This window comes from Chionomys nivalis, chromosome 8 (genome assembly GCF_950005125.1).
Source record: "Chionomys nivalis chromosome 8, mChiNiv1.1, whole genome shotgun sequence".
NCBI lineage: Eukaryota > Metazoa > Chordata > Mammalia > Rodentia > Cricetidae > Chionomys > Chionomys nivalis.
Window position 1 is genome coordinate 59,494,794 of NC_080093.1, and position 60,948 is coordinate 59,555,741.

Here is a 60,948-nt window from a genome sequence, read left to right on the forward strand (position 1 = left end):
AAAACATTGCAATGTTACAAGTAGTTGCTAACAGGCTAGCAAGCTGAACCACTGAGGGAGAAAAGGAGGTAAGCCAGAAAAAGAAGGGCCCTGGGCCAGGGTGGACCCACTTCTGGGGCCCTTCCCACAATCCCAGTGGAACCAGCTTATCCCTTCACACAAAGTTTATTCTTCCTGTGCCTCCCGCATCTGCAGCCCTCTGCTCTTATTCTCTATTCTCTTGTTCCCGGTGGAGGCGACTCCTGCACGCCCCCCATCAGTGACCTGATGTGGGATTCCCCTCTGTATGCTGTGAATACCATTACTTAATAAAGAAACTGCTTTGGGCCTGTTGCAGAGAAGAATAGAGCAAGGTGGGAATCCTAAGCAGATAGAGGAGGAGAGAGTAGGCAGAGAAAAGGGAGACACCATGTAGCTGTGGAAGGAGATAGAATCGTACCAGTAAACCACAAGCCTTGTGATAAAATATAAAATAATAGAAATGGGTTAATTTAAGATGTTAAGAGTTAGTTAAAAAGAAACCTAAGGTATTGGCCAAGCAGTGTTGTAATTAATACAGTTTCTGTGTGATTATTTCATAAGGGCTGTTCCTTGATCCAGGGTTGCCCCCAACTCAGGACACACCACAGACACACAGGTCTGGGCGGCCTGGAAATGAACGAACAGTCTCTGTCTACAGTGGCTGCCTCTCTTCCCGTCACTTTTGCTTTTGCTTATGCTTCGTTAGTCTTCTTCCAGGACATGCAATTCTTTGTCATTCCCACTGAATGACCTCGGCAGTACCCCTAGATGATCCCCTCTCATCAAGACCCATAACAGGGACAACTCTGAGCTCCTCTCAGGCTCACCCATCGTCCTCATTGCAGCCATATATCCATTACCTCCTCCCAGTGCCTAACTACTCTGGCAGCACATGGGTTCTCAGGAAAGATAGATGCTCAGGTCTTGACTCAGGGTGGCTTCCTGATACTCATTCAGGCCTCAGCAAGTAGTCCTCTTAAGAAAGAATCCTGAAGTTGAAGCTTCTCTGGGACATGGTAGCATCTTCCCAGGTGTATAGTCTCTCCTGGTGCCTTCCCAGGGCTGGGATTCTCTTCTGGGAGATTGTCATTTTAGCTTGTAACTTTGTGTAAACATTGTTTCCCCCTCCTCCCAGGCCTGACTTTGAAATGTCCTCAGCCTGCCCAGGAAGCCTGGGGGATAAACAGAAGTTCCCCCCAGATAGCAGACAGGGCTCCAAAGTCAGGCTGTCTGGTCCCAACACCTTAAGGTGCTCATTGCTCAGTCCCATGATCTTCACCCTACTCACACATGGATTTTGCCTGTTTGAACGGGGCTGCTTCCTCTTTATTTTAAAACGACTTCTTCATTTTAAGGAGCCAGTGTTGAAGGCTCTCCCATCCACATCCTAATCTTCACCAGATCATGCTTCAGTTTTCAAAGTTTGCCCACATCTGTAACCAATTCTGGCTTACATTACATTGGGGAGTTTATGTAGGGAGACATGAAGGACTCTACTCACCCCAGACAGAGCACCAATGAGGGACCAAAGAGTCCATTCTACCAAAGTCCAACTTGATAAGTCATTGCATTTATTGGGGCTTCTTGCAGGAATATGGGTGAAGGGATACTTGCAGGAGCAGGGACGACTCCAAAGCATCTGCCTCACCAAAAGCTCACCCAGCATGGGTGATAACTCAGGAAAGCTGCAGTGTCAGAACTCTCTGAGGGAGTTACAGGTAACTTGACAGGTCAGAGAGTCGGCTTTCTCACCAGAAGTCCTTACTGCTTATATAACCTTGGGGATAGAGGAGCCCTGTGAATTCTCTAAGTTTCAGGGACTTCCTGAGACTTGTGAGACGTTTATATTCTGAGTCTTAAAGAGCCTCTCTAGGACAGGATGCTTCAAGTTAGAGTTTTCTGCATAACCAGAGGCTTCTCTGTCCCGCTTGACTCCCCAGTCATTTCTAAGTAATTACTCAGAGACTTAATTTTAATTAAAATTGTTTGACTAATGACTCAGGCTTATTACTAGCCAGCTCTTACATTTAAATTTAAATTAACCCATTTCCATTAACCTGTGTATCACCACCTGGCCTATGGCTTACCGCTGGTGCTCTGGCATGTTTGCTCCTTGGGCAACTGTTCTCCTTCTCCTCCTTTATCTCTGCTTGAGTTTCCCATCTGGCTCTATCCTGCCTTACCATAGAACAAAGCGGTTTTATTTATCAAGCAATGAAAGCAACACATATTTACAGCATATGGAAAAACATCCCACACCATTTCTGAATCTTTTTTAAAAGGATGTTATGACTAAGTATTGTAGTTACATCATTCCACTCTTCCCTCTCCTCCTCCAACTCCACTCATTCCACACGTCCCCACCCACCTCAGATCAAATCATTGACAATTTATTTTAATTAGTATTGTTGTACACATACATAATCTGCTAAATCCATGTAGTGTTGTCTATATGTTCATATGTCAGGGATGACCACTGGGACTGAGTCATCTATCAGGTGACCAGCTCATCCACAGAGAAGACTGATTCTCCCTCTCTTGATAACTATTGATTGCCTGTAACTCTTCATCTAGTGTTGGGACTGTGCAAGATTCCCCCTATCCACACTGGCAAGTCAACAGGTGCTGTCATCATTTATGTCTTGAATAGGTAACTGTATTGAGATTTCCTGAGTGCGGCTTCCCTGTCGTAAGTGGAAGACAGTCTCACAGCAGACATCCGGATCCTTTGGCTCTTACCCGCTTTCTGATCCTACTTCTGATGCTCTCTGAGCCTTCTCTGTAAGGGTTATTTTGTAGCTATACCAGTTGTGATTAGGCACCCCATGGCCTGGCACTTTCTGAACCTTAACAATTCTTCCTCCAGAATAGGTATGTTTCAATTTGGAAGATACTACCACACAGCAGCCCACCTGTCTGATCTCTGTCCTCCAAAGCCAACTAGAGAAACTTCCCATCTCCTCCTCATGGAGTCTTCCTTCCTGTGATGACAGATGGTCATGTAGCAGCAGGCTGTACGTTTTTCTCACAGGTGACTCAAGGACTACCCTAGCCTGGATATCTTCTAAATGCATACCCACCACAATTTATAGATAATTCTCTTAACACAGTCCTTTTATGAGACTTCTAACTTATTACTGGAATAGTTTATGCACAAAAATAAAACCACTGGACCCCTACAGCCCAGCCAGACCCTTGATAATTCTTTAGGAGTGGCCCTCCTAGCTTACTGGAATATCCCAGAGGTGGAAAACACTAATGTCCAGACACCTCTTAGACTCCTGGGCAGATAGATATCTAATGAACTATGCTTTCCTTTAATCCAAACAAGGCCCAAATTGACAATGAGTGATGAGGTGTGTCTGCTCCATCTTGCAGTGGGGGTAGGAGGGAGATGCAAGGCAGGTGTGTGGCTATCCACCAAGTAGGGAGTGAGTGAACAAACCCAGGTAGAGCATGCTGTGGGGAAGATAATCAGGGAGAAGCTGACAATGTCCCTCCACTTATGTGTCTGAGAAAGGGGATTGACTGCACAAGGAGCAGTGAGCGAGCTGAACATTTTTAAAATAAGCTGAAGAAAGTATATGCACAAGTCTACCGTAAACACGCAGATACCTGGAAGGGCCTGGAGGGCTCCCTGGTTTCCCCCTGAAGAGATGGAGAGAGGTTAGGCAGAGCATGAAGCAGGCTTTGGGTCTGTTTTATGCATGGTCTTTTCTGCATGTCTTGAGCAGTGAGTTCATATGACTTTTGTAAGGACAAAGGCAGCCATGAATATTAGGGCTGAAGGAGATGGCTCAGTGACTGTCTCACAGGCACAAACTGGTAGGTTCAATCCCCAGTACTAGGAAGCGGGAAAAAGATAAGAAAATACATGTATTGGCTACTTTTCCCACTAGATAACTTCTAAGAAACAGCTGCATGAAAGAACATATTTTGGCTCATGCATCACAGCCGGGAATACATGGCATGGGCATAGCTCTTGGCTGTGGCAGCAGCAGCAGCAGGGGTTAAGGCTGCTTGCTCACATCTGGGAGGATCAGGAAACAGAAAGAGAATAGGAAGCCTGCCTTCCTCCAGGCAGGACCTACCTCCTAAAGGTCCCACAACTTCCCAGCCACCATCTATACATGTGATCATGGGGACATTCACAGTCAAACCATGACACCATGCACTCTCGGACATTAATGAGAGTTCTGAGAGCCCACTACCTGTCCCGGGCTATCAGCCTTTCCTGAACCTCCTAGCAGTTTCTGCACTGGACCTGCCACCACCCCTCCCCAGCCAGGAAGACAGAAGTGCAGAGAGGCCAAGCAATTCTCCCAAGCCACACACGGGAAAAGGGATGAGTTGGGGCTGACATCTAAGGGTTCTTGTGAGACACAACCTCTGTTCTATAGATGCCAGGAATCTTTGCCTGCTGAGAACCTCTTCAGCCTGAACTCAGGCAGCTTTCCACTGGGTAGCAGAGACTACCATAGGTCCAGTCAGGTACCCTCCCATGAGGCCACTTCAGGCCTGCTCCCATGTGCCCTCGGATTGTGGAGGGGCTCTCTAGGTTTGTGCCTACTCACAGAACTCAACACAGTCCCTGCAGGCAGATGATTTACAATAACCCCATATTCCAGGATGTCTGAAATAAACCCCATACAGGCACCGTGAGTTGAGCTGGTGTTTATGACTCCCGCTGCTCTCCAATCAGGACATACGATTCCTATGGATTTGGTCAAGGCTCTAATACCCTTGCTATCTGTGTTTTTTGCTTTGCTGTGCATGACAGATTATCGTTCACAAGACTGTCCTGAGGTCTGGTCCTGAAAGACTGGTTACTGGGCACAGAGAAAGACCAGAATCCCAACATCTACACATACAACATGAGGGCTTGTTGCTATTGTTACAAACTCACCAAGGTCCAGAGAAGATATGGTGGTGACAAGGGTTGCTGTCATTTAGCGACAGGCACCAATATTTGGCACTTCCCTGGAGCAGCGCCATGGGCAGACTGATGGGACACAGTGTAGCTTGCACACCTGCACCTAACAAGCCACCAGAACTCCAGGCCTAGAGATGCTCCTTCTAGAACCTTCTCCCTGTCATTAAACGTGTTTCCAGATAAACACCAACCTGGGAAAGGATGTTCCTGTGGGAAGCCTGGGGAAGCCTGACCTCTGACCTCTTCCTAGTGTAAGAAAGGGTTGAGGAGATGAAAGCTTTGACTCTGGCCCTTCCTCAGCTGTCCCTCTGCACATCCCAACCCAGGCACCTTCCTAGGTAGATGGGAACTCCCTGCACAGAACACTCTCATGTCTTTACTAATGCCACATCTGCCTTGCTGTGTTAATTAACAGAATAAAATGATTAAAAAAAAAAAAAAAAGCTAATGCCACTCACCATAGCAGTGAAGCCATTCCAAATTCTGAGGAAGACAAGAACCCATTTCTCAGAGTCTAATTAAATGCCCCTATTTCTTCAGAAAATAAATTTCCATAATTCCTTCCTCAATTAGACTAATAAGCTGCTACTTAAGTGTGTTTTTCTCTTAAAAAGTTTCCCTAATTTCTCACTCTTGGCTCTAGAAACCAAATGCTCACACTGAGCAGTGTGTGGAGGTAGACAGACAGAAGCTATCAGGACCATCTGTCTATCTGTCTTCCATCCCTTCCTGTTCTCCCCATCTGTCCTGGCCCTTGTCTCTCCTCCGCTGGCACAGTATTGAGTCTGTGTGCAGCTTGATATGGGAGACAGCCTGCTGGAAGAAGGCCTGAGTGCCAGGCATCGTCCCTCCACTCACCCACTGGTGTCAAGACACACTGCAGAGTCTGAGTTCCTCTAGGCAAACCAGACAGTGTGCCCTAGACTTCTGAGAGGGCCAAGGAAGATATAATGAAATATGCCTAGAATATTTTGAAGCCCAAATATGCCTTATAAGCACTCAAATTCTTCTTGAGTCAGATATCCACAGCTTCTACCTCCCATCATCACCCAGAGCTGGGATGCCTGGGCTCTCAGGGAAAACAGCTAACACTTTGGCTCAGATCTCTTCTACCCACCACATGTCGGTACCAAAGCCTCAAAACCATCACTTCCCGTCTCCTTCAGTCTGTCTGCAAAGCTAAGGTGCACATCTATTGCCAGCTTGATACCTAAATCGCTCAAGCCCTGAAGCAGCCTTGTGACTACCTCTGGGCCATGAAATATGCCAGCCAGCATGCCCCAGTCTCACAGAGGCAGAGCCAGCAGGCAGACTGGCCTCCTGAAGCCTCTCACCCTCCGCCGCCAGCTGAGAAAGACCGAGGAACCCATATTGATGTGGAGCCTTTAATTGCCAACTTTGATGCATCTTTCCAATATGCTGAAACCCTAATGAAGATGTGTGCAAGATTAACAGAAGCAATTAGAAAGAAAGGCCTTTTGTTTCATTCCGAGCAGACTCTGCCTCTTATTGCACTTATTTATAATACCTTCCCATTCTCAAAGTCAGGGGACACGGAGATAGAACACAGCACACTCCAGCACATCCCAGGTAATTATCTTTGCAGGAAAATGAGGACAATAGTACAGGATAAATCTCAGTGCCCGTGACCGATGGAAAGCCACAAGAAACAGAAAAATGTCTCCAGGCTTGTCTTCTCAGCCACCACCCTTTGTGTTGGCTTCCTGAACCCTTTGTGATCCTCAAGAAGGGTTTCTTTCCAGACCAGCATTTCTGACATGAACAGCAGTTTTTATGGGTGGATATCAGATTCTCAGCATGTTTCCACAGCCTTGATGCCCAGGTCAGAAGATGGGACAGCACAGAAGCCTACCACTGAGCTCCTGCATGTACCAGGAGGATGGGCAAGGGCTCCCCATGCCCTCTTCCACAGATACAAGTAGCCCATAATGGGCTTGGGTGCTGGCCAGCTACCAGGAGCAATTGCTATAACCTCCCACCCCAGCTAGACTCTCAGACTGGTCAACAAACTATGCCCATTGACATCACTCAGCCTTGTGGAGGAGGCTCTTGTCCCATCTGCTGCCCACTGTGGACAGAAGCACTCGGGGATGAGGCACTGCTCCTACACATGGAGGTAACAGTCCAAAGACTCACAGGAAGACAGAGGGCATTGGACTTCAGGCCTCTGCAAGCAGCCAGGGATCTGTTAGATAACTACCATTGCTGACAAACCTAAGGGTACAGAAAGCAGCCTTATTCCTGCCACAGAGAACATTCCAGTACCAAGGGTCACTGACTAAATCCAGGGCTGATCCTGACCTATGATGAGCACGGGAAGACAACTGGGCAGCTACCGTTCAATTCACAGATCGCGGGGGGGGGGGGTGGAGTAGTGACCCTCCGCCATTCAGAGCCCTTAAAATGAGACAGAATCCCACTGACACGTGCTGCTATGCTATCAGCGTGCAGACTATAAGGCCTGAGCCACTAGAGAGGGGGAGACTGGATGAACAGAGAAAGGAGAGGCAGAAGGAGAAAATGGGGAACAGAAGAAGGGAAGGAAGGATAGATGGCAGGAGAGAGAAAAGGAGGGAAAGGCAAGAGAAGAACGAGAGGAATGATCAAGAGACAAGAGGAAGAAAGGAAGGAAAGAAAAGAAAAGAAAAAAAGAAAAAAAAGAAAAGAAAACCCTGGCAGGCTCAGCTGCTCCCCAGTCTGCCCAAGAAGATAAACCAAAAGGTCACCCATGTCTCCAAAGAGAGCAGGTTGCCATCAGAGCACATGGGACATCTACTCTTCTGTTGCTAGCCCCACGGCCCAGGAATCGCCCTGGCTAAAAGCTCACTGCAACCCTTGGGGGTGGGTGCTGTCAATTGGAGGCTCATAAAGACCCTGAATTTCTGCTGCCCTGCTCTCTCTCTTGCAGGACAACAGCCGCTGGATTCCTGCCCCTCCACCCACCTGCTCCAGTTCTCTAGTTCCTCATTTGGGAAGCAGAAAGACAAGTTGGCCTAAGTCCTGGGTCATGAAACTAGACAACATGGAAAACACCCAGTTAAGCAGCCAAGGGTGGTGCAAGCCTAGTGTAGCATCGGAGCTAAAAACAATGAGTCAACTCTACAGGCCAAATCTTCTAGAAAAATCTTTGAATAGGATGCCCAGTAAATACAGAGCAAGCTATGCAAATAATCTTTAAATATGAATCTGAGCTTGCAAGGAGTTAAGAGAAATATGCAGGGGCAAACACAGAAGGTGTCACATCTGGAACAGGCACTGATTCGTATCCTAGCTCCAACTCTCTCTGGGAATTGGTGAGCCTTTACAGAGTCGGTGCACTTAAGGCTGCCTCAGAGTGGGAAACCTGACCAGTGGGAAATGCTTCCACCCTAGGCTTTAGAGAAGGGAAGTGGCCCCTGTAAAAATCTGGCCCTGTAGCAAGTCTGGGACTTAAATGAACACTCTGGAGTCTGGGAAAACTCATATGGAAAGCTGATTAGAGTTGTTCCCCTGTAGGGGCAAGCCTCCGTGCCAGCCCTGGCTTCCAATCTAAAACTCTCTACTATTCCAATCTAAATAAAGTTGCCAGAATTCACAAGGAAACAAGACACAGTGAGCGAGGGTTTCAGACTATAGAATCTGCCTCCCGGAAATTCAAACTCTGCGCTTGTGAACTATAGATGTAAAATCCCTACAGGAAAGATCTTTAAACCAATAAGAGATGTGTTGGGACAGGTGCTGGGGCAGCTGGCCAGCGGGCACCCACAGGAGGGGGCAGCAGATGGCTTATGTCCTCTTGCCCCACGCTCAGAGGCTCACCCTCATGGGGCAGGAAAGGGCTTCCTCTCCGGCTCTCCTGTCTAGTGCTGGTCAGGTCAACAGTGACAATGACAACGGGCAGCCAGCCTGGGGAGGGCCATGTAGCTCCTTGCAAACCCCACAGAAATTTCAAACCTACTCTTGCAAATCCATCCACCTTGTTTTGAGGGTATCCAGATAAAGTAACCCTGGAGCTTACAGAAAAACAAGGGCATTCAAATAGTGGGTATTTTCTTGTGCAAATCATGTAGCAAGAACATTGAACAAAAGCTGAGGGAACTCTTTAGACTTTCGAGAATCCTTCTTAAAAGGCTCCTGAATGAGAACTCCCTCACAGGAGGTTAACAATAAAAGCTTCTCATACATTAAAAACTGATTCAGAATTGGGAATGAATGGTGAGTCTTAGTTCCCAATTGCAAAGAGGTTAATTGGGGAATTGGGAGAAGGTCAGACTAGTTTTGTTTCTTTTCTGAGATCCTCGGTATGTCAAAGGGCACTAGTATACTAGTCCTGAGAAATGGGGATGGAGCCCTTGAAGGAGCTCACAAGACAAAACAGTATGAATACATGTAACACTAAAATTAGTAAAGACAGTGAATTTCATAATACACATATTTTATCAAATATTAAATATTTTTAAAAAATATCTAGGTACGGGCAATGATGAGGATGGGCTTCCTAGCTAGCTACCCCCTCCCAGCGCCTTCTCAGATCCAGCCTTCTCTCCTCAAATCGGCCTCTCTCTTCACATCTGTCTTTCCTCCTCAGATCGGCCACCCTCCTCAGATTCACCCATCCATTCATATCAACCTCCTGCCTCAGATCTCCCCTCTCTCTTCAAACCTTCTCTCTTCAGATCCATTCTTTAGATCAGTTTCCCACATCAGACCCATTCTCTCAGCTCAGATCCTCCCTCAGATCCACCCTCCTCCCTCAGATCCTCCCTCCCCCCTCAGATCCACTCTCCTCCCTCAGATCCTCCCTCCTCCCTCACACCCTCCTCCCTCCCTCAGATCTGCCCTCCCTCCCTCAGATCCACCCTTCCTCCCTCAGATCCACCCTCCTCCCTCAGATCCACACTCCCTCACATTCTCCCTCCCTCAGATCCTCCCTCCTCCCTCACACCCTCCTCCCTCCCTCAGATCCACCCTCCCTCCCTCAGATCCACTCTCCCTCCCTCTCTCCCTCCCTCCCTCAGATCCGTGCTCTTCAGATCTGTCCTTACTCCATCACGCTCCCTCACCATGTGTCCTTTACTCATGACTTTCCTGATGCAGAGCATTCCTTTACACTGTGTGAAGATGTGTCACTGTGATTGGTTTAATAAAAAAATAAAAATAAATGGACAACAGCTAGGCAGGAGGTATAGATAGGACTTCTGGACAGAGAGAGCTCTGGGAAGAAGAAAGGCAGAGTCACCAGCCAGACACAGAGAGAGAGAAAGACATCCAGGAAGAGAAGTAAAAGCCACGAGTCACATGACAACACATAGATGATTAGACATGGGTTAAGTTATAAGAGCTAGTGGGACAAACCTAAGCTATAGGACAAGCTTTCACAATTAATAATAAGTCTCTGTGTTGTTGGGTTTTTTTTTTTTGACCTTGCAGCCCAAAGAAAAATCTGTCTACATATGGCACCCAACGTGGGGGTTTGAACACACAAACACAGGGCCTGAGAAAGCTAAGAAAGTTCTAGATAAGGAGCCATATGTGGCTTTCTAGTCCTGCAGTCTCTCAGGCAGGCTCTGCATACACCCTACTGGCCGCTGCCCCCAGCTAGACCCACCCACCGGCACCATGCGCCAATGCTGTGCATTAAGCTGAGCCTTGCAGCAGCTGACTTCTCAATGTAAGATTTGTCTCATTGAACAGAGACTGCTACAGGTAAACGACCCATCCTCAGCCTCCAGTTCCCATCAAATCCCCCAGCCCCCAGCCCCATGTCCTAGAGACACTCACTTCCTGGTGTAACCCGTATCTCAGCCACTGCCCATGTGTTCAAGTTTGGACTCTGTGACAGTTCTGTCAATTTAACAAAGCTAGAGTCTCGGTGAGGACTGTCTAGATCAGGCTGACCTGCAAGTGTTTCTGTGCAGGATTATCTCAATTACATCAATAGAGATAGGACAATAAGCATACTCTGTGGGGCACCGTTTTCTAGGAAAAGCGATCTGCGCTGGGTAAGAATGGAGAAGGCAAGCTGAACCCTGGCACGCCTGCATTGACCACTGCTCTATGCTCTTGACCCTGGATATCCCGTGATAGACAGCTTCTAGTTTCTCCAGCTTTGAAATAATGGACTATAACCCAGAAATACAACCAAAAAAAAACCCTTTCTCCCCTAGGTAGCTTTAATCACAGCACTGAACAGAGCAAGCAAAAGCACCTTGGCCTGGGTACTGTCATTCTGACTTCAGACTCCATTTTACCTGTAGAATGAAATAAAGTTCAGGTTACCAGACCCTAGTGGAGCTGAGAACTTCCCAATGGCTGATCAACCTCCTCCCTAAACCATAGAGTCTGTTATGTCCCTTAGTCCCCTAAGACATTATGGCTGTTCCTAACAACAGAAAGAGCAAATGAATCTGATTGGCTGGACTGAAAGGCTAGCATTGTGTGTCATCTGACAGCGATGGGACTCAAGGAAAGTCCCTCATCTTCTATTCCTGATTGGTGAAAACTGTAACTGTAACTTGGCAACAAATGTCTGTGAAGGCTGTACTTACAAACCCGCTTCTGCCCCTGCTCGGCTGTCACGGGAAACAAGGCTGCCAAGTCCTTGTCCTGCAGACCTGATCAATCAGTGATGATTTATTAAAACCTTTGGAACCCATAAGTGTTGTCTCTCTCCTTCCTCGTGGTGCAGTGGGCTCGCTGTAACGGCACCAGGAAACGAAACTAAGACTCCCCTTGAATGGGGTAGCAGTGCCTTTCCCTTCTCCAGTCTTGGTGCTCCCAGCTAAAACGACAGGGAACGTGTCCTCTCTTCTCTAGACCCTGGATGTGCTCCTCGGCGACAAAGCCAGCTCACAGGGCAGAGGACCTCCCTTAACCTCTATGGGCTGCCTTGTAAGTACATGAGCTTAATAAGGAGGCTCCCCCAGATCGCATCGAAGACCAGGTCCCTTTTCACTCTGAGACCAGGAGGAAACAGACTGGGGGGGATATCCCTCCTTTTTTTAGACAATATAAGCTAATCTTGCTCAAGGACCAGTAGGTTGGCCTGAGAGAGAGCAGCACTTGTCAGCACGAAGAGCTCTCTATACATCCACATTTGTAGGAAGGGGCACAGAGAAGCAGCTTCCAGCCCCAGCCAGTGGGCATGAAGCAGTCTCTCAGCACACAGGCTGGGAAGGCGGGGGGGGGGGGCGGGGGGATCACACATATCACTGCCAAATTCCCTCACAGCATGGTGGGCTCTGGGACACGGTTGCTTTGAGGTGCCCCTCTCACACAAAGTCAGGTTTGGGGGGAAAGAGTCCCTTGGCCTCAGGGTCCCACTGCAAGCATCCCCACCCTGCACAACAGAAGTCGTTATAGTGACCAGCAGCTGTGGCCTCCCTCCACCCACAGGGCTGGCCTCCCTTTGGGGTCCTTGCACAATCTGTGACGATCCCTCTGAGGCGGATGTAGCTTGGTTTCTTCTCTCCGTTCTTCTTTTCCTCTTCCCGCATGCCTTCAACCCTTCCAAGGGCCCTGACCCTAAAGAACATGGCAGGATGGCCTTCCCAGACAAAGACGTTCCTGGGGAACGAAGAACGTTAGACACCTGTTGGACAAGGTAAGAGCAATACAGGGAACGCAGAAATCACAGGACCGATGGCCACAGTACTATGAAAATATATAAAGATATAGGTATAGATATAGATATTAAAAAATCTGATATGGCTCTCAGTAAAAAGGAACTAAAAACAATTAAAGTGTCCCAATTTCTAACTTCTACCTCCTGTGATACCCTTCCACATATGTGTGACTAATAGAGATCAATGGTCTCCCTTCTGAGTGATATCCAGGCTGAGGTCAGCACCTCTAACACATGACAGTTCAAGAAATGAAGCCGTGTGAGCTCACTCCTGATACACCCCTGTAGGAGCAAAGGACTTCAGAGCTACCTGAGCCCAAAGAGGGGCTGGCCAGGGCCACCAGGACTACACAGAGCCAGGGTCACCAGGACCTCACAGAGCCAGGGCCACCAGGACCACACAGAGCCAGGGTCACCAGGACCACACAGAGCCAGGGTCACCAGGACAACACAAAGCCAGGGTCCCCAGGACTACACAGAGCCAGGGTCACCAGGACCACACAGAGCTGCAGTCTATCCAGAAGCTCAGTCTACCCAGAAGCTCGGCCTTGTGGCAACCCCACTTCATTAGGAGCTGGGCTTCGGGGAACAGGTGATTAAAAATGAAAAGGTGCTTTCAGGAGTGATAAGGTTTTTATATTTATGTTTATGAAAACACATTCTGGAATGTCCCGCAGTAAAAGAGCATTTCCATTAGCGCACACGGGGTCTCCAGGTTCCGCCCACATCTGTAATGCACCAGGCACTTAGAGCTAATGAAGCCGAACTGCCTTCCCAACACTCTGCAGAGCCAACTTCTCGCCGAGAACCAGCGAGCTGCTCCAATAAATCTGGTGTGCCGTGAACCCTCCAGATGAAACAGCCCTTCCCTAGAGCCTGGGGTCACCAGAGCTCCTGAGAAAGCACAAAGGCTACTGGGGAGGAGCACGTGACTCTGTAACACTCAATACCTTTCTCAAAGTTTCTTTTTTGAGATACTTCCGAAATCAATGACTCGTATTTTTTTTGCAAGGTAACCAAAGATGCACCAGCTCCATTTTCAATGCGCAGCTTGCCCTGGTCATTGTTGACTCCAGTGACTCTAGGGTGAGGGTTATATGCCACCATGCTTAATTTTAAAAGATAGCCAGAGCGCCAGGCGGTGGCGGCACACACCTTTAATCCCAGCACTCAGGAGGCAGAGGCAGGTGGATCTCTGTGAGTTCGAGACCAGCCTGGTCTACAAGACCTAGTTCCAGGACAGGCTCTTAACCTACAGAGAAACCCTGTCTCAAAAAACAAACAAAAAACAACAACCACAAAAATAAAGATAGCCAGAGGTGGGTGGGGCAGTGGCATGGGTTTGTTTCATAGTACTTGGGAAGTGGGCAGAAGGACCGAGAGTTCGAGGCCAGCCTGAATTGTCAAGTGCAAACAACAAAAAAGAAAGAAAACAAACAAAAATAGTCCTGGGAGCTTCACTGAATGATGCTCTTCCGCCAGGTGGCAGGGCTCCCTGACGCCACACAGAACCCCCAGAGTCAGCTCAGGAGGCCACACAGAACCCCCAGAGTCAGCTCAGGAGAGAAACGAGAGGAAGCAGGATGTAGCCACCATCCTCTGAACTGTGTCCTCTGTTCAGAGATACTAGAGTGTTCAGAAGGAGGGAAGGGATGGACCTAGTATACAGGAGGGGAGGGGAGGGGAGAGAAAGGCTAGGGTAAAGATAGATACTGACGGAGAAAAAGACAAACAGGAAGAGAGGCAGAGAAAGACAAGATAGGTCTTACAAGGAAAGGCGTGGCACAAGGGGGCAAGATCGTGAGAGAACAGCAGAGAAGGGTGGGTCGTGCAGAAGCAGACGGGGGTCAGAGAGGCAGCCATGGCTCGGGCATCACACCTGCCACTGTCAAGAACAGTCCTCTGGATGGAGCCTCGGAGGGGCAAGAAGGGTGGGGTTCAATATGTCCTGACCTAGGTTAGGGGAGAGACTTCAGTGCCAAGAGCCAGAGCAGGGAGTCTCGTGGAAGCAGGCTGCATGTGCTACACCCATGGTCCACACATGTAGAGCTAAACAAGATGTGCAACGAACGAGGATACACAGGTTTATGTGAGGTTTGCCCGTTACAAATAAGTGGGTGACATGCTGTGTTGCTGTGTTGTGGGGTTTTAATTTGCAGGGCTGGGAATAAAATCCAGGGCCTTTGCCTTGCTGAGCAAGTGCCCCAGCACTAGCTACACCTTCAGTGTCGTAAGATGCTCCTCGTGGGGGAAGCTGGCTGAAAGTCACCCGCCATTTCTCTCTGCTCTCTAGGGACCAACAACCATCTCGGAAGGTTCCTAGACAGGGAGGAATGTCACTCAGTGGTAGAGTGCTTGTTTGGCGAGCATGAAAGACTGTGGGTCAGCCGGGCTGTGGTGGCATGCACTTTTAATCCCAGCACTCGGGAGGCAGAGGCAGGTGGATCTCTGTGAGTTGTGAGTTCAAGGCCAGCCTGGTCTACAGAGCTAGTTCCAGGACAGCCAGGGCTACACAGAGAAACCCTGTCTCTAAAAATAAAATAAAAATAAAAAATACTGTGTCCCAGAATCACAGGATGGAGTCAAAAGTTCCCAAAGTCCCTTGGTTAGCACATGGATTGTATATGCTTTTCTACTGCTGTGATAAACACCATGACCCAAAGCAACCTGAGACGGAAAGGGCTTATTACATTTTACAGGTTATAGTCCTTCATCCTGGAAAGCCAGGTTAGGAACTCAAGGCAGGAGCTGAAGCAGAGGCCACAGGGGAGTTCTGCTAACTGGCTTGCTTACCTTAGCTTACTCAGCCTGCTGTCTTACACAGAGCAGGCCCACCTGCCTGAGGATGGCATTGCCCTCAGTGGGCTAGGCCCTTCTATATCAGTTAGCAATTATGAATATACCTCACAGGCATACCCATAAGCCAATCTGAGGGAGGCAATTCCTCTGGTAAGCGCTCTCTTCCCAGATGTGTGTAGGTTTCTGCCGAATTAACAAAACCTAACCTGCACATGCAGGAAACACAAGGCAGCTGAGAGAAGCCATGTTGTGGCAGGCTGGGCCAGGGTGAGAAGGAGGACACCTGCCTGGAGAAGGGGTCAAGACAAGCTCAGGACCTACTGGCAACCTAGGATGGAGAGTGACTTACCAGAGTAGAGATGAGCATACCTTTGGGGGACTCGACGGGGTCTCCCCTGGGTACCAGGTCCTGGGGCTCTGTCTCCCACAGACTCTAGAGTGAATTCCCCCTAATGATCCTGTGGAAATTAACCAAACTTATAACTTTGACAGGTCACTTGAGTTTAGGAACAAAGCTAGTTTGCCAAAATGATCCTTTTTTCTTTAATTAAAACCCTTTGTTAACCGCCAAGCTAACACCTTCCTCCAAGACAGACAAGATTAGCCTGCCTCCATCACCCCAGGCAGATGGCCATCCAAGGAGGCTAGGCTGTGCCCCAAGAGAGCAGAGCCAGGTCTCAACAAATGACACTGGCACTGTAGGCATGGCTCCAAGAGCCTGGCAAATCAGATGAGCAGGTCTCTACAGGACACCCAACAACCTCTGTCTGTGTCAGCGCTACTGGGGGGCAGTGAAAGGCATTGAGGATGTGCCCAGTGGAGAGCTCACTTGAGAAGGCAAAGATCAGTCAGCTGAGCAGGAGCACTGACTGGGACTGATAGAGGATGCCAACAGGAGCCACTGTAATCTGCTGGCCTGGTCTGTCACCTGGATACCCTGTCCCTTTAAGAGACAAGCTCCACCCACTCCCAACCTCCCCACACACACCCTTCCACGTCCCCCCTCCCCCTTGATTCCCCCCCTTCTTCTAGAGAGGCAGCTTCTGCCTCTCTCTCTCTCTCTCTCTCTCTCTCTCTCTCTCTCTCTCTCTCCTCCCAACTCTTCTCCTCTTCTCCCTCCATAGTCCACTAAATAAACTCTATACCAAGCTCTTGCTGCCTCAGGTCACCTGCCAGGGGACCCTCAGAAGCCTCAGGTGACCCACCACCACCCCTCGTGGGACTGGTCCCCCACCACCTCTTTATAAATGATAACACCATACCTGTGTCCCAGGAACTCTTGACACAACCACGGCCATTAGAACAGACAGAGAACAGAACCAGGACTGGGAACAGATAAAACCAGAGAAAACAGGCCATCCAGGCCCAACCCTTCCTACTACAGCGCAGGGGCTATGGTGAGTGACCATCCCCGGCTTGTTTGGGCCACAGTATTTATCTTAAGCCAACCTTGATTTTGTCTCATTGTATTTCAAACTGACAAAAATTGGGACACGGAGATACACACACACACACACACACACACACACACACGCAGAGAGAGAGAGAGAGAGAGAGAGAGAGAGAGAGAGAGAGAGAGAGAGAGGCCTCTCCCACATGCCTATGACCACACCCCTCCTTCCCTTGGGCAATGTTGCTAAACCTTTCCTGGAGAGATGTCACACTCCAGACAGGGCACCAACAACAAAAAAACGATGTCACAAAGTCTAGCTTGACTAATCATTAAGTTTAATCAAAGTTACTTACAGGAAACATGGACAATTTATGAGCAGCTAGACCTCTGAAGAAGAGAGCTCCCAAATGTTGGTCAGTTACTACATCCTGCTCACAAGCACAGGCCCCGGAGCCACATCTTATCGGGCCACCCACTGTGGGATATTAATGGCCTAGGGTCATGTGCAGATAATTGCAGCTGTTACTGACGTTGAGATGAAAGTGACCAAGTCAAGCCCAGAGAGCAGAATTCCACAGCAGGTATAAAATACCTGTAAGCACACCCTGATGTGAGCGAATGGGCAGACAAATGTGTAAGCTGGGGAAAAGGACAAATATCCAAAAATTTCTGAACTGCAACCCAGATAAGTTTTGTGCCCCTCAGGTGTGGGCTGTTTCTGACTTCCAAACAGTACGGCAGGGAAAGAAGAAGGTCCCGTCACTGTGGACATACCTGACAAGCGTCTTTAGGCCGTGACAGATCGTGGGGGCATTAGGTCAGGTCTCATGGCGCAATGAAAACAGCACCTTACTCTATGGAATGCCCTCCGTGAGGTGGAGCCGGGGAGTGGGGGTGGGGTGTGCCAAGAGTACACCTGTTCCAAGAGTACGGTATAGCCTAGGCTAGACGGATGGCTATCCAGCAGGTAGGCTTCACTCCACGGGACTGATGCTGGCACCTGAGGGTTCACGGTCAGCAGTGCCATCTAAGAGGCTCACAAGGACCAGGGGATGGAGGTCAAAGGGCTTAGCTCTAAAATTCTAACAGGCAACAGGGCAGGCGACGGGCGACAGCCACACAGGTCTGTGAACTCTAATCCCCAGAAAATCATCCTCAACCTTGTACACGCTTGATCTGTAAAAGGGAAAAGGAGGTAGAGTTCAGAACACTAGCGTGCACGGGGGAGGTGGGGGACGTAGGGGGTGAACGTGAGGAAGGGGGAGGCGGAACGGGGGATTTCCAGCCGGTGCGGAGCTCTCCTCGGTCCTCGCGCGCCCCCTGGTGCCCAAGGCCGCCCCTGCAGGTGGCACAGCTTATCGGCCTGCGGTGCGCAGCGCCCTCGTGTGGACGCACACTGTCATCACCTGCAGCAGCCTCCAGAAGCCAGGCGCTGATTCTGAGTCCAGTGGTGACCAGATACTGAGAACACCAAGCTAGTTCCTGAAAAGTCACAAGCAGCCTCAGCCAAATCTCAGAGGCAGAGAATCTGAATTAGCACAGGAACCCCAGCATGGCTCACAGTTACCAGTCTTGGGTTTGGGGAGTGACCCAAGCCATGACCGGACACTGGGGGCCTCCAGCAGTCAAAGCTGGGTCCCACTCAGCCAGGTCAGGTCCAATCTTATCCTGACGCTGACATCTCAGAACCTGGCTAGAATTGGGACTGTAGAGTCCCTAAACAGACACAGAGGAAGCAAGTGGCAAACCCTGGACCACCAAGGATCCTACAGACTGGGGACAACCCTTCCAGAGGGGCATCATTCCCCAACTTAATAAGTTCCCAGGAGCAGGTGTTAACGGGGCCTGCACTCTTCTCCACAGACCTCCAAAGCCTACAGACAATGCTGGTTTCTGCAGGCTGTTTCTCCACCCCTATGTACAGCAGGGCCCTTGAGGGGAAGAGGACAGATCAAAGTGCCAAGGAGGTGGCAGTCTGCCTGGGGGGAATAACAGCACCCAAAGGCTCTGGGCACCCTAATTCCATTGGTGGCTGTCTGTCAGGGTGACTGGACATGGAGCAACTGTTCTGTTCATGTGTTTGGGAACTCAAACCTGCTTCTCTGGTTGCTAGAAGAGTGCGTTCCACCCTGTGTACTCATCTTTAGCTTCTCTTATGCCAGTGAAGAGGACCCAGCCCCTCTCACACTCTACCTAGCACTGACCCTGATCCTTGGGGATTGCAACTGTCCTCCCTCCCAAGCTGCACAACTGAACTCTAACTCCATATCCTGGGGGGATAAGAGGGCAATTGGAGGCACGTGTGGCCTGAGATCTAGGGCCAGTTCCCAGATACACCAAGTACCATGACCTTGAGCAACTTGTTTAACCTGTTTCCCCTCTAAAATGTGAATGAAAAGGCAGGGACTTCTGTTAACCCCAGTACTCGGGTCACTGCCTGATACCATGTATATGCTGACTGATGTGGCAACCATAAGTGGATCGTGTGCTCTGGGAGGAATGGTTGCTGAACAAGGCTCATGACCAGTGGCACTGACAGGCCAGTGCAGACTCCTCCATGAACCCTAATCAAACTTAGCAGACTGCAGGTAGGTCTAGTAAGAACAGCCCAGCAGGCTGGACTCGCCTCAGGATGGAGAAGCAGGACCACCTCTGCCTACAGCCTGGACAGCACCCAGCGGGCACTCAGAGGACTCCGCTGCCATCATCTCCAACCCCCTGTCCTACCTCCAGACTTAGCGTCCTAGGGTGCAGCGGCACGCTCATGAGCGTCACTTCCTTGACGGCAGTGGGCACACGCCCAAGAGCAGGATTCTAGTGGACCATGATGCAAGCAAGGGAGCAAGACCCGGCAAGGTCACACAGCACGCAGTGTGGCCGAGAACTGACCATGGGACCCCTGGCTCCGAATGCTCTAACCACCCCGTTGCCCCACCTCTAGGATGTCAAGAGTCAACTGCCCACTTGTGTATCTTGCAAGAGACAGCTGCAGTTCTCCAGGGGCAGAGACAATGGTAGTCAGAGGATGTGAGAACAGCACACCACACCGCGGACCAAGTGCCAGCCCAGCAACCACGTCCCCCTATCAAGTCAGAAAGATACTGCACAGAGCATCCCCGGAGCCGACCACATAAGTGAGATGCATACCTTTCTGAACCAGCCCGTCCCTTCCGCGTAGCACCCGGAAGCTACCCACCCACTTATAGTCCATGCTCGACTCATTCCGCACCAAAGGAAGAGTGTGGCAAGAAGGTACAGACCAAGTGAAAACCCACCTTGTGCAGTGTCCACCGCCATTCCCATGGAGGTTATGCTAGACAAACGCGACACAAGTTAAACATTCTTGTGCTTGTGTTTAACTCCCTGCACTCTCCAGAAGGTAAGAAAACACCCGTGTGCGCGATTTTGTCCTTATTCACAACACTATATCCAACCAAAATTGTAAGTGAGGAGGGCGCCGGAAGAGAACGCTGTTTCCATACCGCCTTTAGAGACATTTCCTCCCTTCTTCCTGAGCGAGAGACCCACCGTTCACACAGCAGGGCCTGCACGCAGCCCCGCTGGAGTCAGAGGCTCCTGCCCAGGAAGTGGACAAGAACAACCCTGAAGAGGAAGGAACTCCTGGGAAGTCCAGGCACTGGGTCTCAGCGACAGGTATCCGGACGGACAGGCACCACCATCAGTTCCCAGAATGCCCCGCGTGCCCTCTTCTTTGTGTGCATATTTGTGTCCAAGTGCATCTACTCTCTGGGCCATAAAGTGTGCACAGGGACAGAACACTGGGGCGAGGCTGCCCTGGAAACTGTAGCCACCACCTCCAAGTTCAGGCTTTCGTCCAAAACCAGCCTGGACCCCCACTGTCCTCTTCCGTATGGTGTACACCTTGTATTCCAGGAGCTCATGATTCGTGAACAAAACCCTTCTGACATGACTAGCAGGCACAGCTACAGAAGGAGACACTGCCTCAATAAAACAGAAAAAGAACATTTTTAAATGGGAGTGTGGGGGATAGACGGTGGGGTTCTGAGGGCATCCAAATTCCTTTTAGCTTTTCAGCATGTGATGGAGATTGCTTTGGGCTTGATAGCATAAAAATTAGTTTAATGCCCACAATTAACAACCCTTGCCTCTTATCAGACAAGATATCCCAAGCCAGAGCTGCACCAAGAACGCTCAGACCTAACCTTGGCTCCATGGCCATCAGCCAGGCAAGCTCCCCCTCTAGTGTTCATATGGGGGAACTGCAACTTCCTCAAAAGTGGGATGCTTTAAGGAACTATTAAGTGTGCTTAATAATTAACCACCGGTAGCCATTTAGATGAAAGTGGGGCAACATTAAAGAGGACATTTAGAGTCGGAATATGCCAAGTCATGGAGCTTTTGAAAATCCACTCCACTCCTAACACAAGGGTTAAACACGCACACCAGTATCGAAAACCCAGAGGCTGTGCCATCTCCCCTGGATGGCACAGCTCTCCTGTAGAATGCACACCGTGCCTCGGGCATAGCCCAGGGCTGGACATCAGCTGCCTGGTTTGAATAGCAGCTTCCACCAGACCTGATGGCACACACAGGAGACAAAGGCAGGAGAAAACTACCAGTAAGACTATCCTGCCCCAGCCTGGGCTCTCTGTATTAAAAACATAGTAAGTAGGGTGCTGGAGAAGACGGTTCAGCAGCTGAGAACACTTGTGCTCTAGCAGAGGACCTGAGCACCCAAATGATGGCTCAGGTTGACAAGCATCCCTACCTCCAATTTCAGGGAATCTGACACCCTCTTCTAACCTCCACGGACACCAAGCACATACATGGTACCCAGATACGCATGTAGACAAAACATGTATGCACATATAATAAGTAAATCTAAATAAAAAAATTCACAGCTCCCCACACAGGGCCCTTGCAGATGAGCTTACAATATTTCCTCCTGCAGGGGTACCAGGCTTGGGACAAGGGGTCCATGGTGACCGTTAAAAGTCCCTAAAACCAGCTTACCTGAAGTCCTTCACATCTGAACATCTGTGACTATGCGGCAGCCCTGAAGACTACTCTTTAAAGCCACACATGGTGGAGAATGGCACAGCACTTGGCTGCTTCAGCGGGGCCACTGTTACCACTGGCATCAGGTATGTGCAATAAAAGGGGACGTGTTTGCAGAGAACTAAGTCAGCTCTTCCCAGAAGTGTTTGAATTTGGTAGCAAGTCCCAGTTGTCAATTTTCAAAAAAACTATTTTAAAACTTAATCAGAAATAAAATCTTGTTTCATGTTGAAATATTAAATATTTGGGGGAGGGTAGGTCTGTTTGCCTTTTTTAGAATTTGTCTTTTTTTTTGTCTTTTGTTTGTTTGTTTGTTTGTTTTGACACAGGGTTTCTCTATAGCTTTGGAGTCTGTTGTAAGGAGGCCGCTTGTTTGTTCCTGGCTGCCCAGAACCAAAATAATCACACAGAAACTGTATTAATTACAACACTGCTTGGCCTACTCGCTAATGCATATTTCTAGCTCACTCTTATCTCTTAAATTAACCCATTTCTATTATTTTATATTTTACCATGAGGCTGTGGCCTACCAGCAAGGCTCTGGCTGGTGGCTTGCGTCTTTCTCCTCTGGTGGCTCCACGGCGTCTTCAGACTCCGCCTTCTTTCTCCCGGCATTTTTAGTTTTCCCCGCCTAGCTCTGCTCTGCCCTCTCACAGGCCCAGCCAGCTCCTTTATTCATTAACCAATAAAAGCAACACATATACAGAAGGACCTCCCATACCAGGAGTCTGTCCTGGAACTAGCTCTTATAAACCAGGCTGGCCTCAAACTCACAGAGATCCCCCTGCCTCTACCTCCCAACCTCCCAAGTGCTGAGATTAAAGGCTTGTGCCACCACCACCCAGCTGAATTTTTTAAGTGTGTGTGTGTGTAGGTGTGTGCACATGTTTGTATATGGTTACGCACAGTCACCCCCAGAGGACACATGCACCTCACGTGGGTACTGGTAATCAAACTAGTGCCCTCTGTGAGAACTTTATGTGCTCTTAAGTCCTGTGCCCTCCCTTAAGCTGTTGTTGTTGTTCAGCCCTTTGAGATAAGGTCTCATCTATCTTGGGCTAACTCTGAATTGCTTCCATTCTCCTGCTAATCCTTCTGCCTACACCTCTGAGTGTCCAGATTACACGTGTGACTCGAAGACCAAACAATCTCAAACTCTGAGCTTCAACTTCAGCTGTCAGGATAGGTGCTGCATGGGCACCTCTGCATGAACCACGTACTTCTAACAGGTTCCACTGTTTGGGAGACGGATTCCCTTGAGAATTATCATTTGACTTTTGACAGCATTGTTCTTGTATGCGATTCACATCCACTGCACTGTTCTCTCCTCCCCCGACCCTTCTTCCCATCGCCTCACTCCTACCCTTCTGGTTGCAATAGCTTTCAGTTCCTAGGACTTCCACACCCTCTCCTGGAGTGTTCCCTGAGCTTGGAAGAGTTGGCCCATTTGAGGCAAAGCACCGAGCAGTCACTTAAATAATTTAGTTATTAAATGACAAACTAAAAAGAAATATGTTTGCTATTAAAAAAAAAAAAAGAAAATCAATCTCAACTTCAAACTCCTCAATAGGATTAAATAAGCATTTTCGTAAAGACTGAAAATGCCAATGAGTTTAACCTCTTAAGAAGTCAAGGCTATGGGACTTGAAAACGGAGACAGGAGATGATGAGGAGCTATCACCTGGAACTGAAGGGCAGTTCTGAAGGTCTACCGTACCACACACCTCAGAAACTTCAAGTTGGCACACCTGGTTATTTCAACATTGGCCCTTATGGGGTTCACCCTGTCAACCTGACTGGATTTGAAATTATCTATGGGGCCGGGCGGTGGTGGTGCACGCCTTTAATCCCAGCATTTAGGAGGCAGAGGCAGGCGGATCTCCATGAGTTCGAGACCAGCCTGGTCTACAAAAGCTAGTTCCAGGACAGGCTCCAAAACCACAGAGAAACCCTGTCTCGAAAAACCAAAAAAAAAAAAAAAAAAAAAAAAAAAGAAAGAAAAAACAAAAGAAATTATCTATGGGATACAACTCTGAGTATATCTGTAGAAGTGTTTCCAGAAGGTTTAACCCTGAATGTGGACCACAGCATACTGTAGGCTGAGCTCTCAAACTGATTAAAAAGAAAATTCTGGGCAGCGGTGGTGCACTACTTTAATTTAATCCCAGCACTCAGGAGGCAGAGGCAGGTGGATTTCTGTTTGAGGCCAGCCTGGTATACAAAGCAAGTTTCCAGGACAGCTAGAGCTGTTACACAGAGAAACCCAGTCTTGAAAAAGAACAAAACAACAGGAAGGGAGGGAGGGAAGGAGGGAGGGAGGGAAGAGAGAAAGAGAAAGAGAGAGAAGGGGGAGGAGGAGGAGGAGGAGGAGGAGGAGGAGGAGGAGGAGGAGGAGGAGGAGGAGGAGGAGGAGGAGGAGGAGGAGGAGGAGGAGGAGGGAGGGAGGGAAGCCAGCAAGCCATCTAGCCAGGTGAGCACCAGCATGCATCTCTCCCTGCTTCCTGACTGCTGGTGCCTGCCTTCCCCATCTTGATGGAAGTGCTTTCTGTCAGGTTCTCTCTCACAGTAACCAGGGCAGTAACTGAGCACAGGGCCGATCCACACATTCAGCAACAGGCAGAACAAGATCAATCCAACCATGACCTTAGAGGTCACTAGTAGTCATAAGAGCCACTTGGCTGAGCGGGACAAATGTCTCTGAAAGCTGGAAAAGGGACTAGAGCAAGAACTTCGGAAAGGCCATGAGTAACTTAACACGCACCTTTGCCAGAGAGGGGGTTCGAGTTTGTGAATTATACCTACACAGAAAGTTGAGCCCACCCCCTATGACTGCACACTCCAGCAGTTAGTGTCCCCCAACTACAAAGGAAAACCTCACCACCAAGATTTGCTTTCATTGCCTTGACCCTTCCTACCCCACAGCTCCCCTCCGCAATTATTACAAAAAGTAGAGTTTGGGGGAAAATCTATACCAGGCTTTTTCTTTTAGCTACCAACCTGCTCCCAAATATAACACGGAGACTTATTAGTTATGAATGCTCGGCCTAGCTTAGGTTTGTTTCTGGCTCTTTTTAAATTATCCTGTTTCTTTTTACCTACCTTTTGCCTCGGAGCTTTTTACTTTTTCCCCCCTTCTAAGTATCTTACTTTCACTGCTTCTCATATCTGGCTGGCTAACAGCTGGCTGGCTTCTGGCCCAGGGAGTGCCCCTCCCCTTCTCCTTGATCCTTAGCAATTCTTTTGAGCCTAATTTCCCTTCCTATTTATTCTCTCTGACTGCCAGCCCCACCTGTCCCTCTTCTGCTTAGCTTTTGGCTGGTCAGGTGCCTTAGGCAGGAGAGGTGAACCAGCAACACATATTTTCATAATTAAACAAATGTAACATAAACAAATGTAACACACCTTTACATAGTAAAAGTAACATTCCACAGCATGAACAAGTGTAACACATCTTTACATAGTTATACATTTCACAACAAAATCCATTCCTACAGGCTTATCTCCCAAAGTAGACACAAATTCCTAAGAACCTTTCTCTATCAAGGAAGTTATTGTCAGACATAACCACACTGACTGACCAGTAGTTAGTGTGAGGCCCTCTAATTCCTACTTACCCAGCACCTTCTAGGAGAAACCTGCTCATGGGAGAACTGGTTTCCCTGGTGACAGGTAAATTAAGCCAGGGCGGCATGAGTCTTTGTTATGGGCCACTCAGTGCTGGCTGTCCTTGGTGCCTCCAGACCTCATTTTACTCTCATCCTTGATACATGAATTCTACCTCACACCCTGCAGGTCGCAGAAGCCAACCATACCAGATCTACCTAGAACCATTCCGTAAAGACTGGCTCCCCAAGACATATTCAAACTTGCTCAATTCGACACAGCACACGCTTGGAAGTCTCCTCCAACAGGCACCCAATCAAACATCAGACAACACTGCAGCCTGTCCTCTGGACGTGAGCAGGTGCTGCCAAGGCTGAAATAAAGCTGCCTCTAGCAAGGGACTTCAACTGCGACAAGATTTCTGCAAAAGTGGACTGGTTTCAGCCCCTTCACAAACTTTCTTGTTAGAAAGTCTGACAACAGAAGTTTAACTGGACCCCAAACTCTTTACCTCCAAATTTATCTACGATAGCCAAGATCTCTTGACCCCCATGGCTCCCTGCCTCATTGTTACCCCCACTTACCCTGGAGTCAAGAGAGCAAATAACAGAATTTAAGAGACTAAAACTAGGATAAAATAATAAGGAAGGCAGGGATGGAGGAAGGGAAGGATGGAGAAAGGGAAGGAAGGAAGGGAGAAGGGAAGGAAGAAGGGAATAAATAGGACACAAAGGAGGAGGTAGGGAGGATGGGTGAAGGTCTGGGAGGAGCTGGGGAGAAAAGTGGAAGACAAACATGATCGAATAAAAATGTATTTAAACTGGCTTTGTTACTTATGTCAAGTTACTCGTTTCAGTATGGGGGAACACTACTTTTATTGTTTAGTCTTGTCATCTTGACATAATCTATAATCACCTAAGAAAAATCTACCTGAAGATTTTCCAGGCCAGGTTGGCCTTTAGGCATGTGTGCAAGAGACTGTCTCAATTAGACCTGGTCCACTATGAATGGCACCATTCCACAAACTGGGCACCGTATGTGTAAAAACCACAAGGCATGCACGCATGCATTCTTGCTGTTCTTGCTGCCTGCTTCAAGCTCCTGCCCTGACTTCCCTACAATGCTTGGCTGTGACCTGGTACTGTAAGCCAAACAAACCATTTCTCCCCAAGTCACTTTTTGTCAGAGTGATCTATCATCATAACGGACATGAAACTAGGACCCTTAGGATAATGTAAGGATAGCGTTGTGTTGGAATAGGACAAGGGGTATTTGTAGATAAAGAAAAAGTCATAAAAGCGTGTAAAATAAGTTCAGCTTGGGAGGCTAAGAAAACCAGCCTTCCTGCAGATGGTTTGATTTAAGCTCTCTCTCTCTCTCTCTGCTTCATGCTTAAGGTTCAAGACGTCCTCAGCTTCTGCTCCAGACGCCATGCCTATTACTACCACATCTCCCTGCCCAAAGAAATCCTCTCCTGTAAAATGCCTCGGTCACTAGTGTTTAACTCAGTCATAGAAAAGTTACTAATACAGCCATACTTCCACACAGGAAGCCATACCTTGGTAAGAACGAGAGATAATCACACCTATGTGCATTTAAGTTTTACTTACACAATGATCTTCATTTAAGTGGAAATAAAGAACCTCGTTTTCCAGGAAGCCAGGCCCACCCCTCTTCTATCCCTCCACCTTACACCAAAGGGAGGAAGGAGAGGCAGCTTCAGAGCTCTGGAGAGGCGGGTCTGTACTTTCTCTCTGGCTCTCCTTGCCCCAGTTACTAGACACACCCCTTCCTTCCACACAGTGCTCATAGCCCAGATCAGCAGGCTGATGGTTCGAGAACATCCCACAGGAACCAAACACCCAGATTCCACAGCTGTGAATTCAGAAATACTATGGGAGGCTTGTGCCAGCAAAGCATAAGACAGGTGTTTCTCATATATGTAAAGTCAGAGTAGAAAAAAATATTTAAAATTGTTATGGCTCTTAGAATATTCTCTACCTATCAGAAGGTATAATTAGTATACTCACTGCAATGATCAAAATAACCTGCATCCTTTAGGACAGAAAGGTGCTTCCTTACTCTGGGTCACTACCACTCCCTCTAATGGATGTTGGGAATAAGGTATTCTGGCTTTCTGAAGATGGTCTTGATAAACATCATCGCAGTCAGCAGAGTAGTAAGCCTTTTGTTGCATTTTCTAAGACTGTGAAGAGCTCTCTGGCCAGTGAGGGGAGCCATTGGGCTGGCACAGGAGTTCTCTAAGCTCTACTGCACACTGCTTGGAAGAGGCCCTCATTTCCTGATGAGCTTTCCTAATTGCTACAAGAGGCCCATGTGTTAAGAGAGTGAAAGGAATTCGCAACCGTGACTGTACATTACAAAGACATTCTACCACTATGAAAACACATTCTACACAGAACCATTTTTAGCTGAATCTGTTTATTGCCTTCTATGTTTCATGAAAATGTAACATGTTTCTTCAGTACGACTTTGTGAAACGCACAGAGCATAGCTGGGTGAGACGCACTTCTACTCCTAGTCCACTTCTCAGGACAAATCATCAGCTGTCCGCTGTAATTAAATACTTCTTGCAATCCGTGAACACCATGCTTAACATTTACTAATTTTCTCCTTTCAATATAGGCAGTAATTCACCATTGTCTTTCAGTTCCTAAGAATTAAAAAAAAGAAAAACAGGCATTCGTGAGTATACAGTCATGCAAAAAAAAAAAAAAAAGAAAGAAAGAAAGAAAGAAAGAAAGAAAGAAAGAAAGAAAGAAAGAAAAAGAAAGAAAAAAGTATCTAAGCAACAAGTTTTTACCATATCTGACACCAAAAGGATACCCACTTAGCTAAACCTGCAAGCTTTCAACATGGCCATATTCTTACACTATAAAACTAAAGACAAGGCACAGCAGTAGAGCACTGGCCTACAATGCCAAGGCCCTGGGTTCAAGTCTCTCTCTTCCCTCTCCTCTTTCTCTGCATAAGTAAATCTGAATATAAACTACATCATTAGAATTTATTTTAAAGCAAACACAGTCATCTTTTTGTATTCATGGAGACTGATTGTGGTTCGTACAGATCAAAGACAGCCCTTACAGAGAATGGTATGTAGTTACAGCCCCACATCACTCATGCTATAAAGTGCATGTTGTCATGCTGTGCTGCTCAGGAAATAATGACAAAAACGCTGTACACTGCTGGGAGCATGAGGTCCTTGCACCCAAAGATCTCCAGGGAAACCAGGAAGGTTAAGCATGTAGGAAAAGATGCAGAACTTGTTCTTCATCCAGAAGCTGGGAAGCAGAGGTGATTAATAGCCTGGTGATCAGTGTTATCTGATGGGCCAGGCCCTACAAATCTCCTACAGCCAGGACCAGAGGTGACTAGTAATCTAAATGACCATCGTATTACCTATATAGCCAAGGGGTCCCCCAAGCTCCCACAACCAGGACCTGAGATACCTAACAGCCTAAATGACCCTTACGCTATCTGTATAGCCAGGAGCTCCCCGAAAGCTCCCACAGCCATGACCAGAGGCGGCTAGTAGCCCAAATGACCTCTTTGCTATCTGTAGGACTGAAACCAATCCCAATCTGCTATAGGCCCCTACACTAGCACAGGCAGCCTATCTCTAGAACCCATCTTCTTGAAAGGAATGACATGTACCTGGGTTTCGATATAATTATGCTTTCTTGTGCACTGGGGGTTACATTACACTAGGAAACTTCTTTTCAAATTATACTGGGTTTAAATATGAAGTTTGATCAAGACTGACAAGTCAATCTGAACTGAGTTTTCATTCCCCCACTCAGTTTCCCTGCCTAACATGACATCTACAAGAACTCCCTCAAGACACGTCCGCAACAGACTTGAAAAATTTGAGACAGTGTCTGATTATGTAGTTTTGGCTGTCCTAACTCACTATACAGACCAGGCTGACCTTGAACTCACAGAGATTTGCCTGCCTCTGCCTGTCGAGTGCTAAGATTAAAAGCGTGTACACACCACCAAATCCAGCTTCTACAGATTGTGTGTGTGTGTGTGCGCGTGCGCACGCACTCTTTAGTGGTTGATTCTCCACATCTAGAACCCACAGATGGGAGAACTGGCAAACAATCTTAGGTTACAAAGTTAAAAGCGTGTTCTAAACCAATAGATTAGCGAACACAAAAAGCTAGCCATAGCTCAGGCACGTAACAGATCAGGTAGCCTCCAGTAGCACCCAGTCTTCTGAGTCTCTCGGGTTTATACCTAAGCTCTGGTGAGAAGCACAGCAACTCTACCTAATAATAATAAGAATCTTTCCCTCTGAACCTACACTGAAGAGCTCCACTATCATCTGAGAGCAGACAGCTCAGACATCTTCACTAGGCAGGGCTCCAAGTCCAAGCACTTCTCAGTTCATCTAGTGCCTGCCAATAGCAACCCTTTCCAGGCCACCAGACTGGACAAGTCACTGAGCTACTGACTCGTCAACAAAAAGCACCAAAGCTCTGAGAGACTGATCAGAATTAACATACAGAATGTGCACTAATAAACAAATGGAAAACTGCACTCTGTGGGAAACACAAAGCGACAGCTCCACAAACCTTCAAGGAAAAAAAAAAACAGGAGCGGCAGCATCAACTTGCCAATTTACACATTCTGCGTCATAAGTGCGCCAGTAGTTTAAAACTACTTCCTGGTCTCCCAAGACCCCCATGGCTAAGGCATGGGCTGTGAAACATTCAGACAAGAACAAGCTCAAAAGCACCTGGGATCTAAAGACAGCTTGTATCTTACTAAGATATATACCTACGGCTGATGTGTGTATGCACCTAGGTATTAAAGCAACAAATGCACACTTACTTACCTTGTTGCTTCACGGCTACTCAAAAGCTACAGCATTTTCTTTTCCTCCAAGAATGAGACTATTTATTAGGAAAACTGCATCCCTGCCTACTTTTCTTTTTTTCCCCTCCCTTATTTTCTTTCTTTCTTTTTTTTTTAAGATTTATTTATTATGTATACACACACCAGAAGAGGACACCAGATCTCATTATAGATGATTGTGAACCACCATGTGGTTGCTGGGAATTGAACTCAGGTCCTCTGGAAGAGCAGCCAGTGTTCTTAACCTCTGAGCCATCTCTCCAGTCCTCCCTCCCTTCTTTTCTTTTTTTTTTTAGTTTTTTTTTTTAATATTTATTTTTATTATGTGTATAATAATATTCTGTCTGTGTGTATGCCTGCTGGCCAGAAGAGGGCACCAGACCTCATTACAGATGGTTGTGAGCCATCATGTGGTTGCTGGGAATTGAACCTTTGGAAGAGCAGGCAATGCTCTTAACCTCTGAGCCATCTCTCCAGCCCACCTCCCTTATTTTCAAAGGGCCATCAAACTCTGTACTTGGCAGGAAACAAAGCAACCCTGAACCAGAAAGACAGAGCAGCCCTGCAGCTGCTTCAAGCTCTAATTCCACAGATATGTTGGCTGGTCCAGATATTAAGTTTCTGCACACTGTGAAAGCCTATTTTTAAAGTTTTTATTTTATAATATTTAACTATTTTAAAAACTTGTTTTTCACTTGAAACTCAAAGAAATTACCTCCCAAACAATCAGAAGGCCTAAGGGCAGTCTTAGCCCTTGAGGAGAAGCTGCCCCCACTGTCAGCTAAGTCCTAACATGTCCCCTCCTTAACATACTACAAGGCAGTAGGGTGGGATGGGGCTAACAAAGCTGCAACTTTTCTATGTTTACATTAACCAACACAGCTAATAAGTACAGTTACTAGTAGATGAGGCTGCCTACTAGCACAAAAAATGATAAGTCCATTTAAAAGACAAGAGAAACTAAATTTTTAACTGCCTAATAACCATTTACCAAGATCCTAAGATACACAGAGAATCAGGAAGGATTTGAAGGGATATAAGGCCAGCTGTGGTGGCTGTAACCCCAGAACTAGGAAGACTGAGACAGGTAGAAATTACTGCTACGAGGTCAGCCTGGTCTACAGAAGGAGCTTAAAGGCAGCCTGGACTACAGATTGAGACCTTGTCTCAACAGCAAAATAAGAAGCATGTAACATACAGTGCCTGCCTTAAACAGAATTACACTCTAATAGCAAACAGAGACCTGTCACTTGGCAAAAGTGACCTGCAACTATGCCATAGGAGCAAAGAGACTGTTGCCTCAAGCCTCCTAGTCCTCATCCTCACTCTTGGGCCTTTGGTAGATTAAGGAAAAAGGAAAATGGCCCAGAGAAACAATTACAATAACAAAAAATGAAGGAGTGTAAGAATTTTGGGACAGAGAGATGTTTCTGGCAGGAAAAATGTACACATTTACCAGGAAGTTGGACCCTGAAGGATGGAGGAAGAAAAGATTTAATTATGGAAGAAAATCTCAAGTTGGGGAACCAGGTAAAGATGGCTGACAGGCAAGAAAATAGGGAAGAAAGCTGTGATACGGTTAGCACGGCAGGGTCCTGAGTTCATCTGGACTTTCAGCTAGAGTTTAGCTCTTACTGGCAGCATTCGAAGGATTTGACAACAGCTCAGAGCAGGAGTAAGCATGAGACACTAAGACACACACACAGAGGATGGTGAACATGAGACTGGAGCAAAGAGCCAGACAACACTGAGATTAGATGCGTAAACATCAAATTTTTCAGCTTTTGAGAACACAATGAAAAGCATTTACCTTAACAATATCCAATCCTCCAACAAGCTCCCCTCTCACATACAGCTGAGGGTAGGTTGGCCAGTTTGAGAATGTTTTTAATCCCTGCCGCACCTAGAGAAACAATAGGAATCCTGAAGTAAGTCTTTCCACCAGACCCTGTGACTGAAGGTAAACACGGAAGGAAACACAGAACCCAGAACTCACTTCTTCATCCTCCAGTATATCGAAAGTTTCATATTCAACCCTGAAAAAGAAAGAAAGGTTTTTAACAGGTATTCATTTTAAACAAAAGACATAAAGCCTACCTAGTATTTTTAATATGGTCAAGGAAAGCATTCCCTGCTAACAAAACTTTACTTAAAGCAACATGAATGACTATCATTGGGCTTGTAGTTCTAAGACAAAATTACTAGTCTTTGATGGACAAAACTAGCTACAGCAGGAGCTGCCAACATTCTCTTATGGGAAGAGTGGAAGGCCAAGGCACTTGTGTGGAGGTCAGAGGACAACTTGCAGGAGTCAGTTCTCTCCTTCTCCTATTCAGGTCCCAGAGGTCAAGTTCAGGTCATCAGTCTTAGGGACAAGCACCTTTACCCTCTAAGCCACCTTGCTTGCCCCCGGTGTTTCTTAAGAAACAAGAGCCATTTTGTTTTAAAGGTTATATTCAGACTGTGTTGCTTAACTGCCTTCAATCCTGCTCCAGATCTGCAACTTCAGAGAACAGGTTATCTACTCAAAGTATGACCAGAATACATACTACAATTTGAAAAGAAGCAATCATGAAATGGGAAATAAAACGTTTGAAAAATCCCAAAGAACATGCGCTAAATATCTCCACATAGGTGGGTTGGTTTTAACCACAAAAATGATTGGGGAATCTCCACCTGGCAGCCATCCCAGGCGCTCCACCACAGGAGCAAAGACTTCAACAGCTCACCCTATTCCAGGCAAAGGAGATCAGAGGCCTCATATCCCCCAGGACCTGAGTTATTATAGGCAGCTGTGAGATGCCTGGTTTAAATGCTGGAAAGTCAACTTCTATCTTCTGCAAGAGCAATAGACACATAATCACTGAGCCAACTCTTAAGCCCTGAAAACATAGGCTTCTAAATAACATTAAAAATATATGAATATCTCTCTGTATGTCTTTATGCATGGTGAGAACAAGGGCCAGAAAATTCCATTTTGGCCAAAGTTAATTTTAAAAAAGAAAACTATAAAAAAATAGACAATATATGTCAATAAATAAATACTATGCAAATAGGCTTTGACATTAAGACTGCAAAGTATCAGCTGCGGAACTAAAAAGCTGAAATTTTTTTATGTATACTATTTGAAAACAAGATTTACATACCCAGTACTATTCAGTATTTCCAGAATTTGTTTGCTGAATCCACATTTTGCTTCCTAAATTATATATATAAAGAAAAGTACATTGTGCATTTTTTCACAGACCCAGTAAGTGTAGCTGCAGTGAAACGCGCAAGCCAGCACCCCAGCCACCGTGCTTACCCAGCTCCCATGCTTCTTCCGTTCCCTCTGAAGTTCTAGCCCAGGCTGCTATCATCCCAAACAACCTATAGATTAGACTGACTCTGGCTTTAACTTCATAAGATTGGAACATGTAACAGCTTAAAAAAGTCAAACCCAGTTCATCTATACAGACTCACCTGGACTCTTTCCTTGCTTTATGCAAAGTAATAGAACATAGTCAAGTGAGTAACAATAACTAAAATAATTGTTTTCACATCCCAGGAACCTTCAGTCACACCTTTTAAACTTATCTTTGCATTGTGGTATCAACTCATTTGAAGTGACTGAGATCCTATGATGTTTTTCAGGCCACAGATTCCCCAAGCCCCAGCTGTCTTGGGAAAGAAGCCTGACAGACAATACACAACATCTTAAAAGCTCCCAGGACACCATTTCCAAGAAATGCAAATTCTCCTTGGACAGCACAAGAAATGTAGAGAATGAAAGTCGGCTTCCAAAATAATGGAGCAAGAGTGCCGCTTCATCATCACTACAAATTAACATCATGTTTAATTTTTAGTAAGTGTACTGTTTCAGTCACAGAGTCTGTGTCCTAACACAGTGGTACCAATGTGCTAAAATTATATTTGTCCTCCGTATTACTTTCATTACACTAGTTATATTAACTAGTAGCTGTTTATATTGTCCTACGTATTACTTCCATCACACTAGTTACATTAACTAGTAGTTTATATTGTCCTCCGTATTACATCCATCACACTAGTTACATTAACTAGTAGTTTATATTGTCCTCCGTATTACTTCCATCACACTAGTTACATTAACTAGTAGTTTATATTGTCCTCCGTATTACTTCCATCACACTAGTTACATTAACTAGTAGTTTATATTGTCCTCCGTATTACTTCCATCACACTAGTTACATTAACTAGTAGTTGTTTATATTGTCCTCCGTATTACTTCCATCACACTAGTTACATTAACTAGTAGTTTATATTGTCCTCCATATTACTTCCATCACACTAGTTACATTAACTAGTAGTTGTTTATATTGTCCTCCATATTACTTCCATCACACTAGCTATATTAACTAGTACTTGTTTTAACTAATGGGCTTCCCGGTGTTGGTGCCACAGCAACCCTTAAAGCAACCTGTGTCCTATGGCATCATTGGGTCGGTTCACAAAAAGGCAAAGGAAGGCAAAGAGCTCTGCGGCATCACCTACCCCAGGTGGCTCTCACCCTTCTGAGCTTTAGTCTCCTTATCCTGAGAGGAAAACAAACTGTATAGCTTTGCCTGCCTGAAGCTAAAGAGCTGAAACTCAACTGTTAAAACTGTAAAATGAAAGAGAAATGGCGGAGCTAGCTTTTCAAAATTACCAACCTAATCCCAATCCAGAAGAGAGCCAGCTTTTCGCCAATTAATGAGTGCAAGGGGACTTATCAAACTAATGAAAATTCAGTATGTACTTCCATCAAAGTACAAGAACCATCGTATTACGAATGAGAATTGTGGTAGTTTTACTCATCAACCAGATACCACAGAGCACAAGGACCACTGTCAGGGTTTAGTTCCTACTCTAAGGACCTAAGACCAAGACCCTCAGGACCACCAGAGAAGTACATTTGCCCACAGTCCACACTCTCAAACAAAGGGTACTGGGACAGCAATTGAGAGAATCAGCTAAGTGCTCACAGTGTTGACCACTTCAGCTGACAAAGTTTGGCAGCAGAAAGCAAGGCACCCTGCTGAGACGCTGATGATAAAGTCAAGTGAAATGGAGATTACTCTGTTTGATCTCCATAAGCACCAATTAAGACCCAGATAACTTCCTGAAACCACTACAGCTTCATTAGCTAAACTAGAAAAAACACTTAACTGTCCCCTTGCTGCAAATGTTAACATCAAAAGAAATTACAAATAAAACCATTTTTGAGTTCCTTACCTGTTTGTTTCCTTTCATAAAGAGCATCACAGAAGCTTTATTGGTCAGCACTTTGAGCCTGAAGAGAGAAAATTGATATAAAATGGCTCAGCTCAATTATTAAACACCACTTCTGCTCGGCTTCATAAGTAGCAGGCATATTTGAGGGCTAGCAGGATGACAGCTCACAGCTTTGAGTGGCATTAAACAAGCAAAAGCACTGACACTTTCCTTTATTTCATTCTCTCCCTGAGCCACTGTAAAACATAATATGGCTTTTTAAGGCAACAAATGTTCCTTCAAGTTGCAATCTAAGCCCATCAACTTGTAGTACTAAAAAAATAATAATAACCAATTCAGTAAGGAATTATTCGATGGGGGGGCTATATATTGAGCCATCTAAAGTTCCCAAGATGGATCAGCGAGCATTTTTCCCATCACAATGCTGCATAATGCTCCTCATCCCAGAGCAGGGCTGCCAGCCACAAAGGTAAGAAGGCAAATCTCAACCCTCCAACCACCACTAACTGCTGAAAATCACAGTTCTCATCTTAACCTGACACTTCATACCTTATATGCCACCTGCAAAAAGACATGCTCAAACTTGCTGTCAGGAATGTTAACCACCCACATTTGGAACAAAGTTTAGTCACAAGTCTTTAGGGAAAATTGCTGTAGGGACATTTTTTCTTCACTCCTCTCATGCTGTGGAAGCACCATGGACTACAATTTCCTTGTAGAATAGAACTGAGGCCAGTCAAGTAAACATAACAGACCATGACACACGTCCAGGTCCTCAACAGGACAAACCTACCCCAGCCAACTCAGCAAATGATCTAACTACCTCAGTTCTTATACTACAAGTTTCTGTCAGAATGCATGTCATTCTGCTAGATAGGAGCCCTTCAAATCACTTCCCCAAATATATCACACACTGCTTTCTCTCCTGCCATAGCCAGCATCTGTGTGTGCCTGAAGCACAGCAGAGTTAGAAGCAGTACTTTAGGGAAGATCAGATGAAGCCAAGACAAGAGCAGCAAGAATAGGCCAGAGAGAAAAAGCAGAATGTCCAGCCGATCCAGGGATATGAAATGAGGAGCCCTACTCTGGGAGCAGCATAGCCTCGGGACAAGGAAACATGGGCCACAATAAGACCACAAAAGGGGCCCATGTGGTATCCACAAACACTACCATCTCATCACAAGAAAAGGGCACACACCAGTGGCTGGGCCAGCATGACATACTGTTCCTAAAGAGTACCTGAATTAAGTATAGATGATGGTTTTTTTTAAATATTTGTTGAAATTTTCAAAATGTGAAATAGCAAGAAATTTATAAACTCAAGCCCCAACTAACAGTGATGGGCTAATGCATTTCAAGATAATTCCTTTTAACTAATTATTAATATAAAAATGTGAATTAATAAATTCACATTTATTACAGAGAGTCCCCTTCACGAATCCCTCCCTATCAAAATGCAACATTTCTACAAAACTTCTGGAGCAGACGATGATCCCTCATAAAAAAGAAAGATGATTTCACAGCCCCAGAGGCTGCCTGAGTTTTGTTACTGTGGCTTAGAGAAAGCACTCTGAACTAGCTTTTCCCATTCAACGCTTAGCACACTCAGGGATAGAACATGGCACTTCAGCTATACACAAAAACACAGGGGTGCTATGCTCACACAAAAAAACAGGAACAAAATAGGGCCCTGGACCCACTAAAAGTGGCATTTCTGCAATAGCAAATATATTCTTCATAGTCAATAAACTGAGGTAAAACATTTCCAGTCAATTTCAGAGCATCCAAGCTTCCAAGACTAGGCACTGAGAAACAACCACCAAATGCTTGGTGTCAACTCGGAAAGAACAATCAGTAACAGGATTTACAGACTCAGGGCACACTGCCACCAGCTTTCTAGTACTTACCTCTCCTCTAACTTGGGGGCTTTGGGACAAATTGTATCTAGCTCTTCTGATGCTTCCAGCTCCTGAAAGGAGGACATTATTAGAACACAAACCACCCTGACCACCCCCAATGTAGAATACTGACAAATGTCTATCAGAAAAACTGTGTTGTCGTTAGTAAATCCTTAAGTGCAGTAAGAAATACATGCGCTCAATTTATTACGAACACTTTAGAAAAGTGTGCTCTAAACAAGATGTCTTTACAAAGAATCTAACCTTAATTATGTCAAGTCCTCCTATGAGTTCTCCAGAAACATAGAGCTGAGGATAGGTGGGCCAATTAGAGTATGTTTTGAGCCCCTGTCGAACTTCCTCGTCTGAGAAGATATCAAAACTGCTGAACTGGATATTGTGTTTGTGAAGGATTTCCACCATCTGCTTGCTGAAACCTGCAACAGAACAAGGAAATCAGAGAGTTCAGCATCTCTCACATACCACAAGGTGTCCAGGGGACATAAATGCCCATCTCGCCTGCACAGTGATTGAATCAGCATAACTGGATAGGTTAAGAGAAAAATAAATGCTAAAACCCTTCATTTGACCTAGAGCCTCACTGTGAGAATTTAACATAAACATCAGCATTAACTGCAGTAAAAAGTGAGTGTGTATTTATCAAAGCTGCTCTTTAACTGAGTCACAACTCTAGCAGAAGAGCAGAACCCTGAAAGCCTGGCAACCCTGACACAGAACAAAGTCCTCCATGGTCACCTCCCTCTGCATTAAGGGACTGACCAGGACACCTAGGACAGCTATTTTAACCACGGCTTGACCACAATGAGACCCAAGTGTAGTCCTCACTCCACTCTCGTGAGCCCACACACACACTTCTGTGGGTGCTTCTCATCTTCACCTCTGAGCAGGATGATGGGAATCACAAGTGCTCTCTTTGGGTCTGAAGTGGGCACCGTACAGTAAATGGTAAAGTCATCTTTGTTGGTACATATCTGTAGACTGGCCCCATTCCTTCTGTTATAACCTGATAGATGCTTTCCTATAATTATTTACATTCCCTACAGCGTGTACTATGATGACTTTTTTCTACACTATAGTGACAAATTTATGTCCCCAGAGTTTATTAGACTTTGGTCAAGTGTTCACAATGAAGGAGTGTAAGCATTAAGTCTTAATAACCTGAAGAAAGGGTGTGAGCGTCAGTCTTATGAACCTCTCAGTCCAAGCTGAAAAATGGTTACTTTTCTTCCAGACACTACCTCTCACCAGTAACATCTCCAACTCTGAAGCACCTTCCTCTTCCTCACCACACCATTCTTTGAAACATACTCTTTCATTCACTGGAACATAATCTCTTCTTCCAATTAAAAATCCCTCTAGGATTTCCTCACATCAGCAAATATTTTCAAACAAAATCAAATCCTAAAATCCCATATAAGATTACCTGCAATGGTTTTATCTGACGTCACCCAAAAGTACATTTATTTTCAAATAAAATCAAATTATAAAATCCAGCATAAGATTAACTGCAATGGCTTTATCTGACATCACCCAAAAGTGCATTTACTATTAAAAACATGGATATCCAGCTGAGCCCCAGATGTTTCCTGGCTCTGCAGTTTTTGAGAAGCACTAGGATGAGTGTGAGGCACATAGGCTGCTTTTCCTACAACTCAAGTGTGGTGTTCATGCACAGCCTGAAGTCAAACACCGTTTCTGAATGTTTTCACTCATCTGGGAGTTCATTAGTAAACAGCTAACGGCTAGCTGCTGATGGTTATTCTGTTCCCAATATATTAACTCGTTTCTACTGTAACTGGCTGAGAAAAGGCTTTATTTTGGCTTTAGGCAATTACATGCAGACCAGAAAGATTGATTGGTAGGATTTCATTTTTAAGGGTTAAAGTGGCAGATTGGAAATGTTATGCTTAAGGATAAAGTAGTAATAATAAGGCTTTATTCTAATAACAAAATATTTATACACTCCTGAAGAAAAATGCAAGCATGCAATAGAAGCACTTAAAAGTTAAAAAAAATCTCATTTACCACAAAATCACCATTTCTATCTGCAGTCATTTCCACTTGTGACATGAGTAATAAGCCTAACTGCCACATTTAATAACTACCTAAAACAGACTGTAAGAGTATTTCTGCACTTGTGCCTTCATCTGACTCTTACTGTTGAAGCTCCCACAGCCAAACACCTACCAGCTTTAACTGCAACAGCTATAAGAGTTCCCCAATAACCTCATTACCCCACTGAAGGACCTCAGTGCTTCAGGAAACTTCTTTAAAGGTAAGCGAGCTCTCTTCCTATCGTTATGAGACGCCAGAAGAGAAGAAACTCAGGTCTGTGCCCGGAGATCCTCTCAACACCAGCTTTTAAATCACCATAAATTGTGCAGACAGAGCCTACAAGTACAGCAGAAAGTGGAGCTGTGGCCTGTACTGGAATTTATGTACAGGACAAACAGGCTCTGGAGACAGCTTTCCCTCTTTCCTGGGTATACAGTGTAGATGTTATTCGAGTTTTTCTGGGTAACACAAAGCAAGGCTAGAGCCACTGATTCAAATACAAGTGTAGCTCTTCCTCCACAACGGAACCAGGAGCAAAGCAGTGTTAACGGCAGAGTGCTCTAAAAAGTATCTCTGCTAGATGAGAGGACCTCTTGAGCTCAGAGATGAACGACGTTTTCATGAAGGGACTAGCCTACACTCTTCACTGGACTGTCAATATGGAGCACAGTTCTACACTAAGCAGGCTCAGAAAACAAAACTAGAAGTGAAGCCACTTATGTTTTCCAAAGACAGAAGATGAAAGGTGAAGACACACAAAAGACAGAGAAGGAGGTGGCCAGGCAGTCTCCACACAAAGGCTTTCCAGCTGACCTAACATGGACACTTTATTAAGTACCTTCCAATAATCCGTTTGCTCTATATGCTAAGAAAGCGGACACATAACAAGAAGCCAAAATATCAGAAAAGAGGTACCTACTGAGATTGTTAGAAAAGTTACAAACATGGCATCCAAACAGAAGAAACAACAGTTTAAAACCTTATGCATCAAGCAATCTCTTTACCTTTTTTCTTTCATTATCTAAATGTCTATAAAATCTTGTTTTCAGATTGCTCTAAAATATTTAAATTTTCCTTTTATTCTATTTGTACTTTGAATGCCACAACATAAAAAACTCAAGAACTATGTCATAAATTTGATTTAGTGAAATAAAGACTATTTCTAGATAAGCAAAATTCAGAAAGACAAGTAACACACATTTTCCCTTGTCTGCAGAAACTAGATTTAAAACTTGATGTGTGCATTTGTACGCACATCTGTGTGCACATGGGAAATGCCACAACACTGGGAAGGGAGGGAGCGAAGGAGGAGCTCTAAGTGGGTGGGAAAGAGACAGATGAAGTACAGGCACTGTGAAAGCAGCAAGGAACTAACAAAGGAAGGAGAACCAGTTGGAACTGGAAGGAGCTTAAGATAATGTAGGAGGGGAAAAGATACCACAGTCTAATGTATGCTAACATAAAAGTTAATTTTTTAAAATAACTATCTTTTTGAAGAATTTTTTATGATTTATTATTTTATGTGCATTGGTGTGAAGGTGTCAGATCCCCTGAAACTGGAGTTACAGAAAGTTGTGAGCTGCCATGTGGGTGCTGGGAATTGAACCACGGTCCTCTGGAAGAACAGTCGGTGCTCTTAACCGCCATCGAGCCATCTCTCCAGTCCCCTAAAATGACTATTTCTATGTCTGTCATTAATACATTTAAACAATTAGCCCCTGAACTGAAAGGCCTTTCAAGACTAACCCTACCCATGCTAGCTCCCTGCAGAGCAGCTGAAATCCAAGGTGGTACCTGACTTGTACCCAGTTCCTGAGCAGGGCTGAAGCACAGTAAATGACACAAACCCCCTTCCCTGCTGTCTGGTAACACTTTCCTAGCCAATTTTGCCTCCTGCCAATTTCACTAGGTTATTAGAAAAGATTAAAAGAGTGCTACAGCCGGGCGGTGGTGGCGCACACCTTTAATCCCAGCACTCGGGAGGCGGAGGCAGGCGGATCTCTGTGAGTTCAAGACCAGCCTGGTCTACAAGAGCTAGTTCCGGGAAAGGCTCCAAAGCCACAGAGAAACCCTGTCTCGAAAAAACCAAAAAAAAAAAAAAAGAGTGCTACAGTTGGGTTGGATTGACTCTGGGTTTGTATGTATAGCGTGTCATACAGGTTTGCACACATTTTACAGGCCTTTTTACCGTCCTTCCAACTAGAATGAAGGTAAGTCCTTAACTAGACTACATTAAGCACAGAGAGGGCAACAGTTCCAACCTCCACTAAAAATAAAGTAACGAGAAAGCACTGTGAAGACTGTCTGTTTCATGTCACTGCTTTACTGGGAAATCTTTCAGGCAGAACTGAGAGAAAGGAATCACTTCTTCATCTTTTTAATAGAACTTAGCACGGTGTTTTACTGTTAGAAGTAGACTACCTCCTGACCAGAGGAAGACTTTAACCTGAACATACTCAGGAAGGCAGCATGGCTCTTTCTGGTCACACTGGACATTCAGTAATCCTACCAAGAGCATATGCAACTTTACTGCCACCTATCTTAATACATCCCCTCCAGTGCAGTTCAAACACATATCCTTAGTCTCAACAGAATCATCAAAAGGCATTAAAAACTCAATTATGCAGCATAATAATGTAGTAGGCACAGTAAAAAGAAAACTACATAAGCTCAATACCAGAGGGGTCAAATAATTACAAAACTTATTTAAGGGTAAAATTACCAGCATCTTCACGTACAGAAAGTACATGTGCCTGTAAGCCAAGACTCAGTGATCTTTAATCTACTAACAGCTATCAACCAGAAGTGACAGCAGTGGGTAAAAATGCCATCACGTAAGCACAAGAGGGAAAGCAAAAAGACACAGGGCAGGCCCAGGCCCTAATGAAAGCCCTCAAATTTTTAAATTACTAAATCTGAACAAAAAGATGAGAAGGAGGCTGCCAAGAAAGAAAATCATTAAGAGGAAAACTACATAGGCCAGAGATGCTCAGGAGCTGAGGGTGTAGGCACCAGGACTGGAGGTGAATCCCAGCATGTACGTAACAAGCCAAGCGTCCAGTAAACAACTGTGGCTCCAGCTCCCAGAGGATAGAGACAGGACTATGTCTGGAACTTGCCAGCCTAGCAGGTTCCAGATACTTTGTCTCAAAGGAACAGGTGAAAACTGACAAAGAAGACCCAACGCCCTCCTCTGGCATGCATCTACATTCACAGATAAACAGATAAATAATTATCTTAAAGGGCTGGAGCAACGATCCAGGTTAAGAGTGCTCGTTGTCCTTACAGAGGAGCCAAGTTTCAGCCTCAGCACCCATGCTGGGTAGCTCACAATCACCTCTATTTGCAGCTCTAAAGAATACAATGCCCTCTTCTGGCCTCTTTGCCTACATGCCATGCTCATACGCAAAGACATACAGACACAGACACATGCACACACACGTGCACGCGCATGCCCTCTCTCACACAAATCTTTAAAAAAAAATTACACAGGCCAGAGATAGCAATATGACAGATATAGCTAGAACCTAATCCCTGCCAGCTCTGCCTCTTGGTGAGCAACCTTCATAGCTGAGAACTCAGATATAAAACACAAAAAGCCTGAACCTGGTGATTTCCAAAAATCTCCTCTCCGGCCCCCTGACCTCCAAGTATATAGTAAACACTGACAGCTACCACTGACTTGTGTGATGATGACACAGGCATGAGTAACACGCCTAATTCCACACATATCCACGACACCCACTCAGGCAGGGTTGTTCTGTTACCATCATCAGGATTAGCTTCTTACCACAGCGTGGTTCTTGAGGTGTTCCCTTCATGAACAGCATGCAGGGGGCAGCGTGAGTCAACTTTTTCAGGCGAAGATTGAGATCTTCTTTAAGATGCTCATGAGTGCTAGGAGGAAAGGATCCGCTAGACACGTGTCGCTGGACTTTTTTGGTCAACTCTGGGGCATGTGCACCATCTAACCGGTCGACTTTCTGAGAATTCTGAAGTTTGAAATGTCATTTAGAATAAAGTGGTATTCCTTCACCATTATCTATATTTTAGATTCCAAGCTTACAGAAAAAAAAAATACATAGCTCTAGCCAATCTTTAAAGGTATCCCCTTTTGTTAGTGAAGTAAGAGAGTCTGATTAGCAATTGCTTGTACTGTTCTCACTTAAAAACACTTATTTTGGAACATATTGGGTACGCACTGACATCTGAAAGTAAGACCAGCTTGAAAGGACCTACTGAACACAAATGAAGTTTTGGAGAGCTGTGGTAATACCCATCGGTGCCCGGAAGCAAAGACTTGCACTTGCTTCCCAAGGAGTCATTAATCAACTAGAACCAGTCAGATGTCTCCTCACATCCAGGCACATGCCCTCAATAACCCACTGCAAACCTGGGTCAGGGAGTACTAAGTCTGCAGGAGAAGTCTAGATTCTGCTCAGGAGGCTCCGTTCTAGCTGTGGGCTGCCCACTGCCCATGGCAAGCAACAAACATGGTCCTCATCAGTGCAAAAAGAGAGAGTACCAAAAAAATGTACAAGGCCAGGAGTAACCAAGGAGATCAGAAGAGGATTAAAGAATCAAAACAGAAGAGTCCCAGGAGCCACTCGGATGGACCATTGCTGGTGCCTCTCTCATCCTTACCTTGAAGAACAGGAAGGTGGGGACAGAACTAATTTCATATTTTTCAGATACTTCAGGAACAGCTTCGGCTTCCAGCTTTAAAATAAAAGAATCCACGCTTCATTATTACTGGTTCTCTCTATACTTTGCTATGTAAATCAGTCTCACATGCACTGTCCTTTCACGTCCATGGCATTTTAAGACTATAGGACAAAAGTTTATGACACATTTACATTTAAATGAGACTCACTGGGCTGGCATGTCATCCACGGAGTCTGCAGTGTCAAAACAGGTTCAGAGGTTTTTATTTTGTTGCACATTTCAAAAGATGCCTGGAGGCTGTGAATAAAATTTTTGGTGCACTAGTGACCTAGTAAATTTTCAATCATATGCAGCTACTACTATATTGAAATCCATAAATCACTGACCCCAGTTATGTCATGATTACAGTGCTTATTTTCTGCCCACAGCAATTCTTGCTGTTTGCTCTATTGACTAATTTCAAGAGGCAGTACATCATGACTGACAGTTGCAGCTTTCTGCAAATTATGAAGCAAAAAGGAGTATTTCTTCAATAAACTATTGATGTCTGATAAATTTTACTTTTAACCCCTGTATGGCTGCTGGACACTAAGCAAACAGCCTCTTTGGCTGCTTGCTCTCCAGTCTATTCAAACATATGAACTCATTTTGACTAAGATGACTGTATCTGGTCTGATCATTTCCTTGGGGCCCCTCATCAAACAAGGTATGGTGATATCTGGCACACAGGTTTCAAAAAGATTTAGAAACACAATTTCTAAATAATTAGAACACAATTACTATAAGCTATTTACGTAGGTCTTTATAAATATACCTTGAGAAAAACCAAAATATATTATATTTTCCTCTCATAGGACTGCCAATTTAATATAAACTTTTTGAAACCAATAAAAACCTGTATTCACATTATACCTATAGGAAATAAAATTTATTGATAAATTATATTGTTAAATGTGTTTAAAATAATATACTGAATTTCTCCAAGAGTGAAAGATTTCCACTGGGCTTGAAATGTGATTTTTACCTCTGCTGTACCCAGTCAGGCTACCTGGCCTGTGGAGCACTGTCCAGCCTGCAAGATTTCATGCTGCCTGTCTCACCTTTTCACAGGTTTTATAAGGATGCTTTTAGTGCCTTCTGCAATATTGCTTTTAATTGTTTTTCTTTTCTTTTTTTTTTTTTTGGTTTTTCGAGACAGGGTTTCTCTGTGGTATTGGAGCCTGTCCTGGAACTAGTTCTTGTAGACCAGGCTGGTCTCGAACTCACAGAGATCCACCTGCCTCTGCCTCCCGAGTGCTGGGATTAAAGGCGTGCGCCACCACCGCCCGGCTGTTTCCATTTTTCAAATGTACTTAAATATTCAATCAGTGACGGCTGTCCTTTCTTATGATAAAAGGACAAAAAGAGAAAGCTGTCTGACACAAACATTTACAACGGACCACAGTTAGGAATGTGCATGCTATTTTCTTTCCTGACACAGCTCCATACTCAGACCAAAAGTGTACCCACAATGTCACCCAGCAGTTCACTCTTTTCTTTAACTCTGACAACTGAGAGTCACTCAGAAAGAGACCTTACCTCCAATGCACCTGAGCAACATTAAGAGGGCACATACTCCTGGACCAGAACAGACAGCACCCTAACACATGCCTACATGTGTTAGTTAACTAGATCCCTGCTGCCATTCCTGCCTGAAGATCACTACAAACCTCCTCTCAAACCAGCTTCCAGAAGACTAGCTCTTCCTCCCAGAGGCCATGGGAACAGACAAACACACAGAAAAGGGGACAGGATGTCCGCTAAAGCCACAACAGTTCTCCAGAACATTAGCACCATCTGATGGTCCAACACCTTTGTAGAGCTGGGGTAGAGGCTGCCAGGATTTGTCTAGCATGCCTGTAGCCCTGGGTACAACCCCAAGCACCACAGAAAGAAATCTTTGCAGCACTCAAAATTCTTTGAAAATATGGTTCCAATATAGTATAATGGTCTCAGTAATGAAAATAGAAAATATTTTTAAATGACCTGCATGTACAGGAGCTCAAAGCTACCTTTCATGAACAGTCAGCTCCATACCATGAGCCCTTGTACAAACTAGATGAATAGACCTGCTAACCAGTAAACTATCACTTGTGGGCATGCCTATAACGGTGTGTCACCTGAGAGACAGACTAAAACAAAACGTGTGAGCATCACCCAATGGGTAAGGGCTCACCAGAACAAAGAAAGATAAAGGAAAGGTCTTAGGCTGGAACACCCCTCCCCCCTCCCCCTGGAATAAGAACCCCATGTCACTGAGTCTTTGTGCTCCCTCCCACCCCTGGAGCTCAGGCCTCTGGCACACACTGCACAACACCACCCCTGCTTCTCAGCTTGAAAAGGGGTTCTAAAGCTCTGTGATGAGGTGAGCCAATTCCTGTAACAACTCTCCTTACCTACCTGTAGCTCCATGTCCCACTGGCTGGCTCTCTGGACAAACCTGGCTAATGTAAAGGTGACTTGGGTGACTTATGCTCAGATAGAGAAATGATACAGCTCAGAAATGACACTGAACTATAAAATCTGGGCCTGTCATTATGCCACACATAGCTTTCTACTACTACAGTCAGAAGAAAGACTGCACTTTGGGGATTGGATTTACCACCCCCACCCCAACCGCTGCATCTTCACAATGATGCCTATGGTGGGAACCACTTGCTCCCTACCCCGGAGATGCTCTTTAGAGCCTTTCTAAGGTGTGCCTGGGAGAAAGGGTGAGAAGTGAGAAGATGGAGGGTACTCATTCTTCTGGGGGAGTGTAAGACAGGAGTTCCCTGGTAGTCTTGGCTGGCCTAGAAGTTGCTATATAGACCAGGATGGCCTCAAACTCAGAGATCCACCTGCATCTATCTGAATCCTGGGATTAAAGGTGTGTGCCACCATGCCCTGCAGGGTCCTTCCTCTTCTACTTTAGTTTAGCAGGTCAGTGCTATAGAAATGGCTCACAGCTGAATGTTACTATAGGCTAGATAATGCCTGGTATTTTGTTCACTAATTCATTTATTCCTGGCAATAACTAGCACTGTCATCTCAACCACTTTATACAGAGAAACTGTACAAGCATCTGGAAACTAAGCAGCATGAACTCTTTCTTTAAGACACTTGCCTATTCAGAGCAGGAATAAAACAGGTATTAAGGAACCTATTTTTAACTTAAGATTTATATATTTTTATCATATATATATATGCAACACGTACATGCCTGGTGCCCACAGAGGTTAGAGAATGGGGTCATAGGGCTGGAGAGATGGCTCAGAGGTTAAGAGCATTGCCTGCTCTTCCAAAGGTCCTGAGTTCAATTCTCAGCAACCACATGGTGGCTCACAACCATCTGTAATGGAGTCTGGTGCCCTCTTCTGGTCTACAGGCATATACACAGACAGAATATTGTATGCATAATAAATATTTAAAAAAAAAAAAAAAAAGAGAAGGGGGTCATATGCCCTGGAACTAGAGTTAGAGAAGTTATGAGCGACCTGTGGGTGCTGGGATTTGAAACCAGGTCCTTGCTCGTAATTGCTGGGACACCTCTCCATCCCTGAAGATTCCGACAGCCTCAATGTAACTTAGTAGTAGAGCACTTGTCTAACAGAAATGTGAGGTCCTGAGCACAGGCCCCAAAATTACAAATTACAGGGGCTACAAAACATAGCAATTTAACTTGTAACTCCTCCATACCCTTGACTCTCAACACAGCAGCCACTATACCAGTGGTTCTAATCATCCTAATGTTGCAACCCTTTAATATAGTTCCTCCTGTTTTGGTGAGCCCTCAATCACAAAATTATTTTCATAACTCCAATTTTGCTATTGTTATGAATCATAATGTAAGTATCTGTGTTTTCCTTCCAATGGTCTTAAGCGACCCCTGTGAAAGGGCCATTCAACCCCCAGAAGGGTTGCAACCCACAGGTTGAGAACCTTTCCACTATACAATGAAACAATACTGGCTAAAGCAACATCATAAAACTCCCTAATAGCTGACTCTAATCCTTAAGAGAGTTTACACTGAAGTGGAATGGTTAGTAATGGTCAGTGTTAACTAGCTATCAATTTGACAAGGTTGAAACACCTCAAAGACTGGCCTCAGGGAATGACTGAGAGGGAACTATCCAATTTAACTTTACACTTAGTCGGGAAGGCCCACTCAATGTGGGTGGCATCATTCCATAGGCAGGGGATCCTGGGCTACGTAAGAGCCAAGCATAAGCATGCATCATCCTTGTTCTATTTCTGAATGTGAATGTGAGCTGCAGCCTCAAGCTTATAAAGCTGACTTCCCTGCTACGATGGACCTGGAATTATGAGCTAAATAAACTTTTCTCTCAAGTTGTTTCTGTCAGAGGATTTCATCACAGCAATAGGAAATGCAACTATGACACATGGCAAGTGAGAAATGCAAGAAGGAGTATAGACTTCCTTACAAACTGGATCTGATTTTTTGCAAAGCATACAATATTTCATCACTGACAAAGCCTTGGACCTTCTTCCTCTTTCCTACTTTCTCCCCCTTCCAAATTCATATTCTGAAAGAGTCTACCAAATAATTAATTGACAAATATGTATTCCCACTAGAATGGTATCACAAGCCTGTAAACTCAGCACCCAGGAGACTAAGGCAGAAGATCATGAATTCATCTGTCTACTCACCCATCCCCATACACAGATCAATAAAGCAAACTTCCATTTTAGGTATGTATTCCCACTAGAATGGTATCACAATTGTAAACATTGGTATACATTAGAGATGTGAGAACCTACAGAGGGACCCACGTTTCAGGATTCAACTGGATATGGCAGAGATTGTTACAGGGAAGGACCTAGCCCACCAGTGAGGTAACACCAGTGCATCTTACAGTAACATCACAAGTCAGGGAACAAGGGACTCACAGAAAATGAATGTGAAAGCCTTGCCTCTCAGCTTTCAGTGGGAACAAAGCTACACAACTGACTGGGAATGTGTGGCTAATCTGTCTGAACTGGTATCTTATCAATCGGAAAGCTAAGATCTTGATAGTTACAATCCATTTAAACACCTTAATCAAGATCACCTACTAAGTTAGGGGAGTAGCTCAGTTTGTAGAGCGCTGGTCTGGCATGTAGGAAGTCCTGGTTTGACCCCCAGCACCATATAACCAGGGCACAATGTCACCCACTACAAGCCCATCACTCCTAAACTCTCAAAGTCATCCATGGCTACATAGTAAGCTCCAATCCAGCCTAGGATACATAAGACTCTGCTTCAAAATAATAATACTGCCGGGCGGTGGTGGCGCATGCCTTTAATCCCAGCACTCAGGAGGCAGAGACAGCCAGATCTCTGTGAGTTCGAGGCCAGCCTGGTCTACAGAGCAAGTTCCAGGACAGACTCCAAGCTACAGAGAAACCCTGTGTCAAAAAACCTAATAATAATAATAATATAATTATTTTGTATGCCAACCAAAAAATTAATTCAAAAAAGATCACTTAGGTAAGTAACATTGTGAATCTATCACCAAAGAATGAAACAATCACTTTGTTTCACAAATCAAGTTCAAAAATGCCAAACTAATACATTTAAAAAAAAAAACAAATAAATGAAAAGTGGGTATAGTAAGACATCCTTGAGGTGCCAACTATAAGAGGCTGATGCAGAAGACTGGCCTGAGTCCAAGAGTTTGAGACCAGCCTAGGCAACACAGTGAGACTCCCAACTCAAAAAGAAAAGATAGCTGGGCAGAGGTGGCACACACCTTTAATCCCAGTGGATCTAAGCCAGCCTGGGTCTACAGAGCAAGTTCCGGGACAGTCAGGACTACACATAGAAACCCTGTCTCAAAAAACAAAAAGAAACACACACAAAGAAAAGATTATAGTAGTATGTTGTTTGTATTTTAATAAATAAATCTTGCCTGAAGACCAGAGGCAGAGCTAAAGCTTCTAGAGGTCAGATAATGGTGACACACACCTTTAATCCCAGGTTTTGGGAGATAGGCAGATGGAACTCTGTGAGTTCAAAGCTACCTTGAACCACACAAATTCAATACATAAACAAATCCAGGTGGTGGTGGCTTACACCTTTAATCCCAGTACTAGGGAGTCATGCTTTTAATGCCAGCATTAGAGGGAATATAAAATGGGAAAAGAGAAAGGCTTTAGTATGGTTAGTTTGTGGTCACCCAGCCTTGGTAGAAGTAAGACTTCTCTAGTGGCTTGGTTGCCTTGTTTTCTGGTTGAACCCCAATTTCTGTCTCTGGGTTTTTATTATTCGTGCTACAAAAGATAAAAAAAAAAAGACACTGATGGGCTAGGACATTATTAGCCTTACTCCAGAAACTTCTAGAATTCCTAATTAACGAGAGTACTGCTGCCATCCCCTTAAACAGCAGGTGCTGTCAGGCTCAAGTGTCCCTGACAATCCAGCAGTACCACACACCTCGAACTCTTGGCTCGCTGCAACACTTAAGCACATGAACAACTTAAAATCTCACTGCCAAGTCTGGTACCAATGTGAGAAGCAATTCTATAGTCACTTTAAATAAATCATTCAGATGGCAGTTGAGAACAGTGTGTTACCTAAACCAGTAACATTATCTGTATGAAAGCAGACATGGAGCAATTACCATCACCCTGACTAAATCCATGATTGAAGTGTTTAATCATTCATTTCACTTGTAGTCATTATCTTTTATCACTGACCAAACATGCAGGTTTAATGTACCCTTCCATTATTTATATTGGACATTTTAGGGTTACTTTCTAAGGTTACATTATGCATTTCATCAGAATTTTAAATAAGTCCTTAAATTTTAAAAAGGTAACTATTATATTCATATTTGCCCTATCTGCATAAAGAAAAACTGGGAGAATTCATACAAAATTAATACAACAGGTTACTTATGGGGAAGGACAAAGGGTTGGCAGGTAAGACATGGAGTAAGCCTTCTCAATGTCTACCTTGCTGTACCGCTTGGCACTTTGAGCCATCAGATACAAGAATACAAGGCACACAGGTGCTGTCTACACAAATGCTGTCAGGAAATGTAATCGCCTACCAAGCAAAGGAATTAAGAATTAGAAAAACAGAATTCTGACCTACAGACACCCAGCACTTCATATAGTTTCTTACCTCATATACAGGTATATTTGTCAACATGTATTTTTGAACTCACAATTTACAGTTTTAAAAACACGGTTTTGGGTTTTGTCTTAAATCCTAAGGATTCGGCATTGGTTCACAGAGGCACAAGTGCTGATTCCAGCACCTGGACGGCAAGAAAACTAAGATCTTGAAGCCAGTCTGTGCTGTGAGACCCTGTCTCAAAGTAAATAAATAAACTCTTAAGAATTAAGACTTATGAACATAGAGTATACCTTCTTTCCCAATAATTCATTATTCTCAATATATCTTTCCATTTTTATAAACCTAACAGTATTACCTCCTGAATAACTAAGACTACAGGTGTAAAGCAAGTCTGCTAACCTCTAGCACAGCCATCAACTTCCTGGAGTCCACCTTCTCACAAGACAACAGGAATGTAGGAACCAAGGCTTGAATAAAACAAGGTGCTCGGTAGAGAAAGGAGGGACAGATAAAGCAACATCTTCCCAAGGACCACAGCAACCTATGCATAGATACACTTTCTAGGATCATTTTTCACATCATAGATATTTTCTCAATGAAGTCTTAATTAACTACTATAAAAACCAAAATTATCCAGTATATTATCTGGTCTGCTTTTGCTGTCAAATATTTCTGTCCTTTGCCCATTCTGTAGGGATTTTTTAATTATATGAGAAATGCAACATTTTTAATGAGCTGTCAAAATAACTTAGTACAAACAGAACAGAATTCAATACAAAATTCAAGTATTTGGAATTTCACAGCTTGTTCCTTTACATTATGAAATCTAGCCTACCTCATTAAGTCAGAAATGAATGAAAAAAAAAGACTGAAAATATAGTACCTTCACAAATGAAACATGAGGGTGTTCTTTAGCTAACTCTGCCATGACATCGTTCATCTGTACACACTGTGGAGCCCATGGTGCCCAGAAATGGACCACGAGAAGTGACCTGTAAACCAATAAAACACATTTTTTAATAATTCTGGAAGCAAATACTGGTGTAGATTAAATTATCCAACCTAGGAAACTAAGAATTCAGCTGTATTGCTCAGAATCACTACCAGTCTTTAGACTCTTAGACGAATTTTCGAGTTAACAGCATTTCTTGAGTCAAGATCAAGCCCCAGTAAGTGGTTCTAAATGTCCATCCATCTCAACTAACTGACACGTCAATCAGGTTTTCAGACCCATGATGAAAGTGGAATCTGAACTTCTGTACAAGAAAGCTGCTGCTGAGAAACGGCTGTGGACACATTATTACTATTAATCTACATAGCACTGTGACAGGGGGGTACAACTGAAACCACAGAAGAACAAAGAAGTCCTAACAGCCAAGTCTAAAGAAAGCAGGGCTGAGACCACTGCTCATAAATGCCCTTTGCAGTTGTGCTACCAAAGGACCCTCTGAGCATCTCCATATGAACTGACAGTAGAGCCATTAGAGTGCTAACTTCCTAGACGCCTCAATGTTACCAATCTTAGCAATTTTCATACAAAACTATCTTCATAAAGACTTATCTTTGAAGCCATCTCAAATTTAAGTGAAACTTGGATTTACAGAATTCTAAGTTCCAATAAAATCCTTCTCCAAGGTGGATAAAAAAAACCATAAATCTGTGTTATATGGAGAAAAGAAAATAAAAACACTTTTACTTATAATCACGGAATGGAACAAGAAATGATAAAGGGGCTGGGCAGTGGTGGCACACACCTTTAATCCCAGCACTTGTGAGGCAGAGGCAGGCGGATCTCTGAGTTCAAGGGCTACACAGAGAAACCCGGGCTTGGAAAACAAAAACAAAAGAAATGATAAAGGGCTGAAGAGATGGCTCGGCACTGGGAAAACTTACTGTTCTCTCACAAGGACCAGAGTTCAGATCCCATCACTCATGCATGTCACACAGTTCACAAAAGTCTCAAACACCAGTTCCAAGGTTCTGGCTCCATGGGCACCCACACACACATATACAGTACTCACACACAGACATAATTTGAAATAAATCATTTTCTTAAAAAAAAAAAAAGTGAGAAGTGGGACCCTGCCCACAACAAAAGTTCTCCTAACACACACAAGGGCATGAGGCAAGTTAAAACGAGAGGGGCAGGAAAAGGTGACAGACCATAATCTAAGGTTGACTACAAGTTCTGGCATAGACAATGATGGCAAGTGTCATCACTAGAAGGAAAGGAGGTCTACTGGAGTATTAGTACCAGGACTTAAGCTCAACCAAGGTTCTCTACAGATCTGGAAATCAAGAAATAGAGCCAACCATGTCACAGAGCGGACAGAGGGGACTGGAGATCAGTGTCTCTGCGTCTCATCAACATCAAGTCAGGCCAGATGGAAGAAAATAAAAGAGGGATGGCTTCAAGAGTTTTAAGTCCAGAGTCTTGCAGAAGTCAAGAGAAGATAGCAAGAAGGAGTAACAAGATAGTAACAAACAGTGAACAATGCCAACTGCTAAAAGAAGCAGAAGTCCCACAACAGCACAGTGAGCTGTCTGGAAAAGTCCACCACAGAAATCGACCTCAAGAGATCTGGACTGCACAGAGGAATTTAACAGCATAGAGGACCCAGCCTGACTTCAGTGAAAGAAAAAAAATACCAATCCCCAGATGCTTGTATGGCACAGGGACACCAGTGCAGACAGAGAGCTGAAAATCTAAGGCAACTGTAGATACAAGGTTTCCAGAGAGTTGAGAAAGTAAGTCAGAGCAAAGACAACACTGTCTTGCAGTCCAGAGAATTAAGAATGGATTAAATGACATGTCAGAAGTAGGGATGGGGAGGGCTTAGACAGAAGATTCCTTAAGTCCTGGTTCTACTCAAATATAAAGCTAGGTGATGTGCTAAAACAGAAATGGAAGGCCAGTGTGAAATTGTATGTTTGTAATCCCAGGCTGAGGCACGAGAAAGATCAGCAGTTCAAAGCCAGACTGGATACAAATTGAGTTCAAGGTTAGGCTGGGCCAGACAAACCACCTCAATAATGGAAGGGGGGGGCGCACAACCACAGGGACTAGTTAGAACTGATGAAGACAAAGCCTTCTAAGACGATACAAAGCAAATAAGAGGTTCTACTGAAGGCAAGGAAGGACACACTGTCCATTCCCTAGATGGGCTACAATTTGTACCAAATAGACTTGTATCTGGCAGATTTTACAAGAATGAGTTCTAGACCTCAGCCAAAAGCAGACTTCTCTTTCTCAGGCATTCAGCTAGACAACATTTTTCAGTCCTCCTTAAAGTAATCTAGGGCCCTAGGCCTGAGTTTTAGCCTTCAGAATACTGACACCCTCCCTCAGAAGCCTGTGCAGGCTCTGCCCACTCCTCCCAACCCACTAGAGCATCTGAGAGGTTCCAAAGCATAACAGTGGCAAGAAGAAAAGCAGATCCACAAGGCCTTGTCAAAGAATGCCTAAGCAGTCTGACACATAATACACCAATGTCCACAGATAGAACAAAGCACCCTACACTCCAACACTGAAAGACAACCACACTGACAAGTCTGGATGTAATACCCAAGACAGTCTGGAGGGGTGAGAGCAGCACAGAGGAAAAGTGTGGCGACACTCATTTAGTGCTATCACGCAATTCCCACTCTATCATGAGTCAATCAAGACATCCACTTTTACAAAGGGGCTTCTACCTTGAGAGCCTGTCTAACCCACACATCTGTTCTTCCTGAGCATGACAAACTACAGACAAATGCAACTTAATTCATCTGTTTAGAGAACGTGACAGACACTGAGAATAAGCATGGCCTGCTACAGAATGACCTGAGGTAAACTGGCATCACTGCATCCATGACTCAAACAGGGAGAAGTAACAGGGCCTCCTTGAGGTAAATCCTGACTTGGCTTCTGAGGACCTAAGGTGATCTTGATTGGCAAAGGGAGGAATCAGAGCACAGACAAAATCCTCACGAAGAAAAGGAGAGGTGTATTAGCAACTGGTCCGGTGTATTAGCAACTGGTCCAGGTGTGGCAGTGCCAGAACACCTAACAAAGCAATTCAAGGGGCTTATTTTGAGAAAAAAGGAAGAGGGAAAAAAAACACTTAGCTGACAGGGTAGTGCATGCGCACCTTTACTCCCAGAACTTGGGAGCAGAGCAGGTGGGTCTTCCACCTCAGTTAACCTAATCTAGATCCCTCAGAAATGCCCATGGACAGTCAGGTCTCCTGGGGACTGTAGCTCCTACCAAGGTGAAAATCTCTACTAACCACCACAGGAGGAAAGGAGGGCCAAGAAAGGAATGTAAGCAGGGTAGAACTGTGTAAATCTATATACATCAAGTCCAAGCACAGGCGAGCCAGAGTGACAGATGGTGGCCACTGTTGGAGGGACTCCAGGACTTTAAGAGTGTGCTTCCGAGACAGCTAAAACCACTGCACTCTATTGCTACACAAGAGCAATACTGTACTTTTGAAAGGTGGGATGTACATGTACGTTAAGAAATCTTAAAAGTTAAAAAAAAAAAAAAGAGTACATTCTTACCCTGCTGGTAGAAATTAAAACCAAGACCTTCCAGAAAGTACATAACCAAAGATTTATGAAGGCATATATCTTACTACTACTACAGAAAATAACCAAAAAAAGACCAAAACAAACTATGATCTAACAATAGTGTCTAAATGGCAGAAACAAAATACTTTAAAATATCAAAATATTTTTAAATATTTAAAATCTAATTTGCAAAGTATTTTTAATGACATAGGCAAATGCTGATAATATTGGATTATTTTTTAAAATTACAATAGGTGGCTAAAGATGTAGCTGAGTGGCAGAGTCTGGTATGCTTGAGGCCCAGGGTTCAATCCCAGCAAAATAAAAAACATATAAATAAAACAAAACAGGGGACCAGGCTTTGTTAGTATGAACCCTAGCGTGAAAAAAATTCCCAAAGTGGAGGCAGAAGGATCACGAGTTCAAGGTCATTCTCAGCCACATCTCCCTTACAAGCTAGTCTCCACTACACGAGTCCCTGCTTCAAAAAGAGGAGGAGGAGAAGGAAGAACAAAGTGTGCACACAGAGCTGAGTTTTGCTCCACTGGCATTAACATGACTTTCAATTCTTTGAACTCCCACACCTATATACAACTTACATCCTGGGATGCTAGAAAGATCAAATAAAAATGTGTTTGATAACATCATTGCATGTGTTTAATGTGAATAGTTATTTTTATTACCCAAGATAATCTTATGTTTACATGCCTTTTAAGCATGGAATGCCAATTATAAGTATATATATATGAGATACAAGTTCCCGTGGTGTAATGGTTAACGCTCCGAACTCTGAATACAGTGATCCAAGTTCGTGTCTTGGTGGAACCTGTTCCTTGAGGAAGTGAACTGGTCAGTCTTCCTATCAACTCAAGACCATGAAGCCCAATAAAAAATAAGCTGCCCATGCATGCCAATGTCAGCACTGATGGAGGCATGTTTCACTTTTCCATATATGATAGAGATGATGTGTAGTATATGTAACCAGTCTCCCCCTCTTAATAGGCCAGTATGCCTAATGCGTTGAGGACATTTACGGAAAGATCAAGTTGAAAATGTCACTAACATAAAACTCCCTTACCTCCTGCACTAGTGTTCAAACCTAGGGCCTTGAACATGCACCCACAGTGAGCTGCACTGCACCCCAAAATACTTAAAATATTTTAGCAGACATGAGTCTCAGTTCTCCATCAATCAGACAATTAGTGCTCATAACCATGTGTTGTCTCCTACAATATTCCACTACTCCAGCTACTCATCTGCAAATTATACTACCACTTACCAAGCACTATCATATTCTGGACTCTAAGTGGTTTATGAATGGACCAAACCTCTAAATTACTCAATAAATGGCACCAGTACCCACCTCCCACCCCCACTGTAGAGACAAGAGCTGAGATCTCAGTAACTTAACACATCAGATTAGATGACTTTAATATAAAAAGTAAATTTCTGAGCCAGGTGGTTGTGGCACCCACCTTTAACCCCAGAACTGGAGGCAGAAGCAGATAGGTCTCTGTGAGTTCAAGGCAGGCGTGGTCTAACAGAGTGAGCTCCAGGATAGCCAAGGCTACACAGAGAAACTGTCTCAAACAAAAAAAAAAAGAAAAAAGAAAAAGAAAAGGGTGTGGGGTGGATTGTCTAGACTGGAGAGATGACTCAGTGATTAAGAGCACTAATTACTGCTCTTCCAGAAGACCTGGGTTCGATTCCCAGCACCCACACAACACACAGTCTGTAACTCCCCCAAAAGGAGCCAATGCCCCCTTCTGGACTCTGAAGGCACTGTATGCATGTGGTACATAGACACACACAAGCGCAACAGTCATACACATAAAAGAACAAGAAAATTTTAATAAAAGATGTCAACCCACATCAAATTTTAAAACTGAGAAGCAATAACATGGAAATGACTGTACCCCAAGTGCTATTTAGCATTCTTAATGGCTTCCATATCTGCACAAAGTAGCTCCCTCCGGGGTGTCACAGAGCACTTCCCATGATGCCCATTCAGATCAGTCACGGCAGAGGAAAAAATGTCTCCTGAATCTTCTCGGGCATACAGCATTGTCAAGAATGTAAATGGGCGGGGTGGTGGTGGCGCACGCCTTTAATCCCAGCACTCGGGAGGCAGAGGCAGGTGGATCTCTGTGAGTTCGAGACCAGCCTGGTCTACAAGAGCTAGTTCCAGGACGGGCTCCAAAAAACCACAGAGAAACCCTGTCTCGAAAAACAAAAAACAAAAAAAAGAAAATGTAAATGGGTTTAAGTTTTGTTGCTGTTCTTATTTGGGTATTTTTTTTCCCTCTGGGAGGACTGGGTGTTTGTTTTCTGGTTTTTTGAAAACAGAGTCTCCCTATATCCTTCTAGCTAGCCTGAAGTTCACTAGAAGACCAAGCTGACCTTGAACTTGCAGAACAAATGGCATATAAACTTTCACCCACTAAGATCTATTTAGAACATGAAATATAAAAAAAAAGATAAGCGGGGGCTGGAGAGATGGCTCAGTGGTTAAGAGCATTGCCTGCTCTTCCAAAGGTTCTGAGTTCAATTCCCAGCAACCACATGGTGGCTCACAACCATCTGTAATGAGGTCTGGTGCCCTCTTCTGGCCTGCAGGCATACACACAAACAGAATATTGTATACATAATAAGTAAATAAATAAATATTTAAAAAAAAAGATAAGCACGTCAAACACACACATAAAAGAATCTTCTCGGATGATTTAAATTCAAACTTTTTTTTCTTTAGGTTTTTCGAGACAGGGTTTCTCTGTGGTTTTGGAGCCTGTCCTGGAACTAGCTCTTGTAGACCAGGCTGGTCTCGAACTCACAGAGATCCGCCTGCCTCTGCCTCCCGAGTGCTGGGATTAAAGGTGTGCGCCACCACCGCCCGGCTTAAATCCAAACTTTTAAGGGCGTGTCGACACAAGCCCTCATCATTCCACGAGGCCATGCCCAGCGTCATCCACAAGGCCTCTGCCTGAAGAATGGGAGGTACTGTTGGACCAATCTGAATCCAGCTTCTACCAACAGGTAAATGTTCTTTTGGAAAAAAAAAAAAAAAAAAGTACCAAGCAAACCTGAAATTGGAAAGAACTGGAAGGTTTTTTGGTTGTTTTGTTTTCGGTGCTGGAGTTTGAACTAGGGTGTCTTGTGTATTTAGCACTAGGTACACCGCCAGTCTCTGAATGAGCTCTTTTAATCCTCCCCCATGCTACAGGGAGTAGCACAAGTCAGCCCGTCACCCTCCCACCCGCCCACTCTGCTCTGGGAAGACACCAAGGCCCCACATTAATGGAGAGAGCTTCCGGTACGCCAACCACTGCAGCACTTTACCCGAACCATCACAACCCTGGGGACACCAGCCCACTCACCCAGGAGGAGGAAGCTGGGGGTGGAGTTTCTGGCAGGCAAGATGCTGGGTTAAGGTTGGGGGATCCCAGGCAGACGTCCCTGGAACCCCCTCTCCCCCCACTACTCTGCAGCCCAAAGCTGGGCAGCATCACCCGGAGGGAGCCACGTGCACGCCTCCGCGTCCCCTGGGCTGGCCTTGGAAGTCTTGCCCAAGGCGAGGTGCCGGTGCACCCGGCCGCAGCAGACCCTCCCTAGGCCAGCTGGGGCTTCAGGAAAACCCCGGACTCCATCTAGGCCTGTCCTTCAGGAGGTGCCGCACGCGAGCCTCCGGGAGGCAGGTCCATTGCACACCGGGGCCGCCGCGCCCCGCTGCGCTGCCCTCCCGGACCGGTCCCTCCAAGGCCCGGCCAAGGCCGCCGCCGTTGGGCCGCGAGCTCAGCTCCGGACGTGCCGCACTGGCGGGCCGCCCCCGGGTCCAGAGGCCCCGGCCCGCCTCCCGAAGGTTCCCGGGCCCTCTCGCCGCCCCCGCGTACTTGGTTTTGAGGCGCAGTAGCTCTTCAAACTGCCGGGCCGAGCCGACCTCCGCCACCGCCGCCGCTGCCTCAGCTGCTATTGCCGCCCCCGCCGCCATGCTGCCGCCGCCAGACACCCGCAATCGAGCGCCGGAGGATCGATGGGGCGGGACGGACGCGCGAGAGGCTGCGCACGGGAAAGCCACGCCCCCTGCGGCCAGGGCACACCCCTGGTCCACTATGCCACGCCCTCAGGCACTATACGCCACGCCCCCGGGCCTGGAGAACTGGAAGGACTGGAGTCACCGTCCTTGGCGCTGAGTCCGGCTAAGGGAACCTCCCTGCTTTGTGTTTCTGTACTAACTAGCTAGATGTCTTGGTCCTTGGCCCTTGTAGCTCAGGACCTTCCCTGGGTCTCAGAAATCCACAATAGCAAGGGATGTAAGAGTGTGTGTATTGTAAATCGTAGTGAAGTCAGTTTAGAACATTTGCAATCTCACATGAAACTTCATAAAGATGAACTGGGAAGCCTATGAATGAGAGGCAGTAGTGTCTGAAGCATTACCCTGACAGCTCTTATACCTCAGTCCTGGAGAGATCTCGAACACCTGTGGGGATGCCCTCTGGACCCCAATATCAACCCTTTGCTACAACCCTGTGACGCCTGTTACCAATAACCTTGGCACAGCAAGTCCTGAATGGCCCCATTGCCTCTAAGTACAATTAGGCACCTTTTTCAGAGTTCCTACAACTTCCCACCCAGGCCCAGCCTCCTTGCCCTCTTACTTGAAGCGTTCCCTGGCAAAGTCCCCCACAAAATCTCCTCCCTTTCCTGGGCAGTGACTCTCTGATATCTTCTCCATGTCTTTTCCCATGCTAAGGCAGAATGAAGCCTCAAGTTTGAGTCTAGCCCAAGCTATACAGTGGGTTCCAGGTCAGCCTGCGTAACAGTAGCAGATTTCATGCTTGAAACAATATTTTATTTTGGATATATTGGAAATTAAATTTATATCTTTTTACCTTAGTTCACTGGGCCATTTTAAATTACACAGAGGAGTTCCTTGTGGTAGCTCATTCCTGTTCTCTATTGGCAGCCCTGCTCCCATAATTACAAACAGCCCTACAAGCTATGTCATGTACATGCCACACCGTGAGAAATACAGCTACTAAAAAAATGTAAATCACAACACTCCAAATCCAACAGGACAAGCTGTTGTGTTTCTTTGCTGGAGTGGTAGAAACCCAAACCTAAAACTATAAAGAC

General features: G+C 45.2%; 1 protein-coding gene across 2 annotated transcripts; it reads right to left on the minus strand.

The window, feature by feature from the left end:
- Positions 1 to 27,842: 27,842 nt before the first annotated feature.
- On the minus strand, positions 27,843 to 59,846 carry Glrx3 (glutaredoxin 3). 2 transcript variants are annotated; one of them, XM_057779370.1, is made up of 12 exons: positions 59,706 to 59,723; positions 52,151 to 52,259; positions 44,374 to 44,462; positions 44,145 to 44,219; positions 43,291 to 43,492; positions 37,689 to 37,861; positions 37,434 to 37,495; positions 35,527 to 35,584; positions 33,441 to 33,493; positions 32,291 to 32,330; positions 32,105 to 32,197; positions 27,843 to 28,087 (listed from the first exon to the last, which is right to left on the minus strand). In XM_057779370.1, exons 5-12 carry the CDS (start codon positions 43,328 to 43,330, stop codon positions 28,037 to 28,039), a joined length of 570 nt encoding a protein of 189 aa, XP_057635353.1. In that variant the 5' UTR covers positions 43,331 to 43,492; positions 44,145 to 44,219; positions 44,374 to 44,462; positions 52,151 to 52,259; positions 59,706 to 59,723; the 3' UTR covers positions 27,843 to 28,036. The 2 variants fall into 2 exon arrangements, with proteins under 2 accessions (XP_057635353.1, XP_057635352.1); XM_057779369.1 differs by lacking the exon at positions 44,374 to 44,462 and having other exon boundaries at positions 59,706 to 59,846.
- Positions 59,847 to 60,948: the final 1,102 nt, after the last annotated feature.

Coding starts and splice junctions, on each gene's coding strand:
- Glrx3 (XM_057779369.1), bottom strand. CDS start 59,803: ATGGCGGCGGGGGCGGCAATAGCAGCTGAGGCAGCGGCGGCGGTGGCG. Junction 35,585..37,433: donor GCCCCCAAGTTAGAGGAGAG/GTAAGTACTAGA, acceptor TTCTCTCTTCAG/GCTCAAAGTGCTGACCAATA. Junction 28,088..32,104: donor GAGGATTGGATATTGTTAAG/GTAAATGCTTTT, acceptor TTTAATTCTTAG/GAACTGAAAGACAATGGTGA.